The 61,918-nt window shown below is 46.6% G+C and overlaps 2 protein-coding genes across 4 annotated transcripts; both read right to left on the bottom strand.

Moving 5' to 3' along the window:
* Positions 1–17,410: 17,410 nt before the first annotated feature.
* On the bottom strand, positions 17,411–18,646 carry LOC148383096 (janus kinase and microtubule-interacting protein 3-like). 2 transcript variants are annotated; one of them, XM_088358389.1, is made up of 3 exons: positions 18,283–18,646; positions 18,078–18,203; positions 17,411–17,708 (listed from the first exon to the last, which is right to left on the bottom strand). In XM_088358389.1, the coding sequence occupies exons 1-2, from the start codon at positions 18,493–18,495 to the stop codon at positions 18,087–18,089; spliced, it is 330 nt and encodes a 109-aa protein (XP_088214515.1). In that variant the 5' UTR covers positions 18,496–18,646; the 3' UTR covers positions 17,411–17,708; positions 18,078–18,086. The 2 variants fall into 2 exon arrangements, with proteins under 2 accessions (XP_088214515.1, XP_088214514.1); XM_088358388.1 differs by lacking the exon at positions 17,411–17,708 and having other exon boundaries at positions 17,717–18,203.
* Positions 18,647–39,741: 21,095 nt separating this feature from the next.
* Positions 39,742–40,976, bottom strand: LOC148383095 (janus kinase and microtubule-interacting protein 3-like). Of its 2 annotated transcripts, XM_088358415.1 has the most exons (3): positions 40,613–40,976; positions 40,408–40,533; positions 39,742–40,038 (listed from the first exon to the last, which is right to left on the bottom strand). In XM_088358415.1, exons 1-2 carry the CDS (start codon positions 40,823–40,825, stop codon positions 40,417–40,419), a joined length of 330 nt encoding a protein of 109 aa, XP_088214541.1. In that variant the 5' UTR covers positions 40,826–40,976; the 3' UTR covers positions 39,742–40,038; positions 40,408–40,416. The 2 variants fall into 2 exon arrangements, with proteins under 2 accessions (XP_088214541.1, XP_088214540.1); XM_088358414.1 differs by lacking the exon at positions 39,742–40,038 and having other exon boundaries at positions 40,047–40,533.
* Positions 40,977–61,918: the final 20,942 nt, after the last annotated feature.

Below are 61,918 nucleotides of genomic sequence, written 5' to 3'. Positions count from 1 at the left end.
CGCACCGCGCATCTGATCAGTCCTACCAGTCGGCGGATCTCCCTCTCGCAGTCTCTCTTGGTTCGGCTCAGCTCCTCCCGATGCTGGTGATGAGCCGATCGGAGCTCGGCCGCTCGGGACTGCCAGGCCTGCTGGGCCGCTGCCAGGGCTTCTTCCGCGCTCCTGGTGGAGGCGACACCGCTCGGTCTCCCGACACCGCCGCGTCTCCTCCACCTCCGCCAGCAAAGCGCCCCCCCTCCTCACCTGAGCAGACATTGCGCCACACCGGGCCGTTGAGACCGCAACGGAGCGCCGCGACGCTTACTGGGGACAAGCTACACAATACGGTAGCGGCCGCATCGAAGCCCGACGTGGCGTGCGGATAGTCAGACACGGATAGAGCGGATCACCTTGTCCATGGAGCCGTCCCTCAGGCTGAGGACCAAGGCATTCAGTCGCTGGATCTCTCCATCTTTGATTTTGATCACTCTCATCAGCTCCATTTCATGCTGCCGCAGTAATGTCTCCCTGGTAATGGCTAACTCTTTCTGCTTCTCCTCATGGAGTTTGCTTTTGAGTTCCGTCATGGCGGCGGTGGCACGGTGGTGCTCCGCCCGCAGGTCCTGACTTCTCTCTCTCTCCAGACAGCTGACCTGACATGACTTAGACTTAGACAAACTTTATTGTCATCTTGTCTGCACATGGTGCATACAAAACGAAATTCCGTTGCATACGTCTTACAACAAAGTAGTGATATTGCAGTTGAATAGAAGTAACATATCCTATGAAAATATATATATATACATATATATATATATTAAAAATAAGTATAAAGTGCAGCAGTGATAATTATGCAATAGTGCAAGTAGGCAAAACAGTATTCAAGAGTGTGCAGAGGAATGCTAAACCATGTATTAAACTTCTATTTAAAGGGTTTATACAAGTTCAGTAAAGTTGGTAGTGCGAGATAGTGCAAGATAGAGGTCCGTAGTGTCATAAAGTACAGTTCTGTGAATGTGTGATGCAGAGTTCAGTTTAGAGCTCAACAGTTCTAGTGTTCAACAGTCTGATGACAGCAGGGAAAAAGCTGTTGCAGAACCTGGTGGACCTGCAGCGGATGCTGCAAACCTCTTCCCAGAGGGCAGCAGGGAGAACAGTCCATGGTGGGGGTGTGATGGGTCATTGATGATGTTACGGGCACGGGACATGCAGCGCTGAGATGAAATGTCCTGAATGGAGGGAAGAGGAGCCCCTATGATCCTCTCTGCTGTCCTCACCACTCTCCTCACGTTCTTCCAATCGGAGGCGGTGCAGCCTCCACACCACACAGAGAGACAGCTTGTCAGAATGCTCTCTATGGTGCTCCTGTAGAACGTCCTCATGATGGGTGGGGGCAGGTGGGCTCTCCTCATCCTCCGCAGGAAGTACAAGCGCTTCTGTGCCCTCTTGACCAGTGCCGTAGTGTTCATAGTCCAGGTGAGGTCTTCTGTGATGTGGACCCCCAGGAATTTGGTGGTGCTGACCACCTCCACAGCTGAGCTGTTGATGATCAGTGGAGCGTGGTGAGGCTGTTTTTTCCTGAAGTCGACGATGATCTCCTTCATCTTCTCCTCATTCAGGATCAGGCTGTTTTCTCTGCACCAGCCCACCAGCTGCTCCACCTCCTCTCTGTAGTCCAGGTCGTTGTTGTCTCTGATGAGCCCCACCACCGTTGTGTCGTCTGCTGACTTCACGATGTGATTGGTGGTGAACCTGAGGACGCAGTCGTGTGTCATCAGGGTGCACAGCAGGGGGCTCAGGACGCAGCCCTGAAGGGAGCCTGTGCTGAGGGTGATGACATCAGAGGTGTTCTGTCCGACCCGGACTGACTGAGGTCTGTTGGTGAGGAAGTCTAGCAGCCAGTTGCGAAGGGGGGTGTTGAAGCCCAGGTGTTCCAATTTTCCTACCAGATGCTGTGGGATGATGGTGTTAAACGCTGAGCTGAAGTCCAGGAACAGCCTCCGCACATGGGTGTTCTTCTCCTCCAGGTGAGCCAGGCTCAGGTGAAGAACGGAGGAGATGGCGTCCTGAGTGGAGCGGTTTTGCCGGTCGGCAAACTGGAACGGGTCAAATAATAGGGGGAGTCTGGAAACGATGTGACCTTTAAGCAGCCTTTCGAAGCACTTCATCATAACCGGAGTCAGTGCAACAGGCCGGTAATCATTAAATGAGGTGATTTGAGGTTTCTTCGGCACCGGAATGATGGAGGCAGTCTTAAAGCACGCCGGCACTGTGGCTTGGCCCAGCGAGGTGTTAAAAATGTCTGTGATGACCCCAGCCAGATGACTTGCACATTCCCTGAACACACGCCCAGGAATGTTGTCGGGGCCAGGGGCCTTACAGGGGTTGACTCTCCTCAGGGTCTTCAACACATCGGCGGAGTCAAGGCAGAGTACCTCCTCTTCCTGATGGGGGACAGTTTTAACTGCTGGAGTGCCGTTTAGTGCCTCGAACCTCCCAAAGAAGTTATTTAGACCATTTAGAAAGTCAGCATCAACTACACCCACCGGGGGGGGGGAGGGTGAGGTGTAGTCTGTAATCGCCCGTATGCCTTGCCACATACTCCTGATGTTTTTGACGTCGTGGAAACGATCCTGAAATTTTCGACTGCGGTCTCGCTTCGCTATCCTGATGGCACGGTTCAAGTTGGCTCTCGCTGTCCTCAGTGTCTCCTTGTCGCCAGACTTGAAGGCAGAGTTCCGCGCTCGTAGCGTTTGACGTACCTCCTCAGTCATCCAGGGTCGTTGGTTGCCCCGGGTGATGATATTCTTAGTGGTGCTGACGTCCTCGGTGCATTTGTTGATGTAGGCTGACACAGTCATGGCACACGCATGTCTAATCTACATCGGGAAAACTGGGAGGGAGGGAGGCAGGCAGGGAGGCAGGCAGGGAGGCAGGCAGGGAGGCAGGCAGTGTCTGTCTGTTGAGGTTTTCACCTTGTTCTTCTCCTGCTGAAGTTCTAACTGGACGTCCATCAGTTTGGTTCTCAGCTCGTCATTGGCGGCCTGAAGGGCGTCCGTTCGCTCCGCCTTGGCCCGCCCTGCCGGAGCTCGTTTGGACATCTCTTACTCGAGTCTCGCCCGGTCGTCAGTCAGAGATCACAACATTTGTACCTGGAGAGCACAAACGCAGCGCTGTTTTCCACTGGCTTCGAACTCAACTTCAATCGGTACCGTAACTTACAACATCATAAACATAGAACTAGCTTGACTTATTCATTGAATAAATGCATTTGGTTCTTCAAAACTGCATCACGCAACATAGCGTGACCGAGACGGCCGTTATCCACCTGCGTGAAGTTATTTGGTGAAATGAATGAGATGTTTAAGACACCATCGTTCTGTCTCTATGTAGATGAAGGTAAATAATCGATTGCTGAAGGTCCAAAGGTGTTGTGATAAACAAATAAACATATTAGTGATTAGTGACATATTTGTGATAAACATATTAGGCAGGATAATCACATATGTTAACGTGACTGCCCACACTGTATTTATTTATGGTTATTTGTTAAATCGAGTACTGTTAGACATGAAATAGGAAGTGTTTAACATAAATGGAAGACGAAAGGGGTACTCACCATTGTAGCTCCTGCTGGTCAATGATACGAGCCTCTTCTTGCAGTGGAAAACATACAGCCAACAAACACCGTGGAACCTAAAGGAATGAAATTAAACATTAACATTTAGCCTCAACCAACATTCACAGATACAACGCAACGCAAACTACACAAACGTAAATCTTTTTAAACACAATGAGTTGTACTTACCGTGTACGCTCTAGACGGTCCACTTGCAAGCGGAAAATAAAGATATTTCTGTTGATAATCGTCGTGTTTGTATCCGGTGTCTCGCTCAAGGCCATTGCGCCCACAGATTTGAATTTTGGCGAGAGTTCAGCCTATTGACGTCATTTCCGCGGTGTAATACCCGCATATCTGAAACGGCAAAGTTAAGAGTAGAGTTAAATAAAGTTTTTAGTCAACGCAATAATTTACAACCGTTGACCAGTCGAAATAATCGTCGAAATTTGGCGTCTGTGGCTGGAAGCAGACGCCGAGTTCGACATTCCTCCCAAACGCCACACTCCCTTGCTTTTCAGGGCTAAAAAAAAACAGTTGTAATTACCTTGTACGCTCTAGACGGTCAAGTTGCAAGCTGAAAACAAAAATATTTGCCTTGTTAGTCATCGTGTTACTAACAGCTGTGTCTTGTTTGCCAGAACTGCCGCTTTCCTACTTCCTGTTGCAAGCCACGCCCACGGATTATAATTTTGCCGTGAGTTCCGCCTATTGACGTCATGTCCGCGTCACATGACTGCGACGTAATATTATCTAAAACTGTTTGTGCGGTATTGTGTTGTTCTGTGCGGTATTGTGTTATTCTGTGCGGCGTCGTGTTGTTCTGTGCGGCGTCGTGTTGTTCAGTGCGACGTCGTGTTGTTCAGTGCGGCATGGTGTTGTTCAGTGCGGCATGGTGTTGTTCAGTGCGGCATGGTGTTGTTCAGTGCGGCATAATGTTGTTCAGTGCGGCATAATGTTGTTCAGTGCGGCATGGTGTTGTTCAGTGCGGCATGGTGTTGTTCAGTGCGGCATGGTGTTGTTCAGTGCGGCATAATGTTGTTCAGTGCGCCATAATGTTGTTCAGTGCGGCATGGTGTTGTTCAGTGCGGGATGGTGTTGTTCAGTGCAGGATGGTGTTGTTCAGTGCGGCATGGTGTTGTTCAATGCGGCATGGTGTTGTTCAGTGCGGGATGGTGTTGTTCAGTGCGGCATGGTGTTGTTCAGTGCGGCATAATGTTGTTCAGTGCGGCATGGTGTTGTTCAGTGCGGCATGGTGTTGTTCAGTGCGGCATGGTGTTGTTCAGTGCGGCATGGTGTTGTTCAGTGCGGCATGGTGTTGTTCAGTCCGGGATGGTGTTGTTCAATGCGGGATCGTGTTGTTCAGTGCGGGGTGGTGTTGTTCAGTGCGGGATGGTGTTGTTCAGTGCGGCATGGTGTTGTTCAATGCGGCATGGTGTTGTTCAGTGCGGGATGGTGTTGTTCATTGCGGCATGGTGTTGTTCAGTGCGGCATGGTGTTGTTCAGTGCGGCATGGTGTTGTTCAGTGCGGCATGGTGTTGTTCAGTGCGGCATAATGTTGTTCAGTGCGGCATGGTGTTGTTCAGTGTGGAAAGGTGTTGTTCAGTGCAGGATGGTGTTGTTCAGTGCGGCATGGTGTTGTTCAATGCAGGATCGTGTTGTTCAGTGCAGCATAATGTTGTTCAGTGCAGCATGGTGTTGTTCAGTGCGGCATGGTGTTGTTCAATGCGGCATGGTGTTGTTCACTGCGGGATGGTGTTGTTCAATGCGGGATCGTGTTGTTCAGTGCGGCATAATGTTGTTCAGTGCAGCATGGTGTTGTTCAGTGCGGCATGGTGTTGTTCAGTGCGACATAATGTTGTTTAGTGCGGCATAATGTTGTTCAGTGCGGCATAATGTTGTTCAGTGCGGCATGGTGTTGTTCAGTGCGGCATGGTGTTGTTCAGTGCGGCATGGTGTTGTTCAGTGCAGGATGGTGTTGTTCAGTGCGGCATGGTGTTGTTCAATGCGGCATGGTGTTGTTCAGTGCGGGATGGTGTTGTTCAGTGCAGGATGGTGTTGTTCAGTGCGGCATGGTGTTGTTCAGTGCGGAATGGTGTTGTTCAGTGCGGCATGGTGTTGTTCAGTGCGGCATGGTGTTGTTCAGTGCAGGATGGTGTTGTTCAATGCGGGATCGTGTTGTTCAGTGCGGCATGGTGTTGTTCAGTGCGGCATGGTGTTGTTCAGTGCGGCATAATGTTGTTCAGTGCGGCATGGTGTTGTTCAGTGCGGCATGGTGTTGTTCAGTGCGGCATGGTGTTGTTCAGTGCGGCATGGTGTTGTTCAGTGCGGCATAATGTTGTCCAGTGCGCCATAATGTTGTTCAGTGCGGCATGGTGTTGTTTAGTGCGGGATGGTGTTGTTCAGTGCAGGATGGTGTTGTTCAGTGCGGCACGGTGTTGTTCAATGCGGCATGGTGTTGTTCAGTGCGGGATGGTGTTGTTCAGTGCGGCATGGTGTTGTTCAGTGCGGCATAATGTTGTTCAGTGCGGCATGGTGTTGTTCAGTGCGGCATGGTGTTGTTCAGTGCGGCATGGTGTTGTTCAGTGCGGCATGGTGTTGTTCAGTGCGGAATGGTGTTGTTCAGTGCGGCATGGTGTTGTTCAGTGCGGGATGGTGTTGTTCAATGCGGGATCGTGTTGTTCAGTGCGGGGTGGTGTTGTTCAGTGCAGGATGGTGTTGTTCAGTGCAGGATGGTGTTGTTCAGTGCGGCATGGTGTTGTTCAATGCAGGATCGTGTTGTTCAGTGCAGCATAATGTTGTTCAGTGCAGCATGGTGTTGTTCAGTGCGGCATGGTGTTGTTCAATGCGGCATGGTGTTGTTCAGTGCGGGATGGTGTTGTTCAGTGCGGCATGGTGTTTTTCAGTGCGGCATAATGTTGTTCAGTGCGGCATGGTGTTGTTCAGTGCGGCATGGTGTTGTTCAGTGCAGGATGGTGTTGTTCAGTGCGGCATGGTGTTGTTCAATGCAGGATCGTGTTGTTCAGTGCAGCATAATGTTGTTCAGTGCAGCATGGTGTTGTTCAGTGCGGCATGGTGTTGTTCAATGCGGCATGGTGTTGTTCACTGCGGGATGGTGTTGTTCAATGCGGGATCGTGTTGTTCAGTGCGGCATAATGTTGTTCAGTGCAGCATGGTGTTGTTCAGTGCGGCATGGTGTTGTTCAGTGCGACATAATGTTGTTTAGTGCGGCATAATGTTGTTCAGTGCGGCATAATGTTGTTCAGTGCGGCATGGTGTTGTTCAGTGCGGCATGGTGTTGTTCAGTGCGGCATGGTGTTGTTCAGTGCAGGATGGTGTTGTTCAGTGCGGCATGGTGTTGTTTAATGCGGCATGGTGTTGTTCAGTGCGGGATGGTGTTGTTCAGTGCAGGATGGTGTCGTTCAGTGCGGCATGGTGTTGTTCAGTGCGGAATGGTGTTGTTCAGTGCGGCATGGTGTTGTTCAGTGCGGCATGGTGTTGTTCAGTGCAGGATGGTGTTGTTCAATGCGGGATCGTGTTGTTCAGTGCGGCATGGTGTTGTTCAGTGCGGCATGGTGTTGTTCAGTGCGGCATAATGTTGTTCAGTGCGGCATGGTGTTGTTCAGTGCGGCATGGTGTTGTTCAGTGCGGCATGGTGTTGTTCAGTGCGGCATGGTGTTGTTCAGTGCGGCATAATGTTGTCCAGTGCGCCATAATGTTGTTCAGTGCGGCATGGTGTTGTTTAGTGCGGGATGGTGTTGTTCAGTGCAGGATGGTGTTGTTCAGTGCGGCATGGTGTTGTTCAGTGCGGCATGGTGTTGTTCAGTGCGGGATGGTGTTGTTCAGTGCGGCATGGTGTTGTTCAGTGCGGCATAATGTTGTTCAGTGCGGCATGGTGTTGTTCAGTGCGGCATGGTGTTGTTCAGTGCGGCATGGTGTTGTTCAGTGCGGCATGGTGTTGTTCAGTGCGGAATGGTGTTGTTCAGTGCGGCATGGTGTTGTTCAGTGCGGGATGGTGTTCAATGCGGGATCGTGTTGTTCAGTGCGGGGTGGTGTTGTTCAGTGCAGGATGGTGTTGTTCAGTGCAGGATGGTGTTGTTCAGTGCGGCATGGTGTTGTTCAATGCAGGATCGTGTTGTTCAGTGCAGCATAATGTTGTTCAGTGCAGCATGGTGTTGTTCAGTGCGGCATGGTGTTGTTCAATGCGGCATGGTGTTGTTCAGTGCGGGATGGTGTTGTTCAGTGCGGCATGGTGTTTTTCAGTGCGGCATAATGTTGTTCAGTGCGGCATGGTGTTGTTCAGTGCGGCATGGTGTTGTTCAGTGCGACATAATGTTGTTCAGTGCGGCATAATGTTGTTCAGTGCGGCATGGTGTTGTTCAGTGCGGCATGGTGTTGTTCAGTGCGGCATGGTGTTGTTCAGTGCGGCATGGTGTTGTTCAGTGCAGGATGGTGTTGTTCAGTGCAGGATGGTGTTGTTCAATGCGGCATGGTGTTGTTCAGTGCGGGATGGTGTTGTTCAGTGCAGGATGGTGTTGTTCAGTGCGGCATGGTGTTGTTCAGTGCGGAATGGTGTTGTTCAGTGCGGCATGGTGTTGTTCAGTGCGGCATGGTGTTGTTCAGTGCAGGATGGTGTTGTTCAATGCGGGATGGTGTTGTTCAGTGCGGGATGGTGTTGTTCAGTGCAGGATGGTGTTGTTCAGTGCGGCATGGTGTTGTTCAATGCGGCATGGTGTTGTTCAGTGCAGGATGGTGTTGTTCAGTGCGGCATGGTGTTGTTCAGTGCGGCATGGTGTTGTTCAATGCGGCATGGTGTTGTTCAGTGCGGCATGGTGTTGTTCAGTGCGGCATGGTGTTGTTCAGTGCAGCGTAATGTTGTTCAGTGCGGCATGGTGTTGTTCAGTGCGGCATGGTGTTGTTCAGTGCGGCATGGTGTTGTTCAGTGCAGGATGGTGTTGTTCAGTGCGGCATGGTGTTGCTCAGTGCGGCATGGTGTTGTTCAGTGCGGGATGGTGTTGTTCATTGCGGCATGGTGTTGTTCAGTGCGGCATGGTGTTGTTCAGTGCGGCATGGTGTTGTTCAGTGCGGCATAATGTTGTTCAGTGCGCCATAATGTTGTTCAGTGCGGCATGGTGTTGTTCAGTGCGGGATGGTGTTGTTCAGTGCAGGATGGTGTTGTTCAGTGCGGCATGGTGTTGTTCAGTGCGGCATGGTGTTGTTCAGTGCGGCATAATGTTGTTCAGTGCGGCATAATGTTGTTCAGTGCGGGATGGTGTTGTTCATTGCGGCATGGTGTTGTTCAGTGCGGCATGGTGTTGTTCAGTGCGGCATGGTGTTGTTCAGTGCGGGATGGTGTTGTTCAGTGCAGGATGGTGTTGTTCAGTGCGGCATGGTGTTGTTCAGTGCGGCATGGTGTTGTTCATTTCGGCATAATGTTGTTCAGTGCGGCATAATGTTGTTTAGTGCGGCATGGTGTTGTTCAGTGCGGGATGGTGTTGTTCAGTGCGTTATAATGTTGTTCAGTGCGGCATGGTGTTGTTCAGTGCGGCATGGTGTTGTTCAGTGCGGCATGGTGTTGTTCAGTGCGGCATAATGTTGTTCAGTGCGGCATAATGTTGTTCAGTGCGGCATGGTGTTGTTCAGTGCGGGATGGTGTTGTTCAGTGCGGGATGGTGTTGTTCAGTGCGGCATGGTGTTCAATGCGGAATGGTGTTGTTCAGTGCAGGATGGTGTTGTTCAGTGCGGCATGGTGTTGTTCAGTGCGGCATAATGTTGTTCAGTGCGGCATGGTGTTGTTCAGTGCGGCATGGTGTTGTTCAGTGCGGCATGGTGTTGTTCAGTGCGGCATAATGTTGTTCAGTGCGGCATGGTGTTGTTCAGTGCGGCATGGTGTTGTTCAGTGCGGCATAATGTTCAGTGCGGCATAATGTTGTTCAGTGCGGCATGGTGTTGTTCAGTGCGGGATGGTGTTGTTCAGTGCAGGATGGTGTTGTTCAGTGCGGCATGGTGTTCAGTGCGGGATGGTGTCTTTCAGTGCGGCATGGTGTCGTTCAGTGCGGCATGGTGTCTTTCAGTGCGGCATGGTGTCGTTCAGTGAGGCATGGTGTTGTTCAGTGCGGCATGGTGTTGTTTAGTGCGGCATGGTGTTGTTCAGTGCGGGATGGTGTTGTTCAGTGTGGCATGGTGTTCAGTGCGGCATGGTGTTGTTCAGTGCGGTATCGTGTTGTTCAGTGCGGTATCGTGTTTCTCAGTGCGGTATCGTGTTGTTCAGTGCAGTATCGTTGTGTTGTTCGTATTGTGTTTAACACTTAGCCTCTAACACTTAGCCTCTAACACTTAGCCTCTAGCATCTAGAAGGTAAATAAATAGGAAGGAAGGACTCACCGGTGACGTCTTCGCCCACGTCCAAGCGTTGTACTTTGTATTTTCATCCTTCTGACAGTGGAAAACATAGCCAACAAACACCGTGGAACCTAAACGAATGAAAGAAAACTATCATTTGGCCACAACCAACATTCACAGATACAACACAATGTGACGTGCGGGGTTGAGGTTAAAGGTTGAGTGAAGGGCCCTCGTTTTAAACTACTTTTTTGAAAAGGATTGTTTTGAAAAGGATTGGGAACAAGTAAGACGTATTTAATTTATTTAATGGGAAGTAGTAAGAGCTATTGAATTTAATCTATGTATTATATTCTATTGTATTGTATTCTGTTGTATTCTTTTGGATTGTATTCACACTAACCCCACTAAAACTTCAGCCCACAAAAACTCGCCTCTGGCGCCTAGCCTCTGGCACTTAGCCTCTAACACTTAGCCTTTAACACTTAGCCTTTAACACTTAGCCTTTAACACTTAGCCTAGAAGGTGAATAAATAGGGTTAAAGGTTGAGTGAAGGGACCTCGTTTTAAACTACTTTTTTGTAAAGGAGTGGGAACAAGTAAGACGTATTTAATTTATTTAATGGGAAGTAGTAAGACTTATTAAATTTATTTAATCTACTTTTCTTCCCAGGCAAAATTTGATGTGCTGCAATTCCAAATTTCCAAAGTGAATGAAGGAATGAAGTCCTTTAAATTATGATTTTGTATAAATACTAGGCATTAACACAAAATCGACGGCACAAAATGGGCAGACTTTACTTGTTTGAAAAGGACTGGTTACAAGACAGACTTTTTTAATTTATTTAATGGGAAGAAGACTTATTTAGTTTAATTGATCTATTTTTGTTCCCTGCCAAAATTCGATTTGCTGCAATTCCAAATTTCCAAAGTGAATGAAGGAAAGAAGTCGTTTAAATTATGATTTTGTTTAAATACTAGGCATAGACACAAAATCTACGGCACAAAATGGGCAGACTTTACTTGTTTGAAGAGGACTGGTTACAAGACAGACTTTTCTGATTTATTTAATGGGAAGAGGACTTATTTAGTTTATTTAATCTATTTTTGTTCCCTGGCAAAATTGGATTTGCTGAAATTGTATTTTGCCAAATCTCGATTTGAGACCTGATAGGAAGTATTAAACGCTTAGTTAAATCAATACAAGTTGGTAATAAGAGCGAGTAATGTTGGTTGAACCGATGAATGAAGGTTGAAAGCAATTTAAATTATGACTTTGTATAAATACTAGATATTAACAGAACATCTACTGCGCAAAATGGGCAGAGTTTACTTGTTTGAGAAGGAGTGGCTTATTCAAAACTAAGATTTATGTAATCTGTTTGTTCCCAGGCAAAATTGGATGTGATGCAATTCCAAATTTCACCACATGATGGTGCCCAATTTTGACTTCATAGGACATATTAAACACTTAGCTTGTTATTATGTTCAAGGTAATCAGATTTGTTTATCATTCTAATGGCCTCTTCAAAACTATTCTGGATTACTACTTTGGATCTATTCTACATTACTTGGCAACAACATACTCTGTAACAGATTAGGCAGTATAATCACATATGTTAACTTGAGAGTGCCCACACTCAATCTACTTATCGTGATGTGTTAAATCAATTACTGTTAGACATTATTTGTCTGATAATCTACCAAATCTTTGAATTGAAGAATTTGTGATTTAATTAATAGCTTGTTCAGGGTAATCAGACTTGTATATAATTCTAATGGCCTTCTTTTGAAAACTATTCTGAATTACAACTTTGGATCTTATATTACTTTGCAACAATCTACTCCGTGACAGATTAGGCAGTATAATCACATATGTTAACTTCAGTGCCCACACTGTATTTATTTATGGTTATTTGTTAAATCAAGTACTGTTAGACATGAAATAGGAAGTGTTTAACATAAATGTTATGGCTACTCACCATTGTAGCTCGCTCCTGGTCAATGATACGAGCCTCTTCTTGCAGTGGAAAACTTGCAGCCAACAAACACCGTGGAACCTAAAGGAATGAAATTAAACAGTAACATTTCGCCTCGACCAATTTTCACACGTACAACGCAACGCGGCTACACTTCTGCTATTACAAACGTAAATCTCCTTAAACACAATGAGTGTTACTTACCGTGTACGCTCTAGACGGTCCAGTTGCAAGCAGAAAATAAAGATATTTCTGTTGATAATCGTCGCTGCTCAGTGGCTCACGGCCATCGCGCCAACAGATTTGAATTTTGGCGGAGGTTCGGGCAATTACGTCATATCCACGGCACATGACTGCGACGTAATACCCGCTTATCTGAAACGGCAGTTAAAAGTAGAGTTACATCAAGTTTTCTTGGAACCTAAACGAATGAAAGAAAACTATCATTTGGCCACAACCAACATTCACAGATACAACACAACGTGCGGGGTTGGGGTTAAAGATTGAGTGAAGGGCCCTCGTTTTAAACTACTGTTTTGAAAAGGAGTGGGAACAAGTAAGACGTATTTAATTTATTTAATGGGAAGTAGTAAGACTTATTAAATTTATTTAATCTACTTTTCTTCCCAGGCAAAATTTGATGTGCTGCAATTCCAAATTTCCAAAGTGAATGAAGGAATGAAGTCCTTTAAATTATGATTTTGTATAAATACTAGGCATTAACACAAAATCGACGGCACAAAATGGGCAGACTTTACTTGTTTGAAAAGGACTGGTTACAAGACAGACTTTTTTAATTTATTTAATGGGAAGAAGACTTATTTAGTTTAATTGATCTATTTTTGTTCCCTGCCAAAATTCGATTTGCTGCAATTCCAAATTTCCAAAGTGAATGAAGGAAAGAAGTCGTTTAAATTATGATTTTGTTTAAATACTAGGCATAGACACAAAATCTACGGCACAAAATGGGCAGACTTTACTTGTTTGAAGAGGACTGGTTACAAGACAGACTTTTCTGATTTATTTAATGGGAAGAGGACTTATTTAGTTTATTTAATCTATTTTTGTTCCCTGGCAAAATTGGATTTGCTGAAATTGTATTTTGCCAAATCTCGATTTGAGACCTGATAGGAAGTATTAAACGCTTAGTTAAATCAATACAAGTTGGTAATAAGAGCGAGTAATGTTGGTTGAACCGATGAATGAAGGTTGAAAGCAATTTAAATTATGACTTTGTATAAATACTAGATATTAACAGAACATCTACTGCGCAAAATGGGCAGAGTTTACTTGTTTGAGAAGGAGTGGCTTATTCAAAACTAAGATTTATGTAATCTGTTTGTTCCCAGGCAAAATTGGATGTGATGCAATTCCAAATTTCACCACATGATGGTGCCCAATTTTGACTTCATAGGACATATTAAACACTTAGCTTGTTATTATGTTCAAGGTAATCAGATTTGTTTATCATTCTAATGGCCTCTTCAAAACTATTCTGGATTACTACTTTGGATCTATTCTACATTACTTGGCAACAACATACTCTGTAACAGATTAGGCAGTATAATCACATATGTTAACTTGAGAGTGCCCACACTCAATCTACTTATCGTGATGTGTTAAATCAATTACTGTTAGACATTATTTGTCTGATAATCTACCAAATCTTTGAATTGAAGAATTTGTGATTTAATTAATAGCTTGTTCAGGGTAATCAGACTTGTATATAATTCTAATGGCCTTCTTTTGAAAACTATTCTGAATTACAACTTTGGATCTTATATTACTTTGCAACAATCTACTCCGTGACAGATTAGGCAGTATAATCACATATGTTAACTTCAGTGCCCACACTGTATTTATTTATGGTTATTTGTTAAATCAAGTACTGTTAGACATGAAATAGGAAGTGTTTAACATAAATGTTATGGCTACTCACCATTGTAGCTCGCTCCTGGTCAATGATACGAGCCTCTTCTTGCAGTGGAAAACTTGCAGCCAACAAACACCGTGGAACCTAAAGGAATGAAATTAAACATTAACATTTCGCCTCGACCAATTTTCACACGTACAACGCAACGCGGCTACACTTCTGCTATTACAAACGTAAATCTCCTTAAACACAATGAGTGTTACTTACCGTGTACGCTCTAGACGGTCCAGTTGCAAGCAGAAAATAAAGATATTTCTGTTGATAATCGTCGCTGCTCAGTGGCTCACGGCCATCGCGCCAACAGATTTGAATTTTGGCGGAGGTTCGGGCAATTACGTCATATCCGCGGCATTTGACTGCGACGTAATACCCGCTTATCTGAAACGGCAGTTAAAAGTAGAGTTACATCAAGTTTTCTTGGAACCTAAACGAATGAAAGAAAACTATCATTTGGCCACAACCAACATTCACAGATACAACACAACGTGCGGGGTTGAGGTTAAAGATTGAGTGAAGGGCCCTCGTTTTAAACTACTGTTTTGAAAAGGAGTGGGAACAAGTAAGACGTATTTAATTTATTTAATGGGAAGTAGTAAGACTTATTAAATTTATTTAATCTACTTTTCTTCCCAGGCAAAATTTGATGTGCTGCAATTCCAAATTTCCAAAGTGAATGAAGGAATGAAGTCCTTTAAATTATGATTTTGTATAAATACTAGGCATTAACACAAAATCGACGGCACAAAATGGGCAGACTTTACTTGTTTGAAAAGGACTGGTTACAAGACAGACTTTTTTAATTTATTTAATGGGAAGAAGACTTATTTAGTTTAATTGATCTATTTTTGTTCCCTGCCAAAATTCGATTTGCTGCAATTCCAAATTTCCAAAGTGAATGAAGGAAAGAAGTCGTTTAAATTATGATTTTGTTTAAATACTAGGCATAGACACAAAATCTACGGCACAAAATGGGCAGACTTTACTTGTTTGAAGAGGACTGGTTACAAGACAGACTTTTCTGATTTATTTAATGGGAAGAGGACTTATTTAGTTTATTTAATCTATTTTTGTTCCCTGGCAAAATTGGATTTGCTGAAATTGTATTTTGCCAAATCTCGATTTGAGACCTGATAGGAAGTATTAAACGCTTAGTTAAATCAATACAAGTTGGTAATAAGAGCGAGTAATGTTGGTTGAACCGATGAATGAAGGTTGAAAGCAATTTAAATTATGACTTTGTATAAATACTAGATATTAACAGAACATCTACTGCGCAAAATGGGCAGAGTTTACTTGTTTGAGAAGGAGTGGCTTATTCAAAACTAAGATTTATGTAATCTGTTTGTTCCCAGGCAAAATTGGATGTGATGCAATTCCAAATTTCACCACATGATGGTGCCCAATTTTGACTTCATAGGACATATTAAACACTTAGCTTGTTATTATGTTCAAGGTAATCAGATTTGTTTATCATTCTAATGGCCTCTTCAAAACTATTCTGGATTACTACTTTGGATCTATTCTACATTACTTGGCAACAACATACTCTGTAACAGATTAGGCAGTATAATCACATATGTTAACTTGAGAGTGCCCACACTCAATCTACTTATCGTGATGTGTTAAATCAATTACTGTTAGACATTATTTGTCTGATAATCTACCAAATCTTTGAATTGAAGAATTTGTGATTTAATTAATAGCTTGTTCAGGGTAATCAGACTTGTATATAATTCTAATGGCCTTCTTTTGAAAACTATTCTGAATTACAACTTTGGATCTTATATTACTTTGCAACAATCTACTCGGTGACAGATTAGGCAGTATAATCACATATGTTAACTTCAGTGCCCACACTGTATTTATTTATGGTTATTTGTTAAATCAAGTACTGTTAGACATGAAATAGGAAGTGTTTAACATAAATGTTATGGCTACTCACCATTGTAGCTCGCTCCTGGTCAATGATATGAGCCTCTTCTTGCAGTGGAAAACTTGCAGCCAACAAACACCGTGGAACCTAAAGGAATGAAATTAAACATTAACATTTCGCCCGGACCAACATTCACACGTACAACGCAACGCGGCTACACTTCTGCTATTACAAACGTAAATCTCCTTAAACACAACGAGTGTTACTTACCGTGTACGCTCTAGGCAAAATTGGATGTGATGCAATTCCAAATCTATCTGAAACGGCAGTTAAAAGTAGAGTTACATCAAGTTTTCTTTTTTAATCAACACAATCATTTACAACCGTTGACCAGAAAGAATCGTCGAAATTCGACGTCCCCCACAAACGCCACGCTCACTCGCTTTTCAGGGCAACAAAAGTACTTCTTTTTAAAAACGATGAGTTGTACTTACCGTGTACGCTCTGGACGGTCCAGTTGCAAGCAGAAAATAAAAATATTTCTCTTGTTAGTCGTATGTTACCATCCGCTGTGTCTTTGTCAACATCGCCGCCATTTTCCTACTTCCTGCTGCGAGCCACGCCCACGGATTTAAATTTGGGCGGAAGCTCTTTCCATTGGCGTCGTTTTCGCGTATAGCAAATCCGATTGGTTGGGAAGGGGGCACGGTTATGCAGCCGAGGAGTCCTGTGATCGGTGGGATGTAAAGTAGGCGTCGACGTCACGTCCGCGTCACGTGACCACGACGTGGCAGACGTCAAATAGCAACCGCTGTTTTGTTTAGTAGACTTACAGTTGTTATGCATTGACATAATGGCGCACACACCAAATAGATTTAAATAAATTAAATAATTCTTCTGCCCACTCTCTTTTAAACAAGTTAACTCTCCCCGCGGATTTGAATTCCGGCGAAAGTTACGCCCATCGACGTCACGTATGTCACGTGACCACGACGTGGCAGATGTCATATAGCAACCGCTGTTTTGTTTAGTAGATTTACAGTTGTTATGCATTGGCATAATGGTGTGCACTCAAAATAGATTTAAATAAATTAAATATTTCTTCTGCCTACTCCCTTTTAAACAAGTTAACTCTGCCCACGTCCATTGACGTCTTGTCTGCGTCACGTGACCACGACGTAGCGACGTCATATAGTAACCGCTGTTTTGACCAGTAGACTTAGTTATTATGCGTTGACATAATGGCGCACTGGTTAGCATGGCCACCTCTTAAGCATGATGATGCGGGTTCGACGCCTGATCAATGTTAGCATGGAGTGAGCTGAAGTGCATGGCGCTGAAGATTTGAATCTTTGAAATGCGCTGAGGTCTGACATATCAGGCAGAATGGTTTGCCATCACGTTCAACAAAAAATAGAAACTTTCCCACTCTGATTAAAACGTCCTGTGTTCATCTACGTATTTTCGTTTTGCTGTGCATCTTTTCCCTGCCATTTCGAGAGCCCAATTGACACTCATAGTTTAAAGAAATGTGTTTGCCCATCCTACTTTGTGGAATTTCACCACATGCGCTTTTGACCAAAATACCAAATTGAACTCAAGTGAAGCCAACACGCACAACCCCCCCCCACACACACACACACACAAATGTTGATATGAACATAAAAGAGCCGCATGCGGTTCGGGAGTTGCGGCTTGGCCAAACCTGTACTATACAACTTTATTTGTATAAAATTTTCACAACAGCTGTCACACAAACAAAGCGGGAAAAACCGAAGACGTGCGTGTTCCGCCCACGCTGGATTTATTTGCACCTTTGAAAAGACACCGTATTGCCGCAGATGTGGCAAAGAGTACTTTTGGGCATCTGAGACGGAAGGATGTCCAAAGCATCACGTCACCTGCTCTGGTAGGCATGGTGGTGGGACGTTGAGGTCAACCGCTTTGGGGTTGGCTGACTCTTTGATCGCAGGATGCCACACACTTGAAGACAGAAGCAGAAAAGCAGAGCTAAATGCAAAATGTACTCACCGGTGACTCCAATTTTTTTCCCCCCTGAAGAAACAGCTGGACGGGTGGCCCCGGCTGGCCAGTGGGACTCTTGTTATTCTGACCCTTTTTAGTGCGCGTTTGGGGCAACAACCGTTTTTTGTGGCGCTCTCTTCTGGTTCAAAAGTGCCCTGCATGTGAATTTGCTTTTCCTGCCTTCTGATTGGATGAGCGCCGGTGTGACGCGGTGCCTCTGTCACCGTGGCGGGGGGTATACGTTGGCATCGGAGCGTCTGCCAACGTCTGAGACCGGCTGGCAGTGTATCGGAGGTGTCGAGTGCGGTGCCGCTGGAGCTCACTCACCAGCTGGTGTTAGGGCCACAGAATGAAGGCCAAGGAGAAGAATAGAAAGAGAAACAGAAACTTCTCCTCCAATTGTTTGATTTGTCTCTTCTGAGCTTCGATGAATTCTTTCAGCTCTTTGTTCCTCTAGGACGGACAAATGGAAAGTGGCATTCAAAAGCCAGTAAGCGTGCAAGTAAGTGCCGGGCTGGCTTTGGGCCCTTACCTGTTGCGCGCTGTGCAGCAGATCCATTCTCTCTTGGAGGATGCAAGCGTCGCGCTCCCTCAACTCGCACATCAGGGCTCGCTTCCATTGGTCCACGGCGCTCCTAAGCTCTTCTCTCTGATCCGCCGTCAGCACGTCATTCACGCCAGCGTGGCTGGCTTTTTCGCCGTCCGTGGCGGGGCAGTCCCGCTGCGGTAGCGCCTCGTACAACATGGCCTCCAGCTCCAGGATCCTCTGGGCCGCAATCCTCGTCCATCAGTGGTCCGGCGGGAGATTTGAGGGCGGCTTACCTTATGAGCCTGGTCCATGGAACACTTCCTGAAGTCCAACTCTTCATCCAGGTAGCCCTTCTGCTTGCAGAACATATCCTAGCACAGCTCAAGGTCAGAATTGTTGGGGCACATTGCCGGAGTTCCCCTTGGCTGATGTCGCGTGTCTGTCTACCTTCTCACTTTCAATGTCCAACATCTTCTGTTGAAGTGTTGACTTGGTCACTTTGATGTATTCTAACCACTGAGGAAAGGCTGCTGTCACATAAGCAGAATGCGAGAGCGTGCGTGGACGTGCGCGTTACCTTCTCGGCTAGGGTGAGAAGGGTCCTGGCGTGAATCACGACCACCTGCTCCTCGCTGGTGAGATTCTGCAAGAGCCCAAAGGCACAGCGTCAACAAGCTTCTTTCAGCGCAAAGCCTTCCAAAAGTCACATTTGAGCCGCCGAGTCTCGTGGAGTGCGAACATAAGGAGTTCGACATACACTTACGGCGTTATAGCCCAGGATGTCCAGCTTCTTCATCAGATCACTGATGACGATGTCCGGGGGAAAGGCGCAAGGAGCAATGTAAGGTGTTCTGGGACCTCGGGTTAAGGTTAGGGTTGCGAGGGACGCCTTACGTACGCTCACGCCCTCGGCCTCGCAGTAGATCTGCAAAGGGCTGAGGCCGTCTGGGAAACGGACTTGCAGAAACTTCAAGACGGGGGAGCGCCACTCCCTCTCCTGAAAGGCAGAGGCATGCATCCGTCCGTCCGTCCGTCCGTCCGTCACATCTCTGGCCTCAACACGCTTGTGCGAGTCTTCCCACCTCCAGCTCCAGGATGCGGAACTCAAGCAGTTCGTTTTGGTCTCGGATATCCTGGATGTGCTCTTTCAGACGCGCTTCTTCCGCCTCCATCCGCCTGACCTGAAAAGACAGTCAGACCTCATCTGCGGGGCTTCCCGACAGGTGTGACGCCAAGCGACTCCGCCCAGCGCCTTTCTTTCCGTCACCTTTTCGGCCAACTGCTGATTGCTCTGACGCAGCAGCTGCTTCTCCTCCACCCACTTGACATTCTAGAAGAGACAAACGCGTGGACAGCTTTGGAATGTTGTGTCATTTTCATCCACAAATTCTTTGGTTGACTGGAAAATGACATTTGCTTTTCTCCGCATTTTCCCAGCCACGTTCGGGGGGGGGGGGGGGGGGGGGTTGGTCCAGTAATGCCAGACGGATGAGTGACTGAAGAATGTAGCTATTTTGTCTGAGAAAAAGGTGTGCTCATTGATGAGCTTACCTGTCCTTGTTGCTTCAGCGCTGACTCCAGATCTGCTACTCTGCTTTGATAGTGACCCATTTCTACCATCAGCTTTTCTCTGGTCTGAAAGGAGGAGGAGGGAGGCTCCTCCTCCTCCTTTCAGACCAGAGAACACCCGAGGCTGGGTGAGAACGGGGAGGCTGCGACCCGGCCGGGGGTTGCGGGAAGGGGCGCCACCTTGATCTCCTTCTCGGCGTCGTAGTCCCCTTTCGCTGGTCTGGGCTAGCAGAGCGTAGGCTCGTTGCAGCGCTTGATATTCTTGCGTCAGCTGGCGGTAGCGAAGCTCCGCCTCTTCATGCACACACCAATGCAACACAGCACTAGTACCAGAATCAGTCAGACCGGCGACAAAGCACCCGCGACGCAAAGACGAGTCCGATTCCAGGCTGAAGAGGAATGTTTGGTGCCAATACGCTGGCAGAAATGGCGGGCTACCTCTTCGGGTTCCGTGTCGGGGGTTCTGTCGGTGTGAAAAGACAAGGACGATCCGTCCGAGTCCACCAACACGTCTTCGTCGTAGCCGTAAAATGTTTCGATGACCTGCGGGCGCGGAAGCAAACATCTCTCTGAACAAACTGAAGCGACACCTCACGATGAATCGACGAGAGGAACGATAGCGAGAAAAAGGCCATTTCATCTTGCGCAACACCAAGCAGCCGCAAACAAACAGACTCACCTTGCAGGACCTCACGCTTTGTTCCTCCTCAGAGATTCTCGACGTCGGTATCGTAGCAGCAAATCTCTCTCCTGTCGACACAAATAATCCGCCTTTGAGATTCTTTGGATGCAAAGGGAACGAACGGCTCCGGCGCAGAAACAAACGCGACTCACAATGACATTTCTGACATGAGCTCCTGTCTCCAGAGCCTGAAAAACACGTCACCGGCGATGATTGGAGGGACGCTCGTCTTTTCCAAAAGTGACAACTACAGGGTGTGTCAGGGTTTTCCAGATTATCTTTATCGTATCATTGTGTTGCTTTGACTTTGACTGCGACCTGTAATAAATAATATTATTTATCCCTTATTTATCCCTATCGCTTATCCCTTCCTACACAAAGTCGTAAAACACCCCTTGCTATGTTTTGACTAGAGGTCAAGGGCTTCCTCTATTCAATCCACTCTTACACCCACCCTGTTTCTCTTAATTAAAATGCTCGTGCAGGAGCCGAGAGTCAGACTTCATTCGTACAACGGATGGACTCTCCACCTGCAGGTGTCCAAAAGAACTTACTTGTCTCCCGTGTGGTTCTTGCAAAATAAGTTGGAGCGAGCGCAACTCTAACAGGGTGCATTTTGCCACTAGCTGCCTACGGACAATGACGTCGCGCTCGCGGCTCATGGTTGACGGGCTGAGCAGCCGGGCAAGTCCGTCGTTTTCAGCGCACAGCGAGTGGCAAAGGCGCTGACAAAACGGGAGCTTTGAGCTGCTGAAAACGGCAAAACGTCTAAAGCGTGTTCAAACGCGTGCGCACAATGCTCCTGCTTGAAAGGTCGGAATTTAAGGGGCCAATTTTTTGGATGGCGGCCGCCGGCCAAGCTTTGGACGGAAAAGGTTTCCTGGCGACAGCGAGCGAGCGCGGCGCTGCCGTACGTGCACCGAGTCGCCTGCCTGAAGACCTTGGACAAGTCGTCGATGATGTGCCGCTGCTCCACAACTTGAAGGAACTCCATTTCACCGTCCTGCTGGCCGCAACCGCGGTCCAGGTCATTGAGCGAACTAGGCCTTCTCTGTGGAACACAAATGCAGTGGACTCTGTTGGCACGCCGCCGTTGTCCGCGTCGACTTACCAAGCTTGCCATCTCCTCGTTCTCCTGGGTGACAAAGCGCACTTTGTTTTCAAGGCGACACAGCACCAGCGAGAGTTCTTCATTCTTCCTGCTCAGGCGTTTGTTTTTGTACAGGAGTGGCAGAAACTGGCTTTCTGTTTCTCTCAGTCGCTTTAGCTGCAAGCATGAAGTGCGGGATGTGAAAGACGCACAACACGCGGGCCAGAACGTATCCATTCCTTTTGCATCGGTTTGAACGGAATCGTGGCTTTGGCTCCCAATAAAAGACATCTACCAGGCAACCGACTCGCCGCGCCGCTCAACTAATAAGCAAGCGCAATGGGTGCCTCGCTGGATGGCGCGCATCAAACGTAGCGCAAACCTTCAAGCGTGCCGTCAATAAATTACCAGTTCATTGCGCTCTTCAGAAAGCAGGGCGTTTCGATCCTCCAGTTTCCTGATGACTGCGCTGAGCTCAGCGATTTTCAGATGAAACCGTCGCGTGTCCCGATCCTCCTGAGACTGAAAACGCCCCGCAACACACACACACAAGCACTCGTTCAAAGTTCAAAACTGTTTTTGTGCTACCTTCCTCCAGCAACGAACTAAGTCATGCGTACTGCAAGTGTGTGATGAGGTGGCTTACGCAATGAAGAGGATTGCTAGTAGCGGCGTTGACCCCACTTCCAGGGTAGTTTAGGCCCGCCCTTTGGGAATCCCTCAGGGCAGCGATCTGCTGCTCGGCAGCCTGAGTCTGCAGCTGAAGGCGGTGGACGTGGCCGGCCCCAGGGCTTCATCCAAAACACTAACCGCTCTGTCTTTCAGCTTGATCTCATCCGTCTGGATGTACAAACGGGGAGCGCTCAGGCAGGCGGGCAAACTCATTTGCCAGAATTGTGACAAAAACAAAGAGAGCAACCGGCCAATTTTTTTCTGGAATCGACTAGAACACCTTTGCTGTGACAAAAGCGAAGCGAGCAACCGGACATTTTCTTCTTGTGAAATAGAATAGAATAGAATGCCTTAGGTGTCATTGCACTGCAGGTATACAACGAAATTGGGAACATAGCCACGCACCGCGCATCTGATCAGTCCTACCAGTCGGCGGATCTCCCTCTCGCAGTCTCTCTTGGTTCGGCTCAGCTCCTCCCGATGCTGGTGATGAGCCGATCGGAGCTCGGCCGCTCGGGACTGCCAGGCCTGCTGGGCCGCTGCCAGGGCTTCTTCCGCGCTCCTGGTGGAGGCGACACCGCTCGGTCTCCCGACACCGCCGCGTCTCCTCCACCTCCGCCAGCAAAGCGCCCCCCCTCCTCACCTGAGCAGACATTGCGCCACACCGGGCCGTTGAGACCGCAACGGAGCGCCGCGACGCTTACTGGGGACAAGCTACACAATACGGTAGCGGCCGCATCGAAGCCCGACGTGGCGTGCGGATAGTCAGACACGGATAGAGCGGATCACCTTGTCCATGGAGCCGTCCCTCAGGCTGAGGACCAAGGCATTCAGTCGCTGGATCTCTCCATCTTTGATTTTGATCACTCTCATCAGCTCCATTTCATGCTGCCGCAGTAATGTCTCCCTGGTAATGGCTAACTCTTTCTGCTTCTCCTCATGGAGTTTGCTTTTGAGTTCCGTCATGGCGGCGGTGGCACGGTGGTGCTCCGCCCGCAGGTCCTGACTTCTCTCTCTCTCCAGACAGCTGACCTGACATGACTTAGACTTAGACAAACTTTATTGTCATCTTGTCTGCACATGGTGCATACAAAACGAAATTCCGTTGCATACGTCTTACAACAAAGTAGTGATATTGCAGTTGAATAGAAGTAACATATCCTATGAAAATATATATATATACATATATACTATATATATATATATATATATATATATTAAAAATAAGTATAAAGTGCAGCAGTGATAATTATGCAATAGTGCAAGTAGGCAAAACAGTATTCAAGAGTGTGCAGAGGAATGCTAAACCATGTATTAAACTTCTATTTAAAGGGTTTATACAAGTTCAGTAAAGTTGGTAGTGCGAGATAGTGCAAGATAGAGGTCCGTAGTGTCATAAAGTACAGTTCTGTGAATGTGTGATGCAGAGTTCAGTTTAGAGCTCAACAGTTCTAGTGTTCAACAGTCTGATGACAGCAGGGAAAAAGCTGTTGCAGAACCTGGTGGACCTGCAGCGGATGCTGCAAACCTCTTCCCAGAGGGCAGCAGGGAGAACAGTCCATGGTGGGGGTGTGATGGGTCATTGATGATGTTACGGGCACGGGACATGCAGCGCTGAGATGAAATGTCCTGAATGGAGGGAAGAGGAGCCCCTATGATCCTCTCTGCTGTCCTCACCACTCTCCTCACGTTCTTCCAATCGGAGGCGGTGCAGCCTCCACACCACACAGAGAGACAGCTTGTCAGAATGCTCTCTATGGTGCTCCTGTAGAACGTCCTCATGATGGGTGGGGGCAGGTGGGCTCTCCTCATCCTCCGCAGGAAGTACAAGCGCTTCTGTGCCCTCTTGACCAGTGCCGTAGTGTTCATAGTCCAGGTGAGGTCTTCTGTGATGTGGACCCCCAGGAATTTGGTGGTGCTGACCACCTCCACAGCTGAGCTGTTGATGATCAGTGGAGCGTGGTGAGGCTGTTTTTTCCTGAAGTCGACGATGATCTCCTTCATCTTCTCCTCATTCAGGATCAGGCTGTTTTCTCTGCACCAGCCCACCAGCTGCTCCACCTCCTCTCTGTAGTCCAGGTCGTTGTTGTCTCTGATGAGCCCCACCACCGTTGTGTCGTCTGCTGACTTCACGATGTGATTGGTGGTGAACCTGAGGACGCAGTCGTGTGTCATCAGGGTGCACAGCAGGGGGCTCAGGACGCAGCCCTGAAGGGAGCCTGTGCTGAGGGTGATGACATCAGAGGTGTTCTGTCCGACCCGGACTGACTGAGGTCTGTTGGTGAGGAAGTCTAGCAGCCAGTTGCGAAGGGGGGTGTTGAAGCCCAGGTGTTCCAATTTTCCTACCAGATGCTGTGGGATGATGGTGTTAAACGCTGAGCTGAAGTCCAGGAACAGCCTCCGCACATGGGTGTTCTTCTCCTCCAGGTGAGCCAGGCTCAGGTGAAGAACGGAGGAGATGGCGTCCTGAGTGGAGCGGTTTTGCCGGTCGGCAAACTGGAACGGGTCAAATAATAGGGGGAGTCTGGAAACGATGTGACCTTTAAGCAGCCTTTCGAAGCACTTCATCATAACCGGAGTCAGTGCAACAGGCCGGTAATCATTAAATGAGGTGATTTGAGGTTTCTTCGGCACCGGAATGATGGAGGCAGTCTTAAAGCACGCCGGCACTGTGGCTTGGCCCAGCGAGGTGTTAAAAATGTCTGTGATGACCCCAGCCAGATGACTTGCACATTCCCTGAACACACGCCCAGGAATGTTGTCGGGGCCAGGGGCCTTACAGGGGTTGACTCTCCTCAGGGTCTTCAACACATCGGCGGAGTCAAGGCAGAGTACCTCCTCTTCCTGATGGGGGACAGTTTTAACTGCTGGAGTGCCGTTTAGTGCCTCGAACCTCCCAAAGAAGTTATTTAGACCATTTAGAAAGTCAGCATCAACTACACCCACCGGGGGGGGGGAGGGTGAGTTGTAGTCTGTAATCGCCCGTATGCCTTGCCACATACTCCTGATGTTTTTGACGTCGTGGAAACGATCCTGAAATTTTCGACTGCGGTCTCGCTTCGCTATCCTGATGGCACGGTTCAAGTTGGCTCTCGCTGTCCTCAGTGTCTCCTTGTCGCCAGACTTGAAGGCAGAGTTCCGCGCTCGTAGCGTTTGACGTACCTCCTCAGTCATCCAGGGTCGTTGGTTGCCCCGGGTGATGATATTCTTAGTGGTGCTGACGTCCTCGGTGCATTTGTTGATGTAGGCTGACACAGTCATGGCACACGCATGTCTAATCTACATCGGGAAAACTGGGAGGGAGGGAGGCAGGCAGGGAGGCAGGCAGGGAGGCAGGCAGGGAGGCAGGCAGTGTCTGTCTGTTGAGGTTTTCACCTTGTTCTTCTCCTGCTGAAGTTCTAACTGGACGTCCATCAGTTTGGTTCTCAGCTCGTCATTGGCGGCCTGAAGGGCGTCCGTTCGCTCCGCCTTGGCCCGCCCTGCCGGAGCTCGTTTGGACATCTCTTACTCGAGTCTCGCCCGGTCGTCAGTCAGAGATCACAACATTTGTACCTGGAGAGCACAAACGCAGCGCTGTTTTCCACTGGCTTCGAACTCAACTTCAATCGGTACCGTAACTTACAACATCATAAACATAGAACTAGCTTGACTTATTCATTGAATAAATGCATTTGGTTCTTCAAAACTGCATCACGCAACATAGCGTGACCGAGACGGCCGTTATCCACCTGCGTGAAGTTATTTGGTGAAATGAATGAGATGTTTAAGACACCATCGTTCTGTCTCTATGTAGATGAAGGTAAATAATCGATTGCTGAAGGTCCAAAGGTGTTGTGATAAACAAATAAACATATTAGTGATTAGTGACATATTTGTGATAAACATATTAGGCAGGATAATCACATATGTTAACGTGACTGCCCACACTGTATTTATTTATGGTTATTTGTTAAATCGAGTACTGTTAGACATGAAATAGGAAGTGTTTAACATAAATGGAAGACGAAAGGGGTACTCACCATTGTAGCTCCTGCTGGTCAATGATACGAGCCTCTTCTTGCAGTGGAAAACATACAGCCAACAAACACCGTGGAACCTAAAGGAATGAAATTAAACATTAACATTTAGCCTCAACCAACATTCACAGATACAACGCAACGCAAACTACACAAACGTAAATCTTTTTAAACACAATGAGTTGTACTTACCGTGTACGCTCTAGACGGTCCACTTGCAAGCGGAAAATAAAGATATTTCTGTTGATAATCGTCGTGTTTGTATCCGGTGTCTCGCTCAAGGCCATTGCGCCCACAGATTTGAATTTTGGCGAGAGTTCAGCCTATTGACGTCATTTCCGCGGTGTAATACCCGCATATCTGAAACGGCAAAGTTAAGAGTAGAGTTAAATAAAGTTTTTAGTCAACGCAATAATTTACAACCGTTGACCAGTCGAAATAATCGTCGAAATTTGGCGTCTGTGGCTGGAAGCAGACGCCGAGTTCGACATTCCTCCCAAACGCCACACTCCCTCGCTTTTCAGGGCTAAAAAAAAAACAGTTGTAATTACCTTGTACGCTCTAGACGGTCAAGTTGCAAGCTGAAAACAAAAATATTTGCCTTGTTAGTCATCGTGTTACTAACCGCTGTGTCTTGTTTGCCAGAACTGCCGCTTTCCTACTTCCTGTTGCAAGCCACGCCCACGGATTATAATTTTGCCGTGAGTTCCGCCTATTGACGTCATGTCCGCGTCACATGACTGCGACGTAATATTATCTAAAACGGTTTGTGCGGTATTGTGTTGTTCTGTGCGGTATTGTGTTATTCTGTGCGGCGTCGTGTTGTTCTGTGCGGCGTCGTGTTGTTCAGTGCGACGTCGTGTTGTTCAGTGCGGCATGGTGTTGTTCAGTGCGGCATGGTGTTGTTCAGTGCGGCATGGTGTTGTTCAGTGCGGCATAATGTTGTTCAGTGCGGCATAATGTTGTTCAGTGCGGCATGGTGTTGTTCAGTGCGGCATGGTGTTGTTCAGTGCGGCATGGTGTTGTTCAGTGCGGCATAATGTTGTTCAGTGCGCCATAATGTTGTTCAGTGCGGCATGGTGTTGTTCAGTGCGGGATGGTGTTGTTCAGTGCAGGATGGTGTTGTTCAGTGCGGCATGGTGTTGTTCAATGCGGCATGGTGCTGTTCAGTGCGGTATGGTGTTGTTCAGTGCGGCATGGTGTTGTTCAGTGCGGCATAATGTTGTTCAGTGCGGCATGGTGTTGTTCAGTGCGGCATGGTGTTGTTCAGTGCGGCATGGTGTTGTTCAGTGCGGCATGGTGTTGTTCAGTGCGGAATGGTGTTGTTCAGTGCGGCATGGTGTTGTTCAGTCCGGGATGGTGTTGTTCAATGCGGGATCGTGTTGTTCAGTGCGGGGTGGTGTTGTTCAGTGCGGGATGGTGTTGTTCAGTGCGGCATGGTGTTGTTCAATGCGGCATGGTGTTGTTCAGTGCGGGATGGTGTTGTTCATTGCGGCATGGTGTTGTTCAGTGCGGCATGGTGTTGTTCAGTGCGGCATGGTGTTGTTCAGTGCGGCATGGTGTTGTTCAGTGCGGCATAATGTTGTTCAGTGCGGCATGGTGTTGTTCAGTGTGGAAAGGTGTTGTTCAGTGCAGGATGGTGTTGTTCAGTGCGGCATGGTGTTGTTCAATGCAGGATCGTGTTGTTCAGTGCAGCATAATGTTGTTCAGTGCAGCATGGTGTTGTTCAGTGCGGCATGGTGTTGTTCAATGCGGCATGGTGTTGTTCACTGCGGGATGGTGTTGTTCAATGCGGGATCGTGTTGTTCAGTGCGGCATAATGTTGTTCAGTGCAGCATGGTGTTGTTCAGTGCGGCATGGTGTTGTTCAGTGCGACATAATGTTGTTTAGTGCGGCATAATGTTGTTCAGTGCGGCATGGTGTTGTTCAGTGCGGCATGGTGTTGTTCAGTGCGGCATGGTGTTGTTCAGTGCGGCATGGTGTTGTTCAGTGCAGGATGGTGTTGTTCAGTGCGGCATGGTGTTGTTCAATGCGGCATGGTGTTGTTCAGTGCGGGATGGTGTTGTTCAGTGCAGGATGGTGTTGTTCAGTGCGGCATGGTGTTGTTCAGTGTGGAATGGTGTTGTTCAGTGCGGCATGGTGTTGTTCAGTGCGGCATGGTGTTGTTCAGTGCAGGATGGTGTTGTTCGATGCGGGATCGTGTTGTTCAGTGCGGCATGGTGTTGTTCAGTGCGGCATGGTGTTGTTCAGTGCGGCATAATGTTGTTCAGTGCGGCATGGTGTTGTTCAGTGCGGCATGGTGTTGTTCAGTGCGGCATGGTGTTGTTCAGTGCGGCATGGTGTTGTTCAGTGCGGCATAATGTTGTCCAGTGCGCCATAATGTTGTTCAGTGTGGCATGGTGTTGTTTAGTGCGGGATGGTGTTGTTCAGTGCAGGATGGTGTTGTTCAGTGCGGCATGGTGTTGTTCAATGCGACATGGTGTTGTTCAGTGCGGGATGGTGTTGTTCAGTGCGGCATGGTGTTGTTCAGTGCGTTATAATGTTGTTCAGTGCGGCATGGTGTTGTTCAGTGCGGCATGGTGTTGTTCAGTGCGGCATGGTGTTGTTCAGTGCGGCATGGTGTTGTTCAGTGCGGAATGGTGTTGTTCAGTGCGGCATGGTGTTGTTCAGTGCGGGATGGTGTTGTTCAATGCGGGATCATGTTGTTCAGTGCGGGGTGGTGTTGTTCAGTGCAGGATGGTGTTGTTCAGTGCAGGATGGTGTTGTTCAGTGCGGCATGGTGTTGTTCAATGCAGGATCGTGTTGTTCAGTGCAGCATAATGTTGTTCAGTGCAGCATGGTGTTGTTCAGTGCGGCATGGTGTTGTTCAATGCGGCATGGTGTTGTTCAGTGCGGGATGGTGTTGTTCAGTGCGGCATGGTGTTTTTCAGTGCGGCATAATGTTGTTCAGTGCGGCATGGTGTTGTTCAGTGCGGCATGGTGTTGTTCAGTGCAGGATGGTGTTGTTCAGTGCGGCATGGTGTTGTTCAATGCAGGATCGTGTTGTTCAGTGCAGCATAATGTTGTTCAGTGCAGCATGGTGTTGTTCAGTGCGGCATAATGTTGTCCAGTGCGCCATAATGTTGTTCAGTGCGGCATGGTGTTTTTTAGTGCGGGATGGTGTTGTTCAGTGCAGGATGGTGTTGTTCAGTGCGGCATGGTGTTGTTCAATGCGGCATGGTGTTGTTCAGTGCGGGATGGTGTTGTTAAGTGCGGCATGGTGTTGTTCAGTGCGGCATAATGTTGTTCAGTGCGGCATGGTGTTGTTCAGTGCGGCATGGTGTTGTTCAGTGCGGCATGGTGTTGTTCAGTGCGGCATGGTGTTGTTCAGTGCGGCATGGTGTTGTTCAGTGCGGCATGGTGTTGTTCAGTGCGGCATGGTGTTGTTCAGTGCGGAATGGTGTTGTTCAGTGCGGCATGGTGTTGTTCAGTGCGGGATGGTGTTGTTCAATGCGGGATCATGTTGTTCAGTGCGGCATGGTGTTTTTCAGTGCGGCATAATGTTGTTCAGTGCGGCATGGTGTTGTTCAGTGCGGCATGGTGTTGTTCAGTGCAGGATGGTGTTGTTCAGTGCGGCATGGTGTTGTTCAATGCAGGATCGTGTTTTTCACTGCAGCATAATGTTGTTCAGTGCAACATGGTGTTGTTCAGTGCGGCATAATGTTGTCCAGTGCGCCATAATGTTGTTCAGTGCGGCATGGTGTTGTTTAGTGCGGGATGGTGTTGTTCAGTGCAGGATGGTGTTGTTCAGTGCGGCATGGTGTTGTTCAATGCGGCATGGTGTTGTTCAGTGCGGGATGGTGTTGTTCAGTGCGGCATGGTGTTGTTCAGTGCGGCATAATGTTGTTCAGTGCGGCATGGTGTTGTTCAGTGCGGCATGGTGTTGTTCAGTGCGGCATGGTGTTGTTCAGTGCGGCATGGTGTTGTTCAGTGCGGAATGGTGTTGTTCAGTGCGGCATGGTGTTGTTCAGTGCGGGATGGTGTTGTTCAATGCGGGATCATGTTGTTCAGTGCGGGGTGGTGTTGTTCAGTGCAGGATGGTGTTGTTCAGTGCAGGATGGTGTTGTTCAGTGCGGCATGGTGTTGTTCAATGCAGGTTCGTGTTGTTCAGTGCAGCATAATGTTGTTCAGTGCAGCATGGTGTTGTTCAGTGCGGCATGGTGTTGTTCAATGCGGCATGGTGTTGTTCAGTGCGGGATGGTGTTGTTCAGTGCGGCATGGTGTTTTTCAGTGCGGCATAATGTTGTTCAGTGCGGCATGGTGTTGTTCAGTGCGGCATGGTGTTGTTCAGTGCAGGATGGTGTTGTTCAGTGCGGCATGGTGTTGTTCAATGCAGGATCGTGTTGTTCAGTGCAGCATAATGTTGTTCAGTGCAGCATGGTGTTGTTCAGTGCGGCATGGTGTTGTTCAATGCGGCATGGTGTTGTTCACTGCGGGATGGTGTTGTTCAATGCGGGATCGTGTTGTTCAGTGCGGCATAATGTTGTTCAGTGCAGCATGGTGTTGTTCATTGCGGCATGGTGTTGTTCAGTGCGACATAATGTTGTTTAGTGCGGCATAATGTTGTTCAGTGCGGCATAATGTTGTTCAGTGCGGCATGGTGTTGTTCAGTGCGGCATGGTGTTGTTCAGTGCGGCATGGTGTTGTTCAGTGCAGGATGGTGTTGTTCAGTGCGGCATGGTGTTGTTTAATGCGGCATGGTGTTGTTCAGTGCGGGATGGTGTTGTTCAGTGCAGGATGGTGTTGTTCAGTGCGGCATGGTGTTGTTCAGTGCGGCATAATGTTGTTCAGTGCGGCATAATGTTGTTCAGTGCGGCATAATGTTGTTCAGTGCGGCATAATGTTGTTCAGTGCGGGATGGTGTTGTTCATTGCGGCATGGTGTTGTTCAGTGCGGCATGGTGTTGTTCAGTGCGGCATGGTGTTGTTCAGTGCGGGATGGTGTTGTTCAGTGCAGGATGGTGTTGTTCAGTGCGGCATGGTGTTGTTCAGTGAGGCATGGTGTTGTTCATTTCGGCATAATGTTGTTCAGTGCGGCATAATGTTGTTTAGTGCGGCATGGTGTTGTTCAGTGCGGGATGGTGTTGTTCAGTGCGTTATAATGTTGTTCAGTGCGGCATGGTGTTGTTCAGTGCGGCATGGTGTTGTTCAGTGCGGCATGGTGTTGTTCAGTGCGGCATAATGTTGTTCAGTGCGGCATAATGTTGTTCAGTGCGGCATGGTGTTGTTCAGTGCGGGATGGTGTTGTTCAGTGCGGGATGGTGTTGTTCAGTGCGGCATGGTGTTCAATGCGGAATGGTGTTGTTCAGTGCAGGATGGTGTTGTTCAGTGCGGCATGGTGTTGTTCAGTGCGGCATAATGTTGTTCAGTGCGGCATGGTGTTGTTCAGTGCGGGATGGTGTTGTTCAGTGCGGCATGGTGTTGTTCAGTGCGGCATAATGTTGTTCAGTGCGGCATGGTGTTGTTCAGTGCGGCATGGTGTTGTTCAGTGCGGCATAATGTTCAGTGCGGCATAATGTTGTTCAGTGCGGCATGGTGTTGTTCAGTGCGGGATGGTGTTGTTCAGTGCAGGATGGTGTTGTTCAGTGCGGCATGGTGTTCAGTGCGGGATGGTGTCTTTCAGTGCGGCATGGTGTCGTTCAGTGCGGCATGGTGTCTTTCAGTGCGGCATGGTGTCGTTCAGTGAGGCATGGTGTTGTTCAGTGCGGCATGGTGTTGTTTAGTGCGGCATGGTGTTGTTCAGTGCGGGATGGTGTTGTTCAGTGTGGCATGGTGTTCAGTGCGGCATGGTGTTGTTCAGTGCGGTATCGTGTTGTTCAGTGCGGTATCGTGTTTCTCAGTGCGGTATCGTGTTGTTCAGTGCAGTATCGTTGTGTTGTTCGTATTGTGTTTAACACTTAGCCTCTAACACTTAGCCTCTAACACTTAGCCTCTAGCATCTAGAAGGTAAATAAATAGGAAGGAAGGACTCACCGGTGACGTCTTCGCCCACGTCCAAGCGTTGTACTTTGTATTTTCATCCTTCTGACAGTGGAAAACATAGCCAACAAACACCGTGGAACCTAAACGAATGAAAGAAAACTATCATTTGGCCACAACCAACATTCACAGATACAACACAATGTGACGTGCGGGGTTGAGGTTAAAGGTTGAGTGAAGGGCCCTCGTTTTAAACTACTTTTTTGAAAAGGATTGGGAACAAGTAAGACGTATTTAATTTATTTAATGGGAAGTAGTAAGAGCTATTGAATTTAATCTATGTATTATATTCTATTGTATTGTATTCTGTTGTATTCTTTTGGATTGTATTCACACTAACCCCACTAAAACTTCAGCCCACAAAAACTCGCCTCTGGCGCCTAGCCTCTGGCACTTAGCCTCTAACACTTAGCCTTTAACACTTAGCCTTTAACACTTAGCCTTTAACACTTAGCCTAGAAGGTGAATAAATAGGGTTAAAGGTTGAGTGAAGGGACCTCGTTTGAAACTACTTTTTTGTAAAGGAGTGGGAACAAGTAAGACGTATTTAATTTATTTAATGGGAAGTAGTAAGACTTATTAAATTTATTTAATCTACTTTTCTTCCCAGGCAAAATTTGATGTGCTGCAATTCCAAATTTCCAAAGTGAATGAAGGAATGAAGTCCATTAAATTATGATTTTGTATAAATACTAGGCATTAACACAAAATCGACGGCACAAAATGGGCAGACTTTACTTGTTTGAAAAGGACTGGTTACAAGACAGACTTTTTTAATTTATTTAATGGGAAGAAGACTTATTTAGTTTAATTGATCTATTTTTGTTCCCTGCCAAAATTCGATTTGCTGCAATTCCAAATTTCCAAAGTGAATGAAGGAAAGAAGTCGTTTAAATTATGATTTTGTTTAAATACTAGGCATAGACACAAAATCTACGGCACAAAATGGGCAGACTTTACTTGTTTGAAGAGGACTGGTTACAAGACAGACTTTTCTGATTTATTTAATGGGAAGAAGACTTATTTAGTTTATTTAATCTATTTTTGTTCCCTGGCAAAATTGGATTTGCTGAAATTGTATTTTGCCAAATCTTGCCTTGAGACCTGATAGGAAGTATTAAACGCTTAGTTAAATCAATACAAGTTGGTAATAAGAGCGAGTAATGTTGGTTGAACCGATGAATGAAGGTTGAAAGCAATTTAAATTATGACTTTGTATAAATACTAGATATTAACAGAACATCTACTGCGCGAAATGGGCAGAGTTTACTTGTTTGAGAAGGAGTGGCTTATTCAAAACTAAGATTTATTTAATCTGTTTGTTCCCAGGCAAAATTGGATGTGATGCAATTCCAAATTTCACCACATGATGGTGCCCAATTTTGACTTCATAGGACATATTAAACACTTAGCTTGTTATTATGTTCAAGGTAATCAGATTTGTTTATTATTCTAATGGCCTCTTCAAAACTATTCTGGATTACTACTTTGGATCTATTCTACATTACTTGGCAACAACATACTCTGTAACAGATTAGGCAGTATAATCATATCTGTTAACTTGAGAGTGCCCACACTCAATCTACTTATCGTGATGTGTTAAATCAATTACTGTTAGACATTATTTGTCTGATAATCTACCAAATCTTTGAATTGAAGAATTTGTGATTTAATTAATAGCTTGTTGTTATGTTAAGGGTAATCAGACTTGTATATAATTCTAATGGCCTTCTTTTGAAAACTATTCTGAATTACAACTTTGGATCTTATATTACTTTGCAACAATCTACTCCGTGACAGATTAGGCAGTATAATCACATATGTTAACTTCAGTGCCCACACTGTATTTATTTATGGTTATTTGTTAAATCAAGTACTGTTAGACATGAAATAGGAAGTGTTTAACATAAATGTTATGGCTACTCACCATTGTAGCTCGCTCCTGATCAATGATACGAGCCTCTTCTTGCAGTGGAAAACTTGCAGCCAACAAACACCGTGGAACCTAAAGGAATGAAATTAAACATTAACATTTCGCCTCGACCAATTTTCACACGTACAACGCAACGCGGCTACACTTCTGCTATTACAAACGTAAATCTCCTTAAACACAATGAGTGTTACTTACCGTGTACGCTCTAGACGGTCCAGTTGCAAGCAGAAAATAAAGATATTTCTGTTGATAATCGTCGCTGCTCAGTGGCTCACGGCCATCGCGCCAACAGATTTGAATTTTGGCGGAGGTTCGGGCAATTACGTCATATCCACGGCACATGACTGCGACGTAATACCCGCTTATCTGAAACGGCAGTTAAAAGTAGAGTTACATCAAGTTTTCTTGGAACCTAAACGAATGAAAGAAAACTATCATTTGGCCACAGCCAACATTCACAGATACAACACAACGTGCGGGGTTGGGGTTAAAGATTGAGTGAAGGGCCCTCGTTTTAAACTACTGTTTTGAAAAGGAGTGGGAACAAGTAAGACGTATTTAATTTATTTAATGGGAAGTAGTAAGACTTATTAAATTTATTTAATCTACTTTTCTTCCCAGGCAAAATTTGATGTGCTGCAATTCCAAATTTCCAAAGTGAATGAAGGAATGAAGTCCTTTAAATTATGATTTTGTATAAATACTAGGCATTAACACAAAATCGACGGCACAAAATGGGCAGACTTTACTTGTTTGAAAAGGACTGGTTACAAGACAGACTTTTTTAATTTATTTAATGGGAAGAAGACTTATTTAGTTTAATTGATCTATTTTTGTTCCCTGCCAAAATTCGATTTGCTGCAATTCCAAATTTCCAAAGTGAATGAAGGAAAGAAGTCGTTTAAATTATGATTTTGTTTAAATACTAGGCATAGACACAAAATCTACGGCACAAAATGGGCAGACTTTACTTGTTTGAAGAGGACTGGTTACAAGACAGACTTTTCTGATTTTTTTAATGGGAAGAGGACTTATTTAGTTTATTTAATCTATTTTTGTTCCCTGGCAAAATTGGATTTGCTGAAATTGTATTTTGCCAAATCTCGATTTGAGACCTGATAGGAAGTATTAAACGCTTAGTTAAATCAATACAAGTTGGTAATAAGAGCGAGTAATGTTGGTTGAACCGATGAATGAAGGTTGAAAGCAATTTAAATTATGACTTTGTATAAATACTAGATATTAACAGAACATCTACTGCGCAAAATGGGCAGAGTTTACTTGTTTGAGAAGGAGTGTCTTATTCAAAACTAAGATTTATGTAATCTGTTTGTTCCCAGGCAAAATTGGATGTGATGCAATTCCAAATTTCACCACATGATGGTGCCCAATTTTGACTTCATAGGACATATTAAACACTTAGCTTGTTATTATGTTCAAGGTAATCAGATTTGTTTATCATTCTAATGGCCTCTTCAAAACTATTCTGGATTACTACTTTGGATCTATTCTACATTACTTGGCAACAACATACTCTGTAACAGATTAGGCAGTATAATCACATATGTTAACTTGAGAGTGCCCACACTCAATCTACTTATCGTGATGTGTTAAATCAATTACTGTTAGACATTATTTGTCTGATAATCTACCAAATCTTTGAATTGAAGAATTTGTGATTTAATTAATAGCTTGTTCAGGGTAATCAGACTTGTATATAATTCTAATGGCCTTCTTTTGAAAACTATTCTGAATTACAACTTTGGATCTTATATTACTTTGCAACAATCTACTCCGTGACAGATTAGGCAGTATAATCACATATGTTAACTTCAGTGCCCACACTGTATTTATTTATGGTTATTTGTTAAATCAAGTACTGTTAGACATGAAATAGGAAGTGTTTAACATAAATGTTATGGCTACTCACCATTGTAGCTCGCTCCTGATCAATGATACGAGCCTCTTCTTGCAGTGGAAAACTTGCAGCCAACAAACACCGTGGAACCTAAAGGAATGAAATTAAACATTAACATTTCGCCTCGACCAATTTTCACACGTACAACGCAACGCGGCTACACTTCTGCTATTACAAACGTAAATCTCCTTAAACACAATGAGTGTTACTTACCGTGTACGCTCTAGACGGTCCAGTTGCAAGCAGAAAATAAAGATATTTCTGTTGATAATCGTCGCTGCTCAGTGGCTCACGGCCATCGCGCCAACAGATTTGAATTTTGGCGGAGGTTCGGGCAATTACGTCATATCCGCGGCATTTGACTGCGACGTAATACCCGCTTATCTGAAACGGCAGTTAAAAGTAGAGTTACATCAAGTTTTCTTGGAACCTAAACGAATGAAAGAAAACTATCATTTGGCCACAACCAACATTCACAGATACAACACAACGTGCGGGGTTGAGGTTAAAGATTGAGTGAAGGGCCCTCGTTTTAAACTACTGTTTTGAAAAGGAGTGGGAACAAGTAAGACGTATTTAATTTATTTAATGGGAAGTAGTAAGACTTATTAAATTTATTTAATCTACTTTTCTTCCCAGGCAAAATTTGATGTGCTGCAATTCCAAATTTCCAAAGTGAATGAAGGAATGAAGTCCTTTAAATTATGATTTTGTATAAATACTAGGCATTAACACAAAATCGACGGCACAAAATGGGCAGACTTTACTTGTTTGAAAAGGACTGGTTACAAGACAGACTTTTTTAATTTATTTAATGGGAAGAAGACTTATTTAGTTTAATTGATCTATTTTTGTTCCCTGCCAAAATTCGATTTGCTGCAATTCCAAATTTCCAAAGTGAATGAAGGAAAGAAGTCGTTTAAATTATGATTTTGTTTAAATACTAGGCATAGACACAAAATCTACGGCACAAAATGGGCAGACTTTACTTGTTTGAAGAGGACTGGTTACAAGACAGACTTTTCTGATTTATTTAATGGGAAGAGGACTTATTTAGTTTATTTAATCTATTTTTGTTCCCTGGCAAAATTGGATTTGCTGAAATTGTATTTTGCCAAATCTCGATTTGAGACCTGATAGGAAGTATTAAACGCTTAGTTAAATCAATACAAGTTGGTAATAAGAGCGAGTAATGTTGGTTGAACCGATGAATGAAGGTTGAAAGCAATTTAAATTATGACTTTGTATAAATACTAGATATTAACAGAACATCTACTGCGCAAAATGGGCAGAGTTTACTTGTTTGAGAAGGAGTGGCTTATTCAAAACTAAGATTTATGTAATCTGTTTGTTCCCAGGCAAAATTGGATGTGATGCAATTCCAAATTTCACCACATGATGGTGCCCAATTTTGACTTCATAGGACATATTAAACACTTAGCTTGTTATTATGTTCAAGGTAATCAGATTTGTTTATCATTCTAATGGCCTCTTCAAAACTATTCTGGATTACTACTTTGGATCTATTCTACATTACTTGGCAACAACATACTCTGTAACAGATTAGGCAGTATAATCACATATGTTAACTTGAGAGTGCCCACACTCAATCTACTTATCGTGATGTGTTAAATCAATTACTGTTAGACATTATTTGTCTGATAATCTACCAAATCTTTGAATTGAAGAATTTGTGATTTAATTAATAGCTTGTTCAGGGTAATCAGACTTGTATATAATTCTAATGGCCTTCTTTTGAAAACTATTCTGAATTACAACTTTGGATCTTATATTACTTTGCAACAATCTACTCGGTGACAGATTAGGCAGTATAATCACATAAGTTAACTTCAGTGCCCACACTGTATTTATTTATGGTTATTTGTTAAATCAAGTACTGTTAGACATGAAATAGGAAGTGTTTAACATAAATGTTATGGCTACTCACCATTGTAGCTCGCTCCTGGTCAATGATATGAGCCTCTTCTTGCAGTGGAAAACTTGCAGCCAACAAACACCGTGGAACCTAAAGGAATGAAATTAAACATTAACATTTCGCCCGGACCAACATTCACACGTACAACGCAACGCGGCTACACTTCTGCTATTACAAACGTAAATCTCCTTAAACACAACGAGTGTTACTTACCGTGTACGCTCTAGGCAAAATTGGATGTGATGCAATTCCAAATCTATCTGAAACGGCAGTTAAAAGTAGAGTTACATCAAGTTTTCTTTTTTAATCAACACAATCATTTACAACCGTTGACCAGAAAGAATCGTCGAAATTCGACGTCCCCCACAAACGCCACGCTCACTCGCTTTTCAGGGCAACAAAAGTACTTCTTTTTAAAAACGATGAGTTGTACTTACCGTGTACGCTCTGGACGGTCCAGTTGCAAGCAGAAAATAAAAATATTTCTCTTGTTAGTCGTATGTTACCATCCGCTGTGTCTTTGTCAACATCGCCGCCATTTTCCTACTTCCTGCTGCGAGCCACGCCCACGGATTTAAATTTGGGCGGAAGCTCTTTCCATTGGCGTCGTTTTCGCGTATAGCAAATCCGATTGGTTGGGAAGGGGGCACGGTTATGCAGCCGAGGAGTCCTGTGATCGGTGGGATGTAAAGTAGGCGTCGACGTCACGTCCGCGTCACGTGACCACGACGTGGCAGACGTCAAATAGCAACCGCTGTTTTGTTTAGTAGACTTACAGTTGTTATGCATTGACATAATGGCGCACACACCAAATAGATTTAAATAAATTAAATAATTCTTCTGCCCACTCTCTTTTAAACAAGTTAACTCTCCCCGCGGATTTGAATTCCGGCGAAAGTTACGCCCATCGACGTCACGTATGTCACGTGACCACGACGTGGCAGATGTCATATAGCAACCGCTGTTTTGTTTAGTAGATTTACAGTTGTTATGCATTGGCATAATGGTGTGCACTCAAATAGATTTAAATAAATTAAATATTTCTTCTGCCTACTCCCTTTTAAACAAGTTAACTCTGCCCACGTCCATTGACGTCTTGTCTGCGTCACGTGACCACGACGTAGCGACGTCATATAGTAACCGCTGTTTTGACCAGTAGACTTAGTTATTATGCGTTGACATAATGGCGCACTGGTTAGCATGGCCACCTCTTAAGCATGATGATGCGGGTTCGACGCCTGATCAATGTTAGCATGGAGTGAGCTGAAGTGCATGGCGCTGAAGATTTGAATCTTTGAAATGCGCTGAGGTCTGACATATCAGGCAGAATGGTTTGCCATCACGTTCAACAAAAAATAGAAACTTTCCCACTCTGATTAAAACGTCCTGTGTTCATCTACGTATTTTCGTTTTGCTGTGCATCTTTTCCCTGCCATTTCGAGAGCCCAATTGACACTCATAGTTTAAAGAAATGTGTTTGCCCATCCTACTTTGTGGAATTTCACCACATGCGCTTTTGACCAAAATACCAAATTGAACTCAAGTGAAGCCAACACGCACAACCCCCCCCCCCCACACACACACACACAAATGTTGATATGAACATAAAAGAGCCGCATGCGGTTCGGGAGTTGCGGCTTGGCCAAACCTGTACTATACAACTTTATTTGTATAAAATTTTCACAACAGCTGTCACACAAACAAAGCGGGAAAAACCGAAGACGTGCGTGTTCCGCCCACGCTGGATTTATTTGCACCTTTGAAAAGACACCGTATTGCCGCAGATGTGGCAAAGAGTACTTTTGGGCATCTGAGACGGAAGGATGTCCAAAGCATCACGTCACCTGCTCTGGTAGGCATGGTGGTGGGACGTTGAGGTCAACCGCTTTGGGGTTGGCTGACTCTTTGATCGCAGGATGCCACACACTTGAAGACAGAAGCAGAAAAGCAGAGCTAAATGCAAAATGTACTCACCGGTGACTCCAATTTTTTTCCCCCCTGAAGAAACAGCTGGACGGGTGGCCCCGGCTGGCCAGTGGGACTCTTGTTATTCTGACCCTTTTTAGTGCGCGTTTGGGGCAACAACCGTTTTTTGTGGCGCTCTCTTCTGGTTCAAAAGTGCCCTGCATGTGAATTTGCTTTTCCTGCCTTCTGATTGGATGAGCGCCGGTGTGACGCGGTGCCTCTGTCACCGTGGCGGGGGGTATACGTTGGCATCGGAGCGTCTGCCAACGTCTGAGACCGGCTGGCAGTGTATCGGAGGTGTCGAGTGCGGTGCCGCTGGAGCTCACTCACCAGCTGGTGTTAGGGCCACAGAATGAAGGCCAAGGAGAAGAATAGAAAGAGAAACAGAAACTTCTCCTCCAATTGTTTGATTTGTCTCTTCTGAGCTTCGATGAATTCTTTCAGCTCTTTGTTCCTCTAGGACGGACAAATGGAAAGTGGCATTCAAAAGCCAGTAAGCGTGCAAGTAAGTGCCGGGCTGGCTTTGGGCCCTTACCTGTTGCGCGCTGTGCAGCAGATCCATTCTCTCTTGGAGGATGCAAGCGTCGCGCTCCCTCAACTCGCACATCAGGGCTCGCTTCCATTGGTCCACGGCGCTCCTAAGCTCTTCTCTCTGATCCGCCGTCAGCACGTCATTCACGCCAGCGTGGCTGGCTTTTTCGCCGTCCGTGGCGGGGCAGTCCCGCTGCGGTAGCGCCTCGTACAACATGGCCTCCAGCTCCAGGATCCTCTGGGCCGCAATCCTCGTCCATCAGTGGTCCGGCGGGAGATTTGAGGGCGGCTTACCTTATGAGCCTGGTCCATGGAACACTTCCTGAAGTCCAACTCTTCATCCAGGTAGCCCTTCTGCTTGCAGAACATATCCTAGCACAGCTCAAGGTCAGAATTGTTGGGGCACATTGCCGGAGTTCCCCTTGGCTGATGTCGCGTGTCTGTCTACCTTCTCACTTTCAATGTCCAACATCTTCTGTTGAAGTGTTGACTTGGTCACTTTGATGTATTCTAACCACTGAGGAAAGGCTGCTGTCACATAAGCAGAATGCGAGAGCGTGCGTGGACGTGCGCGTTACCTTCTCGGCTAGGGTGAGAAGGGTCCTGGCGTGAATCACGACCACCTGCTCCTCGCTGGTGAGATTCTGCAAGAGCCCAAAGGCACAGCGTCAACAAGCTTCTTTCAGCGCAAAGCCTTCCAAAAGTCACATTTGAGCCGCCGAGTCTCGTGGAGTGCGAACATAAGGAGTTCGACATACACTTACGGCGTTATAGCCCAGGATGTCCAGCTTCTTCATCAGATCACTGATGACGATGTCCGGGGGAAAGGCGCAAGGAGCAATGTAAGGTGTTCTGGGACCTCGGGTTAAGGTTAGGGTTGCGAGGGACGCCTTACGTACGCTCACGCCCTCGGCCTCGCAGTAGATCTGCAAAGGGCTGAGGCCGTCTGGGAAACGGACTTGCAGAAACTTCAAGACGGGGGAGCGCCACTCCCTCTCCTGAAAGGCAGAGGCATGCATCCGTCCGTCCGTCCGTCCGTCCGTCCGTCACATCTCTGGCCTCAACACGCTTGTGCGAGTCTTCCCACCTCCAGCTCCAGGATGCGGAACTCAAGCAGTTCGTTTTGGTCTCGGATATCCTGGATGTGCTCTTTCAGACGCGCTTCTTCCGCCTCCATCCGCCTGACCTGAAAAGACAGTCAGACCTCATCTGCGGGGCTTCCCGACAGGTGTGACGCCAAGCGACTCCGCCCAGCGCCTTTCTTTCCGTCACCTTTTCGGCCAACTGCTGATTGCTCTGACGCAGCAGCTGCTTCTCCTCCACCCACTTGACATTCTAGAAGAGACAAACTAGCTTTGGAATGTTGTGTCATTTTCATCCACAAATTCTTTGGTTGACTGGAAAATGACATTTGCTTTTCTCCGCATTTTCCCAGCCACGTTCGGGGGGGGGGGGGGGGGTTGGTCCAGTAATGCCAGACGGATGAGTGACTGAAGAATGTAGCTATTTTGTCTGAGAAAAAGGTGTGCTCATTGATGAGCTTACCTGTCCTTGTTGCTTCAGCGCTGACTCCAGATCTGCTACTCTGCTTTGATAGTGACCCATTTCTACCATCAGCTTTTCTCTGGTCTGAAAGGAGGAGGAGGGAGGCTCCTCCTCCTCCTTTCAGACCAGAGAACACCCGAGGCTGGGTGAGAACGGGGAGGCTGCGACCCGGCCGGGGGTTGCGGGAAGGGGCGCCACCTTGATCTCCTTCTCGGCGTCGTAGTCCCCTTTCGCTGGTCTGGGCTAGCAGAGCGTAGGCTCGTTGCAGCGCTTGATATTCTTGCGTCAGCTGGCGGTAGCGAAGCTCCGCCTCTTCATGCACACACCAATAGTACCAGAATCAGTCAGACCGGCGACAAAGCACCCGCGACGCAAAGACGAGTCCGATTCCAGGCTGAAGAGGAATGTTTGGTGCCAATACGCTGGCAGAAATGGCGGGCTACCTCTTCGGGTTCCGTGTCGGGGGTTCTGTCGGTGTGAAAAGACAAGGACGATCCGTCCGAGTCCACCAACACGTCTTCGTCGTAGCCGTAAAATGTTTCGATGACCTGCGGGCGCGGAAGCAAACATCTCTCTGAACAAACTGAAGCGACACCTCACGATGAATCGACGAGAGGAACGATAGCGAGAAAAAGGCCATTTCATCTTGCGCAACACCAAGCAGCCGCAAACAAACAGACTCACCTTACAGGACCTCACGCTTTGTTCCTCCTCAGAGATTCTCGACGTCGGTATCGTAGCAGCAAATCTCTCTCCTGTCGACACAAATAATCCGCCTTTGAGATTCTTTGGATGCAAAGGGAACGAACGGCTCCGGCGCAGAAACAAACGCGACTCACAATGACATTTCTGACATGAGCTCCTGTCTCCAGAGCCTGAAAAACACGTCACCGGCGATGATTGGAGGGACGCTCGTCTTTTCCAAAAGTGACAACTACAGGGTGTGTCAGGGTTTTCCAGATTATCTTTATCGTATCATTGTGTTGCTTTGACTTTGACTGCGACCTGTAATAAATAATATTATTTATCCCTTATTTATCCCTATCGCTTATCCCTTCCTACACAAAGTCGTAAAACACCCCTTGCTATGTTTTGACTAGAGGTCAAGGGCTTCCTCTATTCAATCCACTCTTACACCCACCCTGTTTCTCTTAATTAAAATGCTCGTGCAGGAGCCGAGAGTCAGACTTCATTCGTACAACGGATGGACTCTCCACCTGCAGGTGTCCAAAAGAACTTACTTGTCTCCCGTGTGGTTCTTGCAAAATAAGTTGGAGCGAGCGCAACTCTAACAGGGTGCATTTTGCCACTAGCTGCCTACGGACAATGACGTCGCGCTCGCGGCTCATGGTTGACGGGCTGAGCAGCCGGGCAAGTCCGTCGTTTTCAGCGCACAGCGAGTGGCAAAGGCGCTGACAAAACGGGAGCTTTGAGCTGCTGAAAACGGCAAAACAAGTCTAAAGCGTGTTCAAACGCGTGCGCACAATGCTCCTGCTTGAAAGGTCGGAATTTAAGGGGCCAATTTTTTGGATGGCGGCCGCCGGCCAAGCTTTGGACGGAAAAGGTTTCCTGGCGACAGCGAGCGAGCGCGGCGCTGCCGTACGTGCACCGAGTCGCCTGCCTGAAGACCTTGGACAAGTCGTCGATGATGTGCCGCTGCTCCACAACTTGAAGGAACTCCATTTCACCGTCCTGCTGGCCGCAACCGCGGTCCAGGTCATTGAGCGAACTAGGCCTTCTCTGTGGAACACAAATGCAGTGGACTCTGTTGGCACGCCGCCGTTGTCCGCGTCGACTTACCAAGCTTGCCATCTCCTCGTTCTCCTGGGTGACAAAGCGCACTTTGTTTTCAAGGCGACACAGCACCAGCGAGAGTTCTTCATTCTTCCTGCTCAGGCGTTTGTTTTTGTACAGGAGTGGCAGAAACTGGCTTTCTGTTTCTCTCAGTCGCTTTAGCTGCAAGCATGAAGTGCGGGATGTGAAAGACGCACAACACGCGGGCCAGAACGTATCCATTCCTTTTGCATCGGTTTGAACGGAATCGTGGCTTTGGCTCCCAATAAAAGACATCTACCAGGCAACCGACTCGCCGCGCCGCTCAACTAATAAGCAAGCGCAATGGGTGCCTCGCTGGATGGCGCGCATCAAACGTAGCGCAAACCTTCAAGCGTGCCGTCAATAAATTACCAGTTCATTGCGCTCTTCAGAAAGCAGGGCGTTTCGATCCTCCAGTTTCCTGATGACTGCGCTGAGCTCAGCGATTTTCAGATGAAACCGTCGCGTGTCCCGATCCTCCTGAGACTGAAAACGCCCCGCAACACACACACACAAGCACTCGTTCAAAGTTCAAAACTGTTTTTGTGCTACCTTCCTCCAGCAACGAACTAAGTCATGCGTACTGCAAGTGTGTGATGAGGTGGCTTACGCAATGAAGAGGATTGCTAGTAGCGGCGTTGACCCCACTTCCAGGGTAGTTTAGGCCCGCCCTTTGGGAATCCCTCAGGGCAGCGATCTGCTGCTCGGCAGCCTGAGTCTGCAGCTGAAGGCGGTGGGCGTGGCCGGCCCCAGGGCTTCATCCAAAACACTAACCGCTCTGTCTTTCAGCTTGATCTCATCCGTCTGGATGTACAAACGGGGAGCGCTCAGGCAGGCGGGCAAACTCATTTGCCAGAATTGTGACAAAAACAAAGAGAGCAACCGGCCAATTTTTTTCTGGAATCGACTAGAACACCTTTGCTGTGACAAAAGCGAAGCGAGCAACCGGACATTTTCTTCTTGTGAAATAGAATAGAATAGAATGCCTTAGGTGTCATTGCACTGCAGGTATACAACGAAATTGGGAACATAGCCACGCACCGCGCATCTGATCAGTCCTACCAGTCGGCGGATCTCCCTCTCGCAGTCTCTCTTGGTTCGGCTCAGCTCCTCCCGATGCTGGTGATGAGCCGATCGGAGCTCGGCCGCTCGGGACTGCCAGGCCTGCTGGGCCGCTGCCAGGGCTTCTTCCGCGCTCCTGGTGGAGGCGACACCGCTCGGTCTCCCGACACCGCCGCGTCTCCTCCACCTCCGCCAGCAAAGCGCCCCCCCTCCTCACCTGAGCAGACATTGCGCCACACCGGGCCGTTGAGACCGCAACGGAGCGCGCCGCGACGCTTACTGGGGACAAGCTACACAATACGGTAGCGGCCGCATCGAAGCCCGACGTGGCGTGCGGATAGTCAGACACGGATAGAGCGGATCACCTTGTCCATGGAGCCGTCCCTCAGGCTGAGGACCAAGGCATTCAGTCGCTGGATCTCTCCATCTTTGATTTTGATCACTCTCATCAGCTCCATTTCATGCTGCCGCAGTAATGTCTCCCTGGTAATGGCTAACTCTTTCTGCTTCTCCTCATGGAGTTTGCTTTTGAGTTCCGTCATGGCGGCGGTGGCACGGTGGTGCTCCGCCCGCAGGTCCTGACTTCTCTCTCTCTCCAGACAGCTGACCTGACATGACTTAGACTTAGACAAACTTTATTGTCATCTTGTCTGCACATGGTGCATACAAAACGAAATTCCGTTGCATACGTCTTACAACAAAGTAGTGATATTGCAGTTGAATAGAAGTAACATATCCTATGAAAATATATATATATACATATATACTATATATATATATATATATATATATATAAAATAAGTATAAAGTGCAGCAGTGATAATTATGCAATAGTGCAAGTAGGCAAAACAGTATTCAAGAGTGTGCAGAGGAATGCTAAACCATGTATTAAACTTCTATTTAAAGGGTTTATACAAGTTCAGTAAAGTTGGTAGTGCGAGATAGTGCAAGATAGAGGTCCGTAGTGTCATAAAGTACAGTTCTGTGAATGTGTGATGCAGAGTTCAGTTTAGAGCTCAACAGTTCTAGTGTTCAACAGTCTGATGACAGCAGGGAAAAAGCTGTTGCAGAACCTGGTGGACCTGCAGCGGATGCTGCAAACCTCTTCCCAGAGGGCAGCAGGGAGAACAGTCCATGGTGGGGGTGTGATGGGTCATTGATGATGTTACGGGCACGGGACATGCAGCGCTGAGATGAAATGTCCTGAATGGAGGGAAGAGGAGCCCCTATGATCCTCTCTGCTGTCCTCACCACTCTCCTCACGTTCTTCCAATCGGAGGCGGTGCAGCCTCCACACCACACAGAGAGACAGCTTGTCAGAATGCTCTCTATGGTGCTCCTGTAGAACGTCCTCATGATGGGTGGGGGCAGGTGGGCTCTCCTCATCCTCCGCAGGAAGTACAAGCGCTTCTGTGCCCTCTTGACCAGTGCCGTAGTGTTCATAGTCCAGGTGAGGTCTTCTGTGATGTGGACCCCCAGGAATTTGGTGGTGCTGACCACCTCCACAGCTGAGCTGTTGATGATCAGTGGAGCGTGGTGAGGCTGTTTTTTCCTGAAGTCGACGATGATCTCCTTCATCTTCTCCTCATTCAGGATCAGGCTGTTTTCTCTGCACCAGCCCACCAGCTGCTCCACCTCCTCTCTGTAGTCCAGGTCGTTGTTGTCTCTGATGAGCCCCACCACCGTTGTGTCGTCTGCTGACTTCACGATGTGATTGGTGGTGAACCTGAGGACGCAGTCGTGTGTCATCAGGGTGCACAGCAGGGGGCTCAGGACGCAGCCCGGAAGGGAGCCTGTGCTGAGGGTGATGACATCAGAGGTGTTCTGTCCGACCCGGACTGACTGAGGTCTGTTGGTGAGGAAGTCTAGCAGCCAGTTGCGAAGGGGGGTGTTGAAGCCCAGGTGTTCCAATTTTCCTACCAGATGCTGTGGGATGATGGTGTTAAACGCTGAGCTGAAGTCCAGGAACAGCCTCCGCACATGGGTGTTCTTCTCCTCCAGGTGAGCCAGGCTCAGGTGAAGAACGGAGGAGATGGCGTCCTGAGTGGAGCGGTTTTGCCGGTCGGCAAACTGGAACGGGTCAAATAATAGGGGGAGTCTGGAAACGATGTGACCTTTAAGCAGCCTTTCGAAGCACTTCATCATAACCGGAGTCAGTGCAACAGGCCGGTAATCATTAAATGAGGTGATTTGAGGTTTCTTCGGCACCGGAATGATGGAGGCAGTCTTAAAGCACGCCGGCACTGTGGCTTGGCCCAGCGAGGTGTTAAAAATGTCTGTGATGACCCCAGCCAGATGACTTGCACATTCCCTGAACACACGCCCAGGAATGTTGTCGGGGCCAGGGGCCTTACAGGGGTTGACTCTCCTCAGGGTCTTCAACACATCGGCGGAGTCAAGGCAGAGTACCTCCTCTTCCTGATGGGGGACAGTTTTAACTGCTGGAGTGCCGTTTAGTGCCTCGAACCTCCCAAAGAAGTTATTTAGACCATTTAGAAAGTCAGCATCAACTACACCCACCGGGGGGGGGGAGGGTGAGTTGTAGTCTGTAATCGCCCGTATGCCTTGCCACATACTCCTGATGTTTTTGACGTCGTGGAAACGATCCTGAAATTTTCGACTGCGGTCTCGCTTCGCTATCCTGATGGCACGGTTCAAGTTGGCTCTCGCTGTCCTCAGTGTCTCCTTGTCGCCAGACTTGAAGGCAGAGTTCCGCGCTCGTAGCGTTTGACGTACCTCCTCAGTCATCCAGGGTCGTTGGTTGCCCCGGGTGATGATATTCTTAGTGGTGCTGACGTCCTCGGTGCATTTGTTGATGTAGGCTGACACAGTCATGGCACACGCATGTCTAATCTACATCGGGAAAACTGGGAGGGAGGGAGGCAGGCAGGGAGGCAGGCAGGGAGGCAGGCAGGGAGGCAGGCAGTGTCTGTCTGTTGAGGTTTTCACCTTGTTCTTCTCCTGCTGAAGTTCTAACTGGACGTCCATCAGTTTGGTTCTCAGCTCGTCATTGGCGGCCTGAAGGGCGTCCGTTCGCTCCGCCTTGGCCCGCCCTGCCGGAGCTCGTTTGGACATCTCTTACTCGAGTCTCGCCCGGTCGTCAGTCAGAGATCACAACATTTGTACCTGGAGAGCACAAACGCAGCGCTGTTTTCCACTGGCTTCGAACTCAACTTCAATCGGTACCGTAACTTACAACATCATAAACATAGAACTAGCTTGACTTATTCATTGAATAAATGCATTTGGTTCTTCAAAACTGCATCACGCAACATAGCGTGACCGAGACGGCCGTTATCCACCTGCGTGAAGTTATTTGGTGAAATGAATGAGATGTTTAAGACACCATCGTTCTGTCTCTATGTAGATGAAGGGAAATAATCGATTGCTGAAGGTCCAAAGGTGTTGTGATAAACAAATAAACATATTAGTGATTAGTGACATATTTGTGATAAACATATTAGGCAGGATAATCACATATGTTAACGTGACTGCCCACACTGTATTTATTTATGGTTATTTGTTAAATCGAGTACTGTTAGACATGAAATAGGAAGTGTTTAACATAAATGGAAGACGAAAGGGGTACTCACCATTGTAGCTCCTGCTGGTCAATGATACGAGCCTCTTCTTGCAGTGGAAAACATACAGCCAACAAACACCGTGGAACCTAAAGGAATGAAATTAAACATTAACATTTAGCCTCAACCAACATTCACAGATACAACGCAACGCAAACTACACAAACGTAAATCTTTTTAAACACAATGAGTTGTACTTACCGTGTACGCTCTAGACGGTCCACTTGCAAGCAGAAAATAAAGATATTTCTGTTGATAATCGTCGTGTTTGTATCCGGTGTCTCGCTCAAGGCCATTGCGCCCACAGATTTGAATTTTGGCGAGAGTTCAGCCTATTGACGTCATTTCCGCGGTGTAATACCCGCATATCTGAAACGGCAAAGTTAAGAGTAGAGTTAAATAAAGTTTTTAGTCAACGCAATAATTTACAACCGTTGACCAGTCGAAATAATCGTCGAAATTTGGCGTCTGTGGCTGGAAGCAGACGCCGAGTTCGACATTCCTCCCAAACGCCACACTCCCTCGCTTTTCAGGGCTAAAAAAAAACAGTTGTAATTACCTTGTACGCTCTAGACGGTCAAGTTGCAAGCTGAAAACAAAAATATTTGCCTTGTTAGTCATCGTGTTACTAACCGCTGTGTCTTGTTTGCCAGAACTGCCGCTTTCCTACTTCCTGTTGCAAGCCACGCCCACGGATTATAATTTTGCCGTGAGTTCCGCCTATTGACGTCATGTCCGCGTCACATGACTGCGACGTAATATTATCTAAAACTGTTTGTGCGGTATTGTGTTGTTCTGTGCGGTATTCTGTTATTCTGTGCGGCGTCGTGTTGTTCTGTGCGGCGTCGTGTTGTTCAGTGCGACGTCGTGTTGTTCAGTGCGGCATGGTGTTGTTCAGTGCGGCATGGTGTTGTTCAGTGCGGCATGGTGTTGTTCAGTGCGGCATAATGTTGTTCAGTGCGGCATAATGTTGTTCAGTGCGGCATGGTGTTGTTCAGTGCGGCATGGTGTTGTTCAGTGCGGCATGGTGTTGTTCAGTGCGGCATAATGTTGTTCAGTGCGCCATAATGTTGTTCAGTGCGGCATGGTGTTGTTCAGTGCGGGATGGTGTTGTTCAGTGCAGGATGGTGTTGTTCAGTGCGGCATGGTGTTGTTCAATGCGGCATGGTGTTGTTCAGTGCGGGATGGTGTTGTTCAGTGCGGCATGGTGTTGTTCAGTGCGGCATAATGTTGTTCAGTGCGGCATGGTGTTGTTCAGTGCGGCATGGTGTTGTTCAGTGCGGCATGGTGTTGTTCAGTGCGGCATGGTGTTGTTCAGTGCGGAATGGTGTTGTTCAGTGCGGCATGGTGTTGTTCAGTCCGGGATGGTGTTGTTCAATGCGGGATCGTGTTGTTCAGTGCGGGGTGGTGTTGTTCAGTGCGGGATGGTGTTGTTCAGTGCGGCATGGTGTTGTTCAATGCGGCATGGTGTTGTTCAATGCGGGATCGTGTTGTTCATTGCGGCATGGTGTTGTTCAGTGCGGCATGGTGTTGTTCAGTGCGGCATGGTGTTGTTCAGTGCGGCATGGTGTTGTTCAGTGCGGCATAATGTTGTTCAGTGCGGCATGGTGTTGTTCAGTGTGGAAAGGTGTTGTTCAGTGCAGGATGGTGTTGTTCAGTGCGGCATGGTGTTGTTCAATGCAGGATCGTGTTGTTCAGTGCAGCATAATGTTGTTCAGTGCAGCATGGTGTTGTTCAGTGCGGCATGGTGTTGTTCAATGCGGCATGGTGTTGTTCACTGCGGGATGGTGTTGTTCAATGCGGGATCGTGTTGTTCAGTGCGGCATAATGTTGTTCAGTGCAGCATGGTGTTGTTCAGTGCGGCATGGTGTTGTTCAGTGCGACATAATGTTGTTTAGTGCGGCATAATGTTGTTCAGTGCGGCATAATGTTGTTCAGTGCGGCATGGTGTTGTTCAGTGCGGCATGGTGTTGTTCAGTGCGGCATGGTGTTGTTCAGTGCAGGATGGTGTTGTTCAGTGCGGCATGGTGTTGTTCAATGCGGCATGGTGTTGTTCAGTGCGGGATGGTGTTGTTCAGTGCAGGATGGTGTTGTTCAGTGCGGCATGGTGTTGTTCAGTGCGGAATGGTGTTGTTCAGTGCGGCATGGTGTTGTTCAGTGCGGCATGGTGTTGTTCAGTGCAGGATGGTGTTGTTCAATGCGGGATCGTGTTGTTCAGTGCGGCATGGTGTTGTTCAGTGTGGGATGGTGTTGTTCAGTGCGGCATAATGTTGTTCAGTGCGGCATGGTGTTGTTCAGTGCGGCATGGTGTTGTTCAGTGCGGCATGGTGTTGTTGAGTGCGGCATGGTGTTGTTCAGTGCGGCATAATGTTGTCCAGTGTGCCATAATGTTGTTCAGTGCGGCATGGTGTTGTTTAGTGCGGGATGGTGTTGTTCAGTGCAGGATGGTGTTGTTCAGTGCGGCATGGTGTTGTTCAATGCAGCATGGTGTTGTTCAGTGCGGGATGGTGTTGTTCAGTGCGGCATGGTGTTGTTCAGTGTGGCATAATGTTGTTCAGTGCGGCATGGTGTTGTTCAGTGCGGCATGGTGTTGTTCAGTGCGGCATGGTGTTGTTCAGTGCGGCATGGTGTTGTTCAGTGCGGAATGGTGTTGTTCAGTGCGGCATGGTGTTGTTCAGTGCAGGATGGTGTTGTTCAATGCGGGATCGTGTTGTTCAGTGCGGGGTGGTGTTGTTCAGTGCAGGATGGTGTTGTTCAGTGCAGGATGGTGTTGTTCAGTGCGGCATGGTGTTGTTCAATGCAGGATCGTGTTGTTCAGTGCAGCATAATGTTGTTCAGTGCAGCATGGTGTTGTTCAGTGCGGCATGGTGTTGTTCAATGCGGCATGGTGTTGTTCAGTGCGGGATGGTGTTGTTCAGTGCGGCATGGTGTTTTTCAGTGCGGCAAAATGTTGTTCAGTGCGGCATGGTGTTGTTCAGTGCGGCATGGTGTTGTTCAGTGCAGGATGGTGTTGTTCAGTGCGGCATGGTGTTCAATGCAGGATCGTGTTGTTCAGTGCAGCATAATGTTGTTCAGTGCAGCATGGTGTTGTTCAGTGCGGCATGGTGTTGTTCAATGCGGCATGGTGTTGTTCACTGCGGGATGGTGTTGTTCAATGCGGGATCGTGTTGTTCAGTGCGGCATAATGTTGTTCAGTGCAGCATGGTGTTGTTCAGTGCGGCATGGTGTTGTTCAGTGCTACATAATGTTGTTCAGTGCGGCATAATGTTGTTCAGTGCGGCATAATGTTGTTCAGTGCGGCATGGTGTTGTTCAGTGCGGCATGGTGTTGTTCAGTGCGGCATGGTGTTGTTCAGTGCAGGATGGTGTTGTTCAGTGCGGCATGGTGTTGTTTAATGCGGCATGGTGTTGTTCAGTGCGGGATGGTGTTGTTCAGTGCAGGATGGTGTTGTTCAGTGCGGCATGGTGTTGTTCAGTGCGGAATGGTGTTGTTCAGTGCGGCATGGTGTTGTTCAGTGCGGCATGGTGTTGTTCAGTGCAGGATGGTGTTGTTCAATGCGGGATCGTGTTGTTCAGTGCGGCATGGTGTTGTTCAGTGCGGCATGGTGTTGTTCAGTGCGGCATAATGTTGCTCAGTGCGGCATGGTGTTGTTCAGTGCGGCATGGTGTTGTTCAGTGCGGCATGGTGTTGTTCAATGCGGCATGGTGTTGTTCAGTGCGGCATAATGTTGTCCAGTGCGCCATAATGTTGTTCAGTGCGGCATGGTGTTGTTTAGTGCGGGATGGTGTTGTTCAGTGCAGGATGGTGTTGTTCAGTGCGGCATGGTGTTGTTCAATGCGGCATGGTGTTGTTCAGTGCGGGATGGTGTTGTTCAGTGCGGCATGGTGTTGTTCAGTGCGGCATAATGTTGTTCAGTGCGGCATGGTGTTGTTCAGTGCGGCATGGTGTTGTTCAGTGCGGCATGGTGTTGTTCAGTGCGGCATGGTGTTGTTCAGTGCGGAATGGTGTTGTTCAGTGCGGCATGGTGTTGTTCAGTGCGGGATGGTGTTGTTCAATGCGGGATCGTGTTGTTCAGTGCGGGGTGGTGTTGTTCAGTGCAGGATGGTGTTGTTCAGTGCAGGATGGTGTTGTTCAGTGCGGCATGGTGTTGTTCAATGCAGGATCGTGTTGTTCAGTGCAGCATAATGTTGTTCAGTGCAGCATGGTGTTGTTCAGTGCGGCATGGTGTTGTTCAATGCGGCATGGTGTTGTTCAGTGCGGGATGGTGTGTTTCAGTGCGGCATGGTGTTTTTCAGTGCGGCATAATGTTGTTCAGTGCGGCATGGTGTTGTTCAGTGCGGCATGGTGTTGTTCAGTGCGACATAATGTTGTTCAGTGCGGCATAATGTTGTTCAGTGCGGCATGGTGTTGTTCAGTGCGGCATGGTGTTGTTCAGTGCGGCATGGTGTTGTTCAGTGCGGCATGGTGTTGTTCAGTGCAGGATGGTGTTGTTCAGTGCAGGATGGTGTTGTTCAATGCGGCATGGTGTTGTTCAGTGCGGGATGGTGTTGTTCGGTGCAGAATGGTGTTGTTCAGTGCGGCATGGTGTTGTTCAGTGCGGAATGGTGTTGTTCAGTGCGGCATGGTGTTGTTCAGTGCGGCATGGTGTTGTTCAGTGCAGGATGGTGTTGTTCAATGCGGGATGGTGTTCAGTGCGGGATGGTGTTGTTCAGTGCAGGATGGTGTTGTTCAGTGCGGCATGGTGTTGTTCAATGCGGCATGGTGTTGTTCAGTGCAGGATGGTGTTGTTCAGTGCGGCATGGTGTTGTTCAATGCGGCATGGTGTTGTTCAATGCGGCATGGTGTTGTTCAGTGCGGCATGGTGTTGTTCAGTGCGGCATGGTGTTGTTCAGTGCAGCGTAATGTTGTTCAGTGCGGCATGGTGTTGTTCAGTGCGGAATGGTGTTGTTCAGTGCGGCATGGTGTTGTTCAGTGCGGGATGGTGTTGTTCAGTGCGGCATAGTGTTGCTCAGTGCGGCATGGTGTTGTTCATTGCGGGATGGTGTTGTTCATTGCGGCATGGTGTTGTTCAGTGCGGCATGGTGTTGTTCAGTGCGGCATGGTGTTGTTCAGTGCGGCATAATGTTGTTCAGTGCGCCATAATGTTGTTCAGTGCGGCATGGTGTTGTTCAGTGCGGGATGGTGTTGTTCAGTGCAGGATGGTGTTGTTCAGTGCGGCATGGTGTTGTTCAATGCGGGATCGTGTTGTTCAGTGCGGCATGGTGTTGTTCAGTGCGGCATGGTGTTGTTCAGTGCGGCATGGTGTTGTTCAGTGCGGCATAATGTTGTTCAGTGCGGCATAATGTTGTTCAGTGCGGCATAATGTTGTTCAGTGCGGCATAATGTTGTTCAGTGCGGGATGGTGTTGTTCATTGCGTCATGGTGTTGTTCAGTGCGGCATGGTGTTGTTCAGTGCGGCATGGTGTTGTTCAGTGCGGGATGGTGTTGTTCAGTGCAGGATGGTGTTGTTCAGTGCGGCATGGTGTTGTTCAGTGCGGCATGGTGTTGTTCATTTCGGCATAATGTTGTTCAGTGCGGCATAATGTTGTTTAGTGCGGCATGGTGTTGTTCAGTGCGGGATGGTGTTGTTCAGTGCGTTATAATGTTGTTCAGTGCGGCATGGTGTTGTTCAGTGCGGCATGGTGTTGTTCAGTGCGGCATGGTGTTGTTCAGTGCGGCATGGTGTTGTTCAGTGCGGCATAATGTTGTTCAGTGCGGCATGGTGTTGTTCAGTGCGGGATGGTGTTGTTCAGTGCGGGATGGTGTTGTTCAGTGCGGCATGGTGTTCAATGCAGAATGGTGTTGTTCAGTGCAGGATGGTGTTGTTCAGTGCGGCATGGTGTTGTTCAGTGCGGCATAATGTTGTTTAGTGCGGCATGGTGTTGTTCAGTGCGGGATGGTGTTGTTCAGTGCGTTATAATGTTGTTCAGTGCGGCATGGTGTTGTTCAGTGCAGCGTAATGTTGTTCAGTGCGGCATGGTGTTGTTCAGTGCGGAATGGTGTTGTTCAGTGCGGCATGGTGTTGTTCAGTGCGGGATGGTGTTGTTCAGTGCGGCATGGTGTTGCTCAGTGCGGCATGTTGTTGTTCAGTGCGGGATGGTGTTGTTCATTGCGGCATGGTGTTGTTCAGTGCGGCATGGTGTTGTTCAGTGCGGCATGGTGTTGTTCAGTGCGGCATGGTGTTGTTCAGTGCGCCATAATGTTGTTCAGTGCGTTATAATGTTGTTCAGTGCGGCATAATGTTGTTCAGTGCGGGATGGTGTTGTTCATTGCGGCATGGTGTTGTTCAGTGCGGCATGGTGTTGTTCAGTGCGGCATGGTGTTGTTCAGTGCGGGATGGTGTTGTTCAGTGCGTTATAATGTTGTTCAGTGCGGCATGGTGTTGTTCAGTGCGGCATGGTGTTGTTCAGTGCGGCATGGTGTTGTTCAGTGCGGCATAATGTTGTTCAGTGCGGCATAATGTTGTTCAGTGCGGCATGGTGTTGTTCCGTGCGGGATGGTGTTGTTCAGTGCGGGATGGTGTTGTTCAGTGCGGCATGGTGTTCAATGCGGAATGGTGTTGTTCAGTGCAGGATGGTGTTGTTCAGTGCGGCATGGTGTTGTTCAGTGCGGCATAATGTTGTTCAGTGCGGCATGGTGTTGTTCAGTGCGGCATGGTGTTGTTCAGTGCGGCATGGTGTTGTTCAGTGCGGCATAATGTTGTTCAGTGCGGCATGGTGTTGTTCAGTGCGGCATGGTGTTGTTCAGTGCGGCATAATGTTCAGTGCGGCATAATGTTGTTCAGTGCGGCATGGTGTTGTTCAGTGCGGGATGGTGTTGTTCAGTGCAGGATGGTGTTGTTCAGTGCGGCATGGTGTTCAGTGCGGGATGGTGTCTTTCAGTGCGGCATGGTGTCGTTCAGTGCGGCATGGTGTCTTTCAGTGCGGCATGGTGTCGTTCAGTGAGGCATGGTGTTGTTCAGTGCGGCATGGTGTTGTTTAGTGCGGCATGGTGTTGTTCAGTGCGGGATGGTGTTGTTCAGTGTGGCATGGTGTTCAGTGCGGCATGGTGTTGTTCAGTGCGGTATCGTGTTGTTCAGTGCGGTATCGTGTTTCTCAGTGCGGTATCGTGTTGTTCAGTGCAGTATCGTTGTGTTGTTCGTATTGTGTTTAACACTTAGCCTCTAACACTTAGCCTCTAACACTTAGCCTCTAGCATCTAGAAGGTAAATAAATAGGAAGGAAGGACTCACCGGTGACGTCTTCGCCCACGTCCAAGCGTTGTACTTTGTATTTTCATCCTTCTGACAGTGGAAAACATAGCCAACAAACACCGTGGAACCTAAACGAATGAAAGAAAACTATCATTTGGCCACAACCAACATTCACAGATACAACACAATGTGACGTGCGGGGTTGAGGTTAAAGGTTGAGTGAAGGGCCCTCGTTTTAAACTACTTTTTTGAAAAGGATTGGGAACAAGTAAGACGTATTTAATTTATTTAATGGGAAGTAGTAAGAGCTATTGAATTTAATCTATGTATTATATTCTATTGTATTGTATTCTGTTGTATTCTTTTGGATTGTATTCACACTAACCCCACTAAAACTTCAGCCCACAAAAACTCGCCTCTGGCGCCTAGCCTCTGGCACTTAGCCTCTAACACTTAGCCTTTAACACTTAGCCTTTAACACTTAGCCTTTAACACTTAGCCTAGAAGGTGAATAAATAGGGTTAAAGGTTGAGTGAAGGGACCTCGTTTGAAACTACTTTTTTGTAAAGGAGTGGGAACAAGTAAGACGTATTTAATTTATTTAATGGGAAGTAGTAAGACTTATTAAATTTATTTAATCTACTTTTCTTCCCAGGCAAAATTTGATGTGCTGCAATTCCAAATTTCCAAAGTGAATGAAGGAATGAAGTCCTTTAAATTATGATTTTGTATAAATACTAGGCATTAACACAAAATCGACGGCACAAAATGGGCAGACTTTACTTGTTTGAAAAGGACTGGTTACAAGACAGACTTTTTTAATTTATTTAATGGGAAGAAGACTTATTTAGTTTAATTGATCTATTTTTGTTCCCTGCCAAAATTCGATTTGCTGCAATTCCAAATTTCCAAAGTGAATGAAGGAAAGAAGTCGTTTAAATTATGATTTTGTTTAAATACTAGGCATAGACACAAAATCTACGGCACAAAATGGGCAGACTTTACTTGTTTGAAGAGGACTGGTTACAAGACAGACTTTTCTGATTTATTTAATGGGAAGAAGACTTATTTAGTTTATTTAATCTATTTTTGTTCCCTGGCAAAATTGGATTTGCTGAAATTGTATTTTGCCAAATCTTGCCTTGAGACCTGATAGGAAGTATTAAACGCTTAGTTAAATCAATACAAGTTGGTAATAAGAGCGAGTAATGTTGGTTGAACCGATGAATGAAGGTTGAAAGCAATTTAAATTATGACTTTGTATAAATACTAGATATTAACAGAACATCTACTGCGCGAAATGGGCAGAGTTTACTTGTTTGAGAAGGAGTGGCTTATTCAAAACTAAGATTTATTTAATCTGTTTGTTCCCAGGCAAAATTGGATGTGATGCAATTCCAAATTTCACCACATGATGGTGCCCAATTTTGACTTCATAGGACATATTAAACACTTAGCTTGTTATTATGTTCAAGGTAATCAGATTTGTTTATTATTCTAATGGCCTCTTCAAAACTATTCTGGATTACTACTTTGGATCTATTCTACATTACTTGGCAACAACATACTCTGTAACAGATTAGGCAGTATAATCATATCTGTTAACTTGAGAGTGCCCACACTCAATCTACTTATCGTGATGTGTTAAATCAATTACTGTTAGACATTATTTGTCTGATAATCTACCAAATCTTTGAATTGAAGAATTTGTGATTTAATTAATAGCTTGTTGTTATGTTAAGGGTAATCAGACTTGTATATAATTCTAATGGCCTTCTTTTGAAAACTATTCTGAATTACAACTTTGGATCTTATATTACTTTGCAACAATCTACTCCGTGACAGATTAGGCAGTATAATCACTTATGTTAACTTCAGTGCCCACACTGTATTTATTTATGGTTATTTGTTAAATCAAGTACTGTTAGACATGAAATAGGAAGTGTTTAACATAAATGTTATGGCTACTCACCATTGTAGCTCGCTCCTGGTCAATGATACGAGCCTCTTCTTGCAGTGGAAAACTTGCAGCCAACAAACACCGTGGAACCTAAAGGAATGAAATTAAACATTAACATTTCGCCTCGACCAATTTTCACACGTACAACGCAACGCGGCTACACTTCTGCTATTACAAACGTAAATCTCCTTAAACACAATGAGTGTTACTTACCGTGTACGCTCTAGACGGTCCAGTTGCAAGCAGAAAATAAAGATATTTCTGTTGATAATCGTCGCTGCTCAGTGGCTCACGGCCATCGCGCCAACAGATTTGAATTTTGGCGGAGGTTCGGGCAATTACGTCATATCCGCGGCATTTGACTGCGACGTAATACCCGCTTATCTGAAACGGCAGTTAAAAGTAGAGTTACATCAAGTTTTCTTGGAACCTAAACGAATGAAAGAAAACTATCATTTGGCCACAACCAACATTCACAGATACAACACAACGTGCGGGGTTGAGGTTAAAGATTGAGTGAAGGGCCCTCGTTTTAAACTACTGTTTTGAAAAGGAGTGGGAACAAGTAAGACGTATTTAATTTATTTAATGGGAAGTAGTAAGACTTATTAAATTTATTTAATCTACTTTTCTTCCCAGGCAAAATTTGATGTGCTGCAATTCCAAATTTCCAAAGTGAATGAAGGAATGAAGTCCTTTAAATTATGATTTTGTATAAATACTAGGCATTAACACAAAATCGACGGCACAAAATGGGCAGACTTTACTTGTTTGAAAAGGACTGGTTACAAGACAGACTTTTTTAATTTATTTAATGGGAAGAAGACTTATTTAGTTTAATTGATCTATTTTTGTTCCCTGCCAAAATTCGATTTGCTGCAATTCCAAATTTCCAAAGTGAATGAAGGAAAGAAGTCGTTTAAATTATGATTTTGTTTAAATACTAGGCATAGACACAAAATCTACGGCACAAAATGGGCAGACTTTACTTGTTTGAAGAGGACTGGTTACAAGACAGACTTTTCTGATTTATTTAATGGGAAGAGGACTTATTTAGTTTATTTAATCTATTTTTGTTCCCTGGCAAAATTGGATTTGCTGAAATTGTATTTTGCCAAATCTCGATTTGAGACCTGATAGGAAGTATTAAACGCTTAGTTAAATCAATACAAGTTGGTAATAAGAGCGAGTAATGTTGGTTGAACCGATGAATGAAGGTTGAAAGCAATTTAAATTATGACTTTGTATAAATACTAGATATTAACAGAACATCTACTGCGCAAAATGGGCAGAGTTTACTTGTTTGAGAAGGAGTGGCTTATTCAAAACTAAGATTTATGTAATCTGTTTGTTCCCAGGCAAAATTGGATGTGATGCAATTCCAAATTTCACCACATGATGGTGCCCAATTTTGACTTCATAGGACATATTAAACACTTAGCTTGTTATTATGTTCAAGGTAATCAGATTTGTTTATCATTCTAATGGCCTCTTCAAAACTATTCTGGATTACTACTTTGGATCTATTCTACATTACTTGGCAACAACATACTCTGTAACAGATTAGGCAGTATAATCACATATGTTAACTTGAGAGTGCCCACACTCAATCTACTTATCGTGATGTGTTAAATCAATTACTGTTAGACATTATTTGTCTGATAATCTACCAAATCTTTGAATTGAAGAATTTGTGATTTAATTAATAGCTTGTTCAGGGTAATCAGACTTGTATATAATTCTAATGGCCTTCTTTTGAAAACTATTCTGAATTACAACTTTGGATCTTATATTACTTTGCAACAATCTACTCGGTGACAGATTAGGCAGTATAATCACATATGTTAACTTCAGTGCCCACACTGTATTTATTTATGGTTATTTGTTAAATCAAGTACTGTTAGACATGAAATAGGAAGTGTTTAACATAAATGTTATGGCTACTCACCATTGTAGCTCGCTCCTGGTCAATGATATGAGCCTCTTCTTGCAGTGGAAAACTTGCAGCCAACAAACACCGTGGAACCTAAAGGAATGAAATTAAACATTAACATTTCGCCCGGACCAACATTCACACGTACAACGCAACGCGGCTACACTTCTGCTATTACAAACGTAAATCTCCTTAAACACAACGAGTGTTACTTACCGTGTACGCTCTAGGCAAAATTGGATGTGATGCAATTCCAAATCTATCTGAAACGGCAGTTAAAAGTAGAGTTACATCAAGTTTTCTTTTTTAATCAACACAATCATTTACAACCGTTGACCAGAAAGAATCGTCGAAATTCGACGTCCCCCACAAACGCCACGCTCACTCGCTTTTCAGGGCAACAAAAGTACTTCTTTTTAAAAACGATGAGTTGTACTTACCGTGTACGCTCTGGACGGTCCAGTTGCAAGCAGAAAATAAAAATATTTCTCTTGTTAGTCGTATGTTACCATCCGCTGTGTCTTTGTCAACATCGCCGCCATTTTCCTACTTCCTGCTGCGAGCCACGCCCACGGATTTAAATTTGGGCGGAAGCTCTTTCCATTGGCGTCGTTTTCGCGTATAGCAAATCCGATTGGTTGGGAAGGGGGCACGGTTATGCAGCCGAGGAGTCCTGTGATCGGTGGGATGTAAAGTAGGCGTCGACGTCACGTCCGCGTCACGTGACCACGACGTGGCAGACGTCAAATAGCAACCGCTGTTTTGTTTAGTAGACTTACAGTTGTTATGCATTGACATAATGGCGCACACACCAAATAGATTTAAATAAATTAAATAATTCTTCTGCCCACTCTCTTTTAAACAAGTTAACTCTCCCCGCGGATTTGAATTCCGGCGAAAGTTACGCCCATCGACGTCACGTATGTCACGTGACCACGACGTGGCAGATGTCATATAGCAACCGCTGTTTTGTTTAGTAGATTTACAGTTGTTATGCATTGGCATAATGGTGTGCACTCAAAATAGATTTAAATAAATTAAATATTTCTTCTGCCTACTCCCTTTTAAACAAGTTAACTCTGCCCACGTCCATTGACGTCTTGTCTGCGTCACGTGACCACGACGTAGCGACGTCATATAGTAACCGCTGTTTTGACCAGTAGACTTAGTTATTATGCGTTGACATAATGGCGCACTGGTTAGCATGGCCACCTCTTAAGCATGATGATGCGGGTTCGACGCCTGATCAATGTTAGCATGGAGTGAGCTGAAGTGCATGGCGCTGAAGATTTGAATCTTTGAAATGCGCTGAGGTCTGACATATCAGGCAGAATGGTTTGCCATCACGTTCAACAAAAAATAGAAACTTTCCCACTCTGATTAAAACGTCCTGTGTTCATCTACGTATTTTCGTTTTGCTGTGCATCTTTTCCCTGCCATTTCGAGAGCCCAATTGACACTCATAGTTTAAAGAAATGTGTTTGCCCATCCTACTTTGTGGAATTTCACCACATGCGCTTTTGACCAAAATACCAAATTGAACTCAAGTGAAGCCAACACGCACAACCCCCCCCCACACACACACACACACAAATGTTGATATGAACATAAAAGAGCCGCATGCGGTTCGGGAGTTGCGGCTTGGCCAAACCTGTACTATACAACTTTATTTGTATAAAATTTTCACAACAGCTGTCACACAAACAAAGCGGGAAAAACCGAAGACGTGCGTGTTCCGCCCACGCTGGATTTATTTGCACCTTTGAAAAGACACCGTATTGCCGCAGATGTGGCAAAGAGTACTTTTGGGCATCTGAGACGGAAGGATGTCCAAAGCATCACGTCACCTGCTCTGGTAGGCATGGTGGTGGGACGTTGAGGTCAACCGCTTTGGGGTTGGCTGACTCTTTGATCGCAGGATGCCACACACTTGAAGACAGAAGCAGAAAAGCAGAGCTAAATGCAAAATGTACTCACCGGTGACTCCAATTTTTTTCCCCCCTGAAGAAACAGCTGGACGGGTGGCCCCGGCTGGCCAGTGGGACTCTTGTTATTCTGACCCTTTTTAGTGCGCGTTTGGGGCAACAACCGTTTTTTGTGGCGCTCTCTTCTGGTTCAAAAGTGCCCTGCATGTGAATTTGCTTTTCCTGCCTTCTGATTGGATGAGCGCCGGTGTGACGCGG

Source organism: Syngnathus floridae, chromosome 17, assembly GCF_059516105.1.
Source record: "Syngnathus floridae isolate MCC-2025c chromosome 17, RoL_Sflo_1.0, whole genome shotgun sequence".
Lineage (NCBI taxonomy): Eukaryota > Metazoa > Chordata > Actinopteri > Syngnathiformes > Syngnathidae > Syngnathus > Syngnathus floridae.
This window is presented reverse-complemented; position numbering and strand designations above follow the sequence as displayed.

Coding starts and splice junctions, on each gene's coding strand:
- LOC148383096 (XM_088358389.1), bottom strand. CDS start 18,495: ATGTTGTACGAGGCGCTACCGCAGCGGGACTGCCCCGCCACGGACGGC. Junction 18,204..18,282: donor TGCTGCACAGCGCGCAACAG/GTAAGGGCCCAA, acceptor TGTCCGTCCTAG/AGGAACAAAGAGCTGAAAGA.
- LOC148383095 (XM_088358415.1), bottom strand. CDS start 40,825: ATGTTGTACGAGGCGCTACCGCAGCGGGACTGCCCCGCCACGGACGGC. Junction 40,534..40,612: donor TGCTGCACAGCGCGCAACAG/GTAAGGGCCCAA, acceptor TGTCCGTCCTAG/AGGAACAAAGAGCTGAAAGA.